This window comes from Apodemus sylvaticus, chromosome 13 (assembly GCF_947179515.1).
Source record: "Apodemus sylvaticus chromosome 13, mApoSyl1.1, whole genome shotgun sequence".
In the NCBI taxonomy this organism is placed as follows: Eukaryota; Metazoa; Chordata; class Mammalia; order Rodentia; family Muridae; genus Apodemus; species Apodemus sylvaticus.
This window is the reverse complement of record NC_067484.1, coordinates 79991519-80063607: the sequence shown is the minus strand read 5'-3', so window position 1 is coordinate 80063607 and position 72089 is coordinate 79991519.

Here is a 72089-nt window from a genome sequence, read left to right as displayed (position 1 = left end):
GATTCCAGACATTGTGTGACCTTGAGCAAAAGCAATTCCTTTTCTGTTCTTTAATTCCCCAAAATGTGGTAGGAGAATGATAATGCAGGTTTTGATTCATCTCCTGGAAATGGCTCATGTGGTTGAAATGTGGGTTGTGATTTTAGGAAACAAAATTACCACAGAGAGAGGGCTGAGTAGATGGCTCAGTGGGTAAAGTGATGGTCGCAGAAGCCCGAGAACCTGAGTTCCATCCCTCAGAATTTGTGTGAAGCAAACTGTGTGTGGCAATGTACACATATAATCTCAGTAACAGGGAAATGGAGGAAGCCTGGGACTCACAAGCCATCCTCTTTAGTGATATTGGCAAGCCTCAGGTTCAGGGAAAGAACATAATTCACAAAGTGTGATGGAGGCTAGGTGAGGAAGGTCACCTGACTTTGATAGCCTCTGCATACATGTGTACCTCCTGAATGCCCCACCACGTGCATGCACACACACACACACACAGGCACACTCACAGGAACATGCACACCCTCCAATAAGATATTATTGTTTTTCAGAAACCAAAAGGGAAGTCTTGATCTCTTTGGTAGAGTATACACCGATTAAGCTATCTTTAGCATGAGTACAGACAGTCCCAAATTGTCCCTTCCCATTCTTATCCAGATTCAGTAAGGTTTGAGTTTGCAACTCAAGTTCTGAGTGATCATGATTGATCCACAAAAGAGGTAGGCCAGGCATTTTATTTGATATGTCTTCTTAAGCAGATACTGAAGGAGGTCTGTGTCCATGCCCAAACAAACATAGCGAAAGTTCCACTGTGGGGGAAATGTGCTCACTCTCCACAGAGCTTGACACTGAAAAGCAATTGGGGAACTCCAGTGTTCTAAACAAAGTGTGGCTCATTTGTAGCTTTTATAATCAGAAGTGGTGAGGTAGGTAGCAGTGAGGCATGCTTGGGTTGATCTTAAACAGAAGAAAGGCAATTTGAATAGGTCTGTTTGAAAATGGGTTGGAGTAGAAGGGAGTCAGTTGAATTCCAGCTGTTATTGGGTTAGCTCTCTTCCCCTTTCCATTCTCCTATTGCAGAGGGGAATATGAAAATGGAACATGTACTTAGACAAGCTTCTCTTCCTCCTCTCCTCTTGAGCACATTTTGCTTGTGTTTGCATTTCCTGACTTTGGGCAAGAGAGACTAAAGCACTGGCTGCCAGATTGGCTATTCTTTCCAGATGAGCTACTCAATACTAGAATGGATAAATAACACGAGAAGAGGGTGAAGAAAAGGACTAAGAGCAGAGAGGCAGGGGGCACATTTTAGAGTGCCAGGAATAGCAAAGTACAAGAGTTTGATGATAGAGGCTTGGGAAATGCATTAAAGGAAGAAAATGGGGGTTCCAGGGGCAGGAGGAGAAGGCTGTGTGCATAGCATAAAGGGAAAAGATCAGAGTGAAAGGGAGAGGAGGGAGGTGGGGGAAAGCTGTGGATGTTGAGGTCCAAGCCAGATCAGCTTACCAGGCTTGCAGTCTGGCCGGCTGCTTCAACATCTGCATCCTGGTGGGGTGTTTCCAAATGAAGATGCCTCTTCCCTGAACCTCTCCATCCACAGGGTGCCTGCCCACTCACCCCACCCACAGCACTCACTCCTGCTCCTGTCACTGGTACCCAGACAGCTCAATCAGCAATGGATGTGGCCAACCTCAGGAGCAACCAGAAGAAACATTTGTGATTGGCCTCATAACTGAGGCTCAGGAGCAGATGACCAGCTGCATCTTGCTCTTGTGGCCTTCATTTGAGTAATTCTAAGACCATAAAAAGAGCCAGGAAGAGGGAAACAGAGTTTGGGGGACAGAGTCATTGCGTTGTATCCAGTCCTAGCTACTATATCTTAGGGACTAGCTCACTGATGATCTCGGCAGAAAAAACAAACAATTTTATTTTGTCTTTCCCTCCCCCCTGATTTAGGTAGAGAGAATTCAGATTGATACCATTTCTCAACATTTCAGGCTTGAGATGGATTATAGAGCGATTCCCATCTTAGTGACTGTTCTGGAGTGGGACAGGTGTCTCCAGATGTAACCCCCAACTTGCAAGGGGGAAAAAGCCTCCTGTCTCAACCACCCTAGCTTCCAAGTGTCCATTTGACCTTTCTGGGATACACTGTCCTTGGGTATCACCATCAGCCAACACCCCATGGCTTCTCAGCTGGTGTATAGTGTAATTAACCTCTGATAATCACCAGTCAGATGGAGAAATGTTCTTGGTCAGCTCTTCTCTGAGATGTTACATCTGCAGATGGCTGATCTTCCATTCTTTTTTATCACCCCCATCTTGCTACCCTGACTTGCCTGACATCCAGGAAGATGTTGAGATGAAGGTCCTGGGCAGAGGGGTCAAGATATACTACCTTTCATGGTCTCACCTCATCATGGTGGTAGGTGGTAGGTGAATATAGAGGAGCACTCAGGTTCTATGCAGAGAGCATATGGCAGGGATAAAGACTCAGTTTGTCAGCACAGATCTTATTGCCTCACCCTAGAGAAGCTTCTGTTGTATATTTTCGATGGCTTGCCAGGTCCAAACTGCTAGATGCTGTATAAATTTTTCTGGGGAGAAAAGAACAAATATTCATTCACTCTAGGTAGGGCACTGATGGTAGATCAGTCCACGCAGGTCTAACGTAGTGATACAGTGATTTTATTGAGGTTATCTACAGAAGCAGGAGTGACTCATGGGCAGCTGAATCAACTGAAAACCCTCCCTGGCACCGTGGTGACTCAGGATAGCTGCATCTCTGCATCTCTCTGCATAGCCAGCATCCAGCTCAGATGATGATAGAATAGCCTCTTCTCCCTAACACTTGTTACTGCTTATGTAACCTTGGGAAGGGCTTCCACAAGCATACTGAGCCTTGTAAATTTCATGTACTTCTGAGTCTTCCTTATGAGTCTCTCTCCTCCCTCAAGGAGAGAATGCCTTGATTTGGAGGAGGGAGGTATATAACAAAGAGCACCATCTAGCCCCACCTAGACTTTTCATAATATACTGTCTGTCTTTGTAAAGTGCTAATACTGGTATGCTGGCTAGCTTTATGTCAACTTGATAAAAGCTAGAGTCATCTGAGAGGAAGAGAGCCTCAGTTGGGGAAATGCCACTATAAGATTGGGCTGTAGGCAAGCCTGTAGGGCATTTTCTTGATCAGTGATTAATTGGGAAGCACCAAGGCCATTATGGGTGGTACCATCCTGGGCTGGTGGTCCTGAGTGCTGTAAGAAAGCAGGCTAAGCAAGCCATAATGAACAATCCAGTAAGCAGCATTCCTCCATGACCTCTGCATCTGCTTCCATCTCTCAGTTCCTGTTTGAGTCCTGCTTTGACTGCCTCTGCTAATGAACTGTAAAATGAAAGTATAGATGAAACAAGCCCTTTCCTCAATAAACTGCTTTTGGTCATGACATTTCATCACAGCAATAGAAATCCTAAAATACTCTCTCATAGGCTCCCTGCTTCTACATGATCTGCCAAAAACCTCTCTAAAGAGGGGTTGGGGTGGGGACAGACTTGTTTTCTTCCTCTTCCTCCTCCTTCTACTCCTCCTCCTCTTCTGATCTGAGGATCTCCTGGAATCTTGGGCTCTCCAGCAATACATTGAGCTTTCTCTCTTCTCTTCTCTTCTCTTCTCTTCTCTTCTCTTCTCTTCTCTTCTCTTCTCTTCTCTTCTCTTCTCTTCTCTTCTCTTCTCTTCTCTTCTCTTCTCTTTCTTCTCTTCTCTTCTCTCTCTCTCTCTCTCTCTCTCTCTCTCTCTCTCTCTCTCTCTCACACACACACACACACACCACACCAGTATTTAATTTCTAAGTTCTCCTTCCCAAAGGTCCCCATTGGCCAAGGGCATTTATGTGCCCCTTAGACGAACAGTTGAAACTGGAGTGGGAGAATATTGCAAGAGCAGGGAGTCAGACTTGAGAAAATGCCCGAGGTAGGTAAGTATAGGGTTCAGAATGGGTTTATCTTTTGTTGAAAACTTACTATATAGAACCGGATCACTCATTTTTCTCCAGAACAATCCTGGCAGATATACCATACTAGCCTATTCACCAATAAGGACACCAGGTTCAGAAAGATCATGAAAATGACCTCAGGTCACCCAATACAAATGGTGAGGCTAAGACTTTGACTTAGATAAGGGAAAGTCATATATTTAGATCCTACCTAAATATATGACCTGAGAAGGAGCTCTGATTCCTGTTGAAGGGGAGAAACCAGGGCATGGCTCCTTCTCTCCTCTATGTAGGACCACCATAGCAAATCCAGACTCTATTATTAGGAAGATTGCCACTTCTCATACCTTTCCCCCTCTGCAACAGGTTTTGAGTTGCTATGGTATGAATGGATAAACCAAGTAAGGTATTTCTGATCTCCTTGCCACAGCCTGATGAAACAGTCACTGAGTTATCAGCACAGCTAAGTCTTGTGGTCATTTCTGAGCTGTGTATTTGTGTCACTCTGACTTAAGCAAACTTCGTTGGAAGGGTGTGGCATGTGAACTTCAGAGATGAACTTCAGAGACATTTTCCTGCCAGTGTTTAGCTAGGTCCTTATAGAGTATAGCAGAGTGTGGACTATTGGATGATAGCCCACATGAACACAGACAGAGGCCAGGTCCCTGACCTTAGTCCAATATCCTTATCCCCAACTTGTGTACCAGAGAACTTTCTGGCTATTTCTCAGTTTACCCTTGCTAATATACACTAGCACTGGTGCAAACCTGGAGTCATATTCTCTGTCACCACTTGCTGACAGGCATAAGCATCTTTTTTTTCTCAGATGGTATTTCCCATGCATTTTGTTCTTTCTGCTTAGTGGCCACCTGTGGGTTTTGTTACTGCTTCATCTCTGAGCCACTATATCCCATTTCACATCTCCTGCCTAAGGCTCTTTGCAGTCTGCCATTGGGCATAAAGTCTCCCTGAGTGTGCCATTATGGACAAAGACCGGAAGGTACATGATGTCAGAGAGAAGATGTCATTGACTTCCTCATCACCCATGTGTGGTATGCTTTTGGTAGGGTCAGAAGCAGAAGAGTGTGCTGTGATGGCTGTCAGTAATTTTGTTCAGGATCTTCTTTTGGGCCCAGTTTTACCTTAAACCTGATTCATGACTGAGTTGGAGGTACAGTTACGGTGAGTGTCCTGTTGGGTTTAGAGAGCTCATCCTTCATGGGTTACACTTGCTTCACTCTGGACCAGTCGTGGATTACTATTTTCACATGGTTCTTCAGGAATTTGTTCAGTTCCTCATGAGATAGATGGCCAATTGGACCATCTCACTTTCATTCCACGAGGTTTCCAGAATTGTCTTAACTGCAGGTGGTTACAGTGGAGAAGCCCCCACATCTGTCCACTTGCCTCTCAGTCCTGTTCTGTCTGCCTTCAGGTTTGTACTGAATATTTTCTCTTGCATTGCATCTGGGACAGGGAAAATGTGTGCACCTTCCCACTTCTGCAGCCACTGAAAAACCCTATTCCTTTTTTAGGGTCCAGTGGATCCTTCGTTGCTTCAAGAAGTGTTCCTTGATAATTCAGTCTGCACAATTTGATGCCTAGGATTTCTGGTGGGAACCACCCAGAGGATTATGGGACGACTTCATCTGGTTATATTTTGCCTACTGCTCAAGATGCCCTTCGCTGTATAATTAGCTTCTCTCAAAGTACTCAGTGCTTGGCCTATAGTCAGTGAACTTTGGATGTCTGGCTTATATCAGGGTTGGGGAGGTGCAGGGAGTCTAGCTACCAGCGGGGGTTTAACCCCCCTTTTTTGTGCTGACCCTAAATTCCACCTTGGTTCATTAAGACTCTGCAGGACGTCTGAGGATCTGGCTTCTGTTTGCAAATCAGTCCTGTTATGGCCTTCATCCTCCTCCTGAGTGCCACAGCCCTGTAAGCACAGTCTCCTGCCTTCCAGGTGTTTCTCTGCACCAATACAGAAAAGATGTGTGGAATTTGGCAAAGCTTTAAAACTGGCAATAAATAACAAAAAATTCAGCATACCGTTCTGCATATTTTATAACTCCATCTAATAAAGAAATAATCTAAGATGGCACCTGCTAAGAAAACTTAGTTTATTGAAATATGGCTGTAATATAGAGAAAGATGGCTAATGCACAGGGCTGCATGATATTAATGCCCTATTCTTCAGCTGGTGTGTTTAAAAGAAGTCTCTCATGTATTTTATTTTATTTTATTAGAAGCCATAACATTAGCTTTTAAAGACATTGTGAAAGAAAGAAGAAAAGGGATTTGGACTATTAAAAGAAATCCTTAGCAAGTAGATCTGTTCTTTTCTACAAATGAAACAAACTAAACAAAAAAAAGTTTTTTTCCCCCATAAACATTTTTTTTCTTGGCTGGAATATTAGGACAGTATATTAAATTCCCCCAAAAGGAGGCCCCAGAACTATTTACATAATAATGCCTCCACTGTGGTTGTGACAGATGGGCTTCACTGACACAGATATACTGTTAGGGGCTCAGCAATAGATTAAAAAACACCACAATACTGTGCAACATAATAAAAGTGTATTGTAATGTACATCATAACTTGTGGCCAAGGTTAAATTTGCAGACAGAGTATGGAAGTCGTATTCCATTACACGAAATAAATGTTACATAGAAAAGCATTAAAGAATAGTTGACTTAACCATTTATTTTTAGTTTATATTTTATTCTATTTTCCTGGAACCATTTATGCAATATGTTTTTAATCACATGAAATGTAATTGTTATGAGCCTCTTACCTCCTGCTTGGACTGAAGGACAGCCTGGGACCCCTAGAGTTGATTAGCTTGGTAGGGTCATGTTTTAGGAAGCTGGAGGTGTGCTCTATCAGAGAATGGTTGGCTATATGTTTCCTGGGTCAGCCAGCAGTGATCTCTGAGGGTGGCCTCCTTCAGCTTATGTGGAAAATTTGGATGTTGTAATTCTGGGGACCTTCTATTCACTTGAGAGGCAAAGAAGATATGTGAGCAGAAACTAAGGTGTGCTGCCCCATGCGTGGGTGAACATGAGAAGGGAGGTGCCTTTGTTAGTGGTCTGTTATCTAAACCATTGGCTTTGGTTCTCCCTTGTACTCCCAAACTTACTCTGAGTTTACCAGAATGATCTTCAAGTACTGAAGATAAAGTAGTGGTTTACTTCAGTCAACAACTACTGATGTTTATACCTTTAAGGCAAAGATGAATGCATGTCTGTGTATGTATGTATGTATGTATGTATGTATGTATGTATGTATGTGTTTGTATTACTTCAGTCAACAACTACTGATGTTTATACCTTTAAGGCAGAGATAAATGTATGTCTGTGTATGTATGTATATATGTATGTATGTATGTATGCATGTATGTATATGTGTGTTTGTATTATGTCCATGTGTAGGTATCCATGGGTTTTCACCCATATGAATCTGTGTGTACCCTGGTGTGTCTGTGTGTGTACAAGTATGTGTGGGGACACATGTATATTCATGTCCACGTATGCAGGTCATCAGTCAATCTCCTCCAGTGGTGTTTTGCAGGTACCATCTATTTTAAAGAACGTCCCTCATTGGCCTAGAACTTGCTGTTAGGATAGACTGACTAAGGTCCCAGAAACCTCCCTTCTCCAGCTCCCCAGCACTGATTTGGAGGCCATGCCATCATACAGGGCAACAAGTCATCATGCTTACACTGCACTGAGTTAATCAACTCACCACCCCAGGGAAAAATATATTTTGGAGCTTTTCTTGAGACCCCTAGTAGAAGTAGACCTTTATTAGTAGATTCTCTTTCCCTTGGGACAACTTGGGAAGTTTAGATTGCCCTGTTTAAAGGAGATGGCTTTTTCTGTTCAATCAAAGGGCCCAATCAATGCAGGCTGTAGGTCCTACTTTAAACAAATGACATTAACCTTGATTTAAACAGTTTCTAGTTCTGACACCTTTAGCTAATTGGAGCCAGCAATGTCTCAGAAGACACTGGAAATTCCTCAGAGAGCACTGTGTCTCAGGACTTATGGCAACAGTGGTCGTTTAAAGGTGTGATGCTAACTGCTGTCCTTGCTTGGGAGCCAGGCAAGAATGTGCTGGAAGACAGGCATTCAAGACACTGCAACCCAGGTGTAAGTCTGGCCAGGAGAGTTCCACTTGGATTTAGCTGTGTCTCTGCCTATTTCTGCGTTGGGCTTGGCTATCAACACTGGGTGGTCCAGAAAGTTGACAGCTGGGATTTTTTCTTTTGTGGGGAAACAGCACTATTTTTGCGGGGGGGGGGGGGGCAATATTACCTTCTAAAGTGATTAAGTTTTGAATACTATTTCTGACGTTGATAGGATGTCTAGTATGACCTGACTCTATGTCTACTTACATGGAAACATCCAAAATACTAGGAAAGGCTCATTGTTAGCATAATCAATGGTTAGTAGAACTATAATTCTGACCACAAGGAAGAGTGTTGTGAAATTTAGCGTTTCCTGGTAAGAATATTAAAAATGTAAAAAGAAACAGTTGAAACTAATTTTATTAAACTTTCAAATGTAATTTCATATATCTAAATCATTCCAGTTTCAGCACAACATCGCTATGATTTTATCAGCAAGATTTTTTTTCTTACCATTTTCGAGAACTGCTATGTTTATTTGTACTTAACACAAACTATAATTGGGACTAGTTGCAGAATTTCAATGCAGAGAGATCATGTGTTTCCATGATATGGTTTACATTGAATATTGGACAGACTTAGATGAGGAAGTATAGAGTCAAGTCCCTGGTACGGGGTGGCAAAAATAAAGGTTGAGAATAGAAATGAAGGCCACACACTCTGGGTATTAAGGAGCCTTGAGGGTAGGACAGACTAGAAGAACATGGTGAAATGGCCTTTAGGTGTTTCCCATGACAGTATCTTTCTATCAGAGACCAAGCTTTGAATACTCCTAAAAGAAAGTCTCTTACCAAAGAAGAGACCAGCTTACTCAAAATAAGTATGAGATAGGACCCCAGACAGGCTGGGGATAAGTGACACACGACAACTCTAGGAAGCTCAGGGAAATAGGAGCCATTAAGGTTAAGCCATCTATTGTAGATATTTGTCCTAGGAATAAAGCTTGGTAGAGACCCCCAAGGAATAATATTGCCAAATATTTTCAAAGCAACTTCAAAACTTCAAGCTTTTTTTGTTTTAAAATCAGCATGCTTCCATATGAACCTATACAGCCTTACATATATATTCTCTGGGTTTGACTCGTGAGTGGGCTGGATGCTCTTTCATTCACAGTACACACAGATATCCTCCATCCCCATCAGTACACACAGGCATCCTCCACTGCTCACCCCCCCAGCAGCACACACAGCCTCCTCCACCCCTAGCAGCACACACAACATACTCCACCACCTTCCAGCAGCACACACAGCCTCCTCCACCCTACCCTGTAGCACACACTGGCATCTTCTATCCTACCCTGTAGCACAGCACATACAAACATCCTCCACTCCACCTAGCAGCACACACACAGGCATCCTCTACACAAACATATTCTATTACTCCAGCAGCACACACAGATAGTCTGTCAACACACACACACACACACACACACACACACACACACACAAACACTTGCATGCACTCGAACCCCATACACATCCATATACTCACGTGAACATTCAGAAACCACACATGCTTTAGCAATGTAGAGAAAACTTCTCTCATTTGAGAGCAATGAATGACTGAAGATTCAAGGCCAAGGCAATGGATAAAATTGCTAATCCAATGTCCAAACAGGTAGCTGATGAGAACGTGACTCTAGGGTGTATTTGTACCCCTCTCTGCCCTCTCCTGTCATTTTCTGTCAGTCCTAATATCTGTCAAACTTTGGGTCCTTACTTACCTGTCATTTTTCCCTCTATTATTGGGTGTACATTTTTTCAGGGTTCATTTGAGTCAGGAATGTGGAATTTGGTAATGTTTTTATCAACTGCTTTTCACTAGTTTGTGTAGCATTTTGAAATGGACTGCTTCTCAGAGTCTTCTTCCTGTACATACTTCCTAAGGTTTTCTCCAAGTTATCTTAGGTCCTTTCTCTACTGAGCAGAAAACACAGGCAGAAGCTATTTTCTTCTCTTTACACAAATTTTTAATACTTAGATCAGACCTAAATCTAGCTCAGTATGTACAGGGCAGATAAGCAGATGGATAGTACGAGATTGTTAATTTACAAGTTCATTCTATTTGTCAGTCAGTTTTCATGTAAGGAACTAAGCTCTGTCTGGATGTGTTGTTTCACTTAATGTTGTTATAGCATACCCCACAGAAGTAACATAAGGGAGGGGGGTTTTGTTTTGGTTCACATCTGGGGGACATACAACCCATCACAGTGGGGAAGGCATAGCAGAAGCAGTTTCATGGTGCTGGCAACAAGAAGCTGGGACTTTTCACCTCCTCACTTGTAAGTAGGATCAAAAGTAAGGAGAATTGGACACAGAGCAGGGCCAGCATATAATCTCCATTGCTATCCACCAAAGCACCAAGCGCCAGCTAAGGATTCTACAATACCCCCAGGAAAACAGTGCCATCAACTGGAGACCGGATATTTGAGCACATAAGCCCATATGAGAAAATTTGCACCCAAAGTTCCAGAGTTCTGACACTGGCCAAAGAATTAGAGAAATATTCTTGATGAGTTGTTAGTTTACCCCTGCAATGGAGATAGACTTCATTGTCAGCACACTCCAGATTAACTGAAAGACTTATTAAAAGCTTTCACATGGGCTTGGGAAATAGTCGGGCTGGTGAGGTGTGCTTCCCTTGCAAGCATTAGGAACCAAGAACTCATGTTTTTAAAAAGGTGGCATAATAGTCTGCTTAGAATCCCAGTGCAGGGGGAGGAGGAAACAGGTGGATGCCTGGGGATCCACCCTAGCCTACTTGGCAAGTTCCAAGGTGGTGAACGACTTGGTCACAAAACCCATGGTGGGCAGCTCTTGAGTTCCATTGTTCCTCAGCTTCTACAGGTGCGCTCACACAAATGCATCTTCAGATGTTCAACTGCAGTCACATCTGAACACACACATGCAGAGAGAGAGAGAGAGAGAGAGAGAGAGAGAGAGAGAGAGAGAGAGAGAAGAGAAGAAGGAGGAGGAGGAAGAGGAGAAGAATAATTACAATGGTGCTGGAAAAAGACAATAGAAGAAACAGCAGTGAATACAGAAACATCATGCTAGGTTCAGCTTCCATTGATTTATTCCTCCATCAGTTGTGGTTTTGGGTTGTCTACTGGACAAGGAATTCTCTGAGAGCAAGGATGGAAGTCAAGGTTACCTTCCAGGAGATTTTGTAGACTTATAACTAAATTTCATTCCTATATTAGAGCCTGTTTAGTGTGCATCAAAGTGGAAGGTCCAGGCAGACCTCATCATGCTGGTGGCTGTGTCACATGACTACCTTATAGAATGAAGGGAAGCCAGCATATACTTTGCGCAGTTCACATGGCCTATATCACACCAGCTTTCTCGAGAATATTATTTTACTTAACTTTCCTAATGACTTACGGTTGGGGATTATTTTAGGCTTCCTAGAGTGAACAGTCTTCTCTGGCTGTTATACTGTTGTACGTGACAACCATGAAGCTTTCTGAATTGACATTTTTGTCTGTTCAGTGGACACATGTGCTTGGGGAAGAATGGGATGAGCTACACCGATACAGACCAGAGTGAAGTGTACAGGATAAAGCCACACATAATTAGAATTCACTCCCATTACCCCTTCCCTCTGACTCCAAATGCTTTGTAGTGGGATGCCTCAATGGGTCAGATCCTGCCTAAGGATTAGAAGTTAATGGTTTGAAAGAAGAATCTTCAGGGCTGTAATATCAGGTGACCTAACAGAGCAAGCGGAAGGCTGGGGCAGAAGGGTCCTGAGGACCTGTGGTGCTGCCCAGTGTTTTGAGCCTGTCCCCAAGGCTCTTTGTTCCTGATTACTTCTCTGCCAGCCCCACTCCCTCTGCTGTTTTCTGTCTGACTCCTCAGCTTGGCTTTCTTTCTTTCTTTTCAGGACTCTGAGTTGCTAGGCAACTCCAGTTTGGAACTGAAGTTCTCACTGTGGTGAGCTGCTTTCATGCAGGGAAAGGGAGTCTGATGGAGCCTGTGATTACAGGTGTCTGTGCAGAAAGGAAGACAACAGCAGCCACCTCCTTTCACCCTTCTTTCCCTCCTGGAGAGAGGAAGCTGAGATTCCGGACAAGGGAAGCAGATCTATGCTTAGATGGTTTGCTGTTTCTCCAGTATTTTCTCTGTTCCCTCCTCATACCATAGGAACTTCTTTGAATCTAAGCATCATATCTTCTTGATGTACTGGCTCCTGCTGCCTCTCTGAGTGCTCTGTGAGTTGGACCATCCAGTTCCTTATTAACTGCCTTGCAGCTGCTCCAGCTGCCCTCCTGTTAGGGACATCTAATTCGGACATGTATCCATGGCTGAATCTAAGCAAAGTATTCACAGACACTTGAGGCAGAGGTGGCATAGAACTTAAAGCTGGAAGCCCAGGGGAATATGAGAACTGAGCAGAGGGGACCCTCAGACGATAACCTCAGGGTTACCTTGGGCTTCAAATGCACACCTGTAAATGTTAACTTAGTTTGTCCCACATTTCGGCTGTGTGAAAGTAGAGAGTAGTAAAGAAGGAAACACTCAGAGTCTCCACTGCTAATGACTTCACTAAAGGAGGGAATTAGGTGACAGAAGACAAATAATCACAACCCTTGTTTATTAATTAATTGTTATCATTTTTATTACTTTACTATTTTTGAGCCAAGACTTTTCTCTGTGGTCCAGACTGGCTTCAAAATTATTACATAGCACAGGCTGGCCTTGAGCTCATAGCAATGAGCCACCACAGGCGTGAGCCATGACATCTGTCTTCAGATAATAATTTGATGTCATTTTTGTATTGGTTTCTTTTCTTATCACTATGGACAAATTAGCTGATAGAAGCAACCTACAGGAAGAGAGGTTTATTTCAGGTTGTGGTTTTATATTTTAGAAATAATCCACTGAAGCGCCACATCGGGAAAGGCATGGCAGAGTGGCTGTGTGGTTTCAGGGGTGTGAGAAGACAGCTTGTTCACATCTTGATGGGCAGGAAGCAAGAAGAGCAGGTGGGAACCAGAAGCAGCTATTATCTTCAAAGCTGGGCACCACTTCTATGTCATATGACCTTAAAATAATGTTACACGTTGATGACTGAGCAGTCAAAATATGTAGCTCTAGGGGGTGCATTTCAGATTAAAAACCAAAGAGGTCGCTTTTGGAGGGGCAGTTCTGCTCAGAGGTGAAAGGACCCATGTTCTTTTTTAGGAATTCCTGTTGTATGAGGCCTCAAGCACGTGCAGTCTTCAAGAATCTCCATCATGCACCATCCTAAAGGACTGGAAGATGTGCCTAAGGGAACCATCCTGAGTAAACCAGACAGCGTTAGTTGTCAGTCCAAGGCTCTCTGGAAAGCATTGGGACTTGGACTTGACTACTCTGAGCTCAGCGATTAGCTAAGAAGGAACACAGAATTTCAGCATGGCCAACAAAGATGTACTTTATGCAGGAGGAGTCTCTTGATGTTGGGTAAGCCTAGTTGCTGGCCAGTGAGCCTGGTACTGCCTGAATGTTTTGTACTGTTCTGAGAGGAGCAAAGCCAGGCTGAGGAAGTCAGAACCAGGCAGAGAAAGAAGCCATCTGGGCCTGGGCCTGAATGCCTTTCCATGTTTAGATTTCATAAGACAATATATTCCTATTTTATGTATTTTTATTCTTTTATTGATATTTATATATTTTGAATACTAAAACCAGTGCTACATGGTTTGAATGTTTCCTGAAGTTGTTTTGCTGTAAATGTAATTCACACTGTGACAAAGTCCTTATGTAGGACCTTTAAGCAGTGTTTAAAGCTGCCATTGGAGAGTGAATTATTTATCCCAGATGTGGGTTCATGGGAGCTCCTGGTGAGGGGATGACTTCAGTTTCCCCCCCTGTTCCATGCAAACATGCGTGTGAATTTGTCTCTTTCACTTCCTCATGGGATGACACAGTAAGAAAGGCCTTTGCCAGATATAGATTCAACCATAGACTTCCCATGTTTGTTATTTTATAAATGATCTGGTCCCAGATGTTCTGTCATAGTAGCACAGAATGCTATAGGGTGGCCATTTTGCATGGGCTTTTCCCATTTGGGTTATGTCTCTATCACCTTTGCTTCCCACAGATCCCGAGTGTCCATGGCTGACCTCCAGGAGGTGGAGGACTCAGGGCTTTGACTAAGCTCCCCTTAGTCAGACCTCCATGCTGCAGGCAGGGAGTCACCTTCTCCTTTATTCTTGTCAAAACAAATTTGCCTTTCATTTTGTCTTCTTTGGGCTCTTCCCTCTGCCAGCAGTCATTTGGTTAAGTTACATTAGGGTATTGATGGCTAAAAATTGTCCTGGGCCTCAACAATACTGTGTGGCAACTGTGCATTTGGACGGCAGTTCTTCACCATAATTACTCTTTCCAGGCACCCCATGGAGGAAGCTTAGGCAGCAAAGCTTGTTATTGAAGAGATGAATGATGTCAAGACTCACCTTCTAGTCACTGAGTTTCCTTGGCTGAGTGTTCAGTCAGTCCTCCTGTGTCTGTGGATGAGGGCCAGCTTTCCTGGCTCAAAGTGAAATGTTGGGTCTCTACCACTGTGAAGAGGTCATGTCCTTCCCACAGAAGGCAGGGAAAGGTTCTGATAGGGGAGTATCTGATGGACCATTGTGTCCTGCCATGTCCTTCTAAGCACCTTCTAGAATTTTTTTCTTACCATTTGTAAAATAAAGGCGACCCCTGAGTTGCTCTGCAAGTCTTCCCACAGCATGTCTCTATGGGTATGCATCTGATTCTGAGTGATCTCCAGCCTTCCATGCTGTGGGGTGATGGTGGGATGCAGGAGTGTGATGCATTTTATAGCACACACTAGGAAAATGATGAAAATGTCAGAGATACTTTCTGCTTGGGCTTGATGGAGGTCATGCTAAAACCTTCTTTGGTTTTCCCATAGTGGGTGATCATTTGACACTAGTGGCATACACCATGCTGCCTCAGGAGGATTTAGTTTTATATCTGAGATGCAACACAGGGAAGACAATGCCACAAATGCCTTAGGCTCTCCAGGTCTGTGCCAACGTAGGTTGGTATTAACATCATCTTGTCAACTGATGACAAGGGTCTAAGGACTACAGTAATTCATTCAGAATAGACATACTCAAACCGATGTGTTATCTTCAGTCTCTGCCCGGTCCCTAAATCTTACAAACAGCTAGCCAGAGAGAGCAAGAAGCTAGATAAACACAGTAGAACCTCTGCATGTTCTCATGTCAATAATGTCGAAAAGATGCAGTTTCAATTGTCATGTAGAAAGTTCTACAGATGTAATATTGATGACCCCCCCCCCCACATCCTTTGTATCATAGCTGATGTAAACTGATATTAAGGAGTAGCTAGTGAAGTAGAGTGAAAAACAAAAATATCTCAATCAAGGTTCATATGACAAGCAGAAAAATATCTACCAGGAAAAAGTGTTGAATTTTGCAAATGCACTCAGTGAGATAGTCTTAGTCTACTGCCACACCGAGGGGAGCAGATGCTGCAGGGAGGAAATGGGCGCTCAGAAAGAGGAACTATCCATTTAGCCCCACATGGCAAGTCAGGGGACAGACATGCAGTCTGCTGGCTGAGCAAGAGACTTGCTTCCTGAGTCTTCTTGGCTTGTTCTGCCCCGGGTTGCCAACTTCAAGATTTGAGTCAGAGATGAAGCAAATGCTTAGGCAAGGGAAAAAATGTTTTGCCAGCTTGCTCCGTGGGGAAGACAAGTCCGTGCGATGATATGAAGCTGAAAATAGAGTGGTTCAGAGAACAACCTACCACACGAGCTTGTGGTGGTGCCGGGACGTACTCCAGGAAGATGGGACCCGGAAAGAATGTGACACTGCCAGTCACAGCATAAATGAACCTAGGGACTCTGGGCAGGGACACAGAAAAGGGTCCCTCTGAAAAGCCTCATTTAGTAGTGCTTGCTTGTTGAGGTCTGTGAACCTTCTGACACAGTCCAGGACTTGAACAAAGGCCAAAGATTTATCCAGAAACAGCAAGCCCTGTTCAAAGATGATCCTGGATTTAGAACAGAGGAAAGATACTTTGAAGGAGTTCAAAGAACGGGCACCTGCTCCCCAATGGCTGCATGCTGGATATTTTGAGAGGCGACTAGGGCATGTTTTCCCTCCCGGCTTCTCCCAGGGGTCTTTTCCAGCATGGTTCCTCCCCATTAGTGTATTCCAGAGCTTTGGAGCTTGAAAGTCTTAATATGAAAATTCCTGCAGTGATGGGAACAAGTCTGTCCCAGTTGGGGCTTGCTAAGGCCATTATCCTGATGGTGTTAATGGTGATGATTAATTAGATCCAGTGATGGAGACAGTGAAAGGAAATAGACCAACCTGATTAGGTGCTAAAAGGTGGAATGAATGTTCATGGTGAGAATGGGAACTATGGTGGTAAAGATGGTGGCAGAGAGCTTGATTTTAGAAATTTGAGCAACCTAGAGAGTTAACCCTATATCGAACCTCATTTCCTTATCTGGCAAAACAGTGGCAAAAATGAAAAGGAAATAAATGTATCTCTGAGAAAAGGGAAAAATACTTTTTTCCTGTCGTTAGTTCTTTCCAACCCAAACGCTTGGTGTTGAGCATAACAAACGTGGTCCTCTGGCTTTTGGTGGGTTATAATGGGAACTCAAATCAATGCTTGAGGATATCTTAACTTATGCTCTTGTGTGATCGTCAGATGGATGGCCTGTAATGGTGAATGAACACACGAAAGATCTGGCCATCACCTTTCTGATTCGAACGGTGTTCAGAGGACAGAGAAGAGCAATCATCCATGCTTTCTTGAGGACCAGAGACAGCCCTACCGCCCTGAAGATCATTCAAATGAAGCTATGCTCAGCACCTATCTGTTTTCTTTATCCTTTTCTGCAGTGATGCTTGCCTCTTCTGGTCACTGGGTCTAACTGATAGAGGTGACAGGACTAAGCTAAAGAGATTTTGCAATCCCAAAGACTTTTTTTTTTTGAAGAGTGTTAGAGTTTATTTTATTTTATTTAGTTTTATTTTATTTTCTACATTCTTTGTTTACATTCCAAATGATTTCCCCTTTTCTGGTTCCCCTCTCCCCATAAGTCCCATAAGCCCTCTTCCCTCTGCCCATTCCCCAATCAACCCACCTCCCACTTCTCTGTCCTGGTAATCCCCATTGCTGCATCAAGCCTTTTCAGGACCAGGGCCTTCTCCTTCCTTCTTCTTGGGAATCATTTGATATGGTAATTGTGTCTTGGATATTCAGAACTTCTGGGCCAATATCCACTTATCAGTGATTGCATTCCATATGTATTCTTTTGTGATTGTGTTACTTCACTTGGGGTGATATTTTCCAGTTCCAATCATTTGCCTAAGAATTTCATGAAGACTGTTGCTGATGACTTTGGCTACATACTCAACAGTGTCAGACAAGGCCCTGAGGCCTACTAAAAGACAGGCAGGGCAAATGCTAGTTTCTGGCTACTCCAACTCATTGATTGACAAAAATATTAATTTAAAAATGTGTGCAGTTTCTACCAAGTAAACAGACAATGCCAACAGTTTGGGTGGAGTTGTGAAATGGAAGATGTCTGTTATATTGTTCTTCAACTCCCCATTTTTATTTTTTTTAGATTTTTGTTTCTATGATGAAATCATCCAGGTCTCTCTGCGTGAGTTGGGTTTAACTATTTGCTCCAGTACAGGGAATTTTCACAAATGCATTCAACTCTACTGTAATTAGGGGAGCATGGTGATGTTCTGCCCCACAGTAACCTGTGCATCCTCTCCTGGGGACTTGTGCTCTAAAGAAAGAATGTGGAGAGGACACTGTTCAGTCAACAAAGGCATCTGAAATGGTGACTTAGCGTATAGCAGACTTCTTTCTGTAAGTCACCACAGAGGTGGCACCTATGCTGAGGCTGTGAGAATCATGGCTGAACTAGGATTTGTTTGCTTTTGGATGACAAAGTTCTGTTGACCCACATTTATTGAGGGTATGGAGACAGTAGTATCCTACTATGGTGGCTACTTGAAAATAAAAACCGGTCTAGATTCTCTTGATTTATCAGCTTTCTTTTTGTAGTGAATAAAAATTTCAGCATGCTGACAAACCAGAGATGTATTTGAAAAGAAACACAAAGCTTAGAAGAAGCGTAAAAAGAATTTGCTTTGGTGACTCTTTTCATCATGGAGCTATTTATTCAAGAAGTCCCACTAAATGTACAAATTTGGAACTAAGAAATCGAATGAGTGTTAGTGTCCCAACTGGCCTATTTAATTATACAAGAAATGTGCATGGTTTAGTTTTAGTAGAAAAGGCCGAGAATTGAAAATATTCCAAAGAAAAGAATTTTAGGTTAGATATATAAAGATGGAAAAACAATTTTCCGGTATCAGTGGTTGTGTATTAAATCACATGACAACTTAAAATCTTAAGATTAACAAGTTATTTATTATAATATCTGAAAGATCAGGTCGTTGACTAGGTCCAGTGAGGCAGTTTTTCTTCTGAGTATCTCAAGTTTTCTGTTTTTCTCACAGCATATCTCTTCTCTCCTTCCCTCCCCTCCTCTCTCAATCTTCTTTTCTCCCCTTCCCTCCCCTTCTCCTTTCTCTTCTTCCCATTCTTCCTCTCCCATGTCTCACTTTGCATGAACCTGGAATGCCTTAGCTTAGAACTCACTATGTAGGTCAGTTTAGTCTCAAACTCATGTCAGTTCCCCTGCCTCAGCCTCCTGAATACTGGAATTGTATATGAGAGCCACCATTCCTGGCTCTCAATGGCTTTTGTATTTATATATTGGTAGTTGGTTCTGATTCCTGTCAAGAATTTCTGTCCAGAATCCTAGGGAGAAAGCCCGCCTAAGGACATGCCATACCTCTGGGCTTTCTATAGTATGGCAGCTTGGTTCCAGGAAAGAGTATTCTAGGGGACCTGGGGAGATGCTCTATCTGCTTTCCTGTTCCAGTCAGTAAAGTCCCACATTAATAGCAGAGTCACTACTTCTGAGGCTCAAGAACACTCAGTTTCCAGCCCCTTGGATATATGTCCTGTCTTTCCGTATGAGAAATGCTAATATCAGGAATAAAATGTGAGATGGGATAACTTGTTGCAGTCATTCGAGAAGTAATATTCTATGAGTAAGGTAAATCTAGCAACTACTGGGTCTTGAATGAAATATTACCAGGGAATGAATGCTTCTAAACCTGACATAATTATGTAGCAATACAAGAAAGCCACTGAGCAAATGGGTGACTACAGCAGGGATATAAATGGAGACGGGTGTGAAGAATGAGCTGTTTAATGAGGTCTGGAGTAGTCAAAGAACACTTTGTGGAAGAACTAGGACCTTGAATTGATTTATGAGCCTTGGCTAGGGTCCATTCAGTTGTGTTTAACTTATATTAATCTCTACCCCTAGAAAAATAATAAAATTTATACTTAACATTTCAATGTGTAGAAAATATATTTTCCCTGCTTTCTTCCTCTCAGGACTGTATTAGAAATTATAAATTCAGAATCCTCTGTATTTTATTTATGATCTCATCAAACTATTTTCCTTAATAATGAATTATTCCTTTAAATATAATTGAATTCTACACATGGTACCCTGTTATGTAAATATACTATCATTTATTTTTCAACCTAATTGTTGGAAACTTATGCTGGCCCATGGTTCTTCAATTGCAAAAGCAACCATGATGAAAGTGTTTATTTAGAGGTCATGACTCTGATCAACACCCATTCTTTTGAGATGAATTTGTAAAGTTGGATGGCCAGTTAGATTCTACCTATATTTTCAGAGTTCTTAGCATCTTGGCATAGAGGTTTGCTAATTAATTATCCTGCTGGACTAATTAAGGGACTCTGTTTATTTGCATGATTGATAGTATTCATTGTTACCACAAAAGAAGGGTTTCTGTTTGATAAATAAAGGAGGGCCTTGCTCTGGTTTTATATAATAATTTGAGAGGTGGTTTCCCCTAAGTATTTCCCTCACATCTGAGATTTACCACCTTAAACACATTGCTTACTTTTTGTATCAATATTTTTCTCTTATCAATTAGTAATAGCTTTTAGTAAATCATTAACATTTTGCTTAGTATACATGTTTCTGACATTCCCCCCCTTAAGCTGATATTCTTTCTTTCTTCCTTCCTTCCTTCCTTCCTTCCTTCCTTCCTTCCTTCCTTCCTTCCTTCCTTCTATTTATGGTTTATTTACAGATGTAGAGACTTCTTTGCATTTGTTTAGTCAAATGCATTAATATTTTTTAATTATTTGTTTTCATTTGCACTTGTACATGAGAGGCCTTAAACATACACACATATATAAACATAAAGCATTTAACTCTTGATGTAACCTTGGACTGGGTCTTAAGTTACATCCTGAATGGGAGTCTCCTAATGATTATTTTCCAACTATTTACCCTGATATCAGGTGAAGGTTTAGTTTGGTGGAGGAAAAGTTCGACCTCTAGAAAGTTTCCAGTACAGAAGTCTAACATGAAAAGAATTTGGTGAAGGCTGAGGGAATCTTGTGACTGTTGGAGGTGGTAGAGTCCCACGGTGACTCCCCTGGCATTCTGACTACTTGCGGGCTCTGAAGGGTGGCACAAGGTAGGTACACTTCCAGATCCACTAGTAGGGAAATTGCCTTTCCTATACTTTAACATCTCTTGAGGACTTGTTAGGAGCCAGGTAGTTCTGAAGACAGATCTGCTAGATCGTTTAATCTCTACCACTGCTTATGAGGGCTATACTATTTTATTTATTTATTGTTTTGTTTTAGAGATGAGGTGGCAGAGGCTGAGTAAGTGGTAGGTCTGGGATTGAGTCCAAATCTGGCTATCTCCAGGGATCTGTTCTTGACCGTGATTTATGTTCATCTCATACTATGATTACAGTAAGAAGTTTAGTAAGTTAATCCAGAAATATTGCATAGTTGAGAAGTAGCACTGACATTACTCAACTACTGGAAGGCTAAGGGATGAGGGCTTGGTCTGAGGTATGGTTGGCAAACAGGCCCTGAGCTGCTGAGAGGCAAGAAAAGACTCAGAGTATAATGAAGAGGGAAGTTCATTGGGTTCTAAGTACCCTTGTCTTCCCTCTAACTCTCAACAGCTGATGGCCCTCTCAGATCCTGCTTTTGGTCTTCATCAGGACATAACCAACTGATCTTGGAAAAATAGCATTTCCCAAAGATTAGACATTCTAAGGAAAAAATTAAGAAGGGGGACCAATATTCTAGATTCTTGAAGGAAGTCAGCGTAATTAAGAATGTTCTTGAAAGGATGGAAGTATATTGATTCATGGGTCAATATGAACAAAGTACCAACTATGAGGAACCAGAAGAGCCATCAAGGAGAGCCATTCCCACACTGAAATGGAAGGTGAGCAACAACTACAGCAGCAACAGCAGCAGCAGCAGCAGCAGCAGCAACAACAACAACAACAGCATGTGTACAAATATACAAAAGGGAAAGTATCATATCCTCAAAGCAGCCTACTCTTGAGATATAGGGAGTTCCATGGAGAGGGTGATTCCTCTTAGTGGTGATGTTGAGGACATATCATCACAGCTGTTAATAAAGAATGTCTAAGAGACATGCCTGACTTCCTAGCAGGAATCAAGAATACCACATCAGGAAAACTTTGTCTTTTGTTTGCAATTGACATCCTGCCCTATCCCAGACCTGCCTGTCTTCTTTACTATTTGGTCCTTCTTTCCCTATCCCCTAAGGTGGTTTACCCTTTAATCAAGATCCTGTCTAGTTATGATTACAGTACTAGAGCATGCTCTGTTGTTTTTCTTCTTTATGCATCTAGATGTTCTAAAAAGAGAACAGACAAGAAATGCTCTCCAGCTCATGGCACAGAACATTCATTTTATCAAAAGAATTCTAGAGTGGACATGGCTTTCATTCTCTACCTAGGCATGAAGTGACGCCCTCTCCCAATACCTCATCTCTCATGTACCATATCCAGCCTTCTTTTTTCTAATCCTAATTTTGTCGTTTGGGTCCTTGTATCTAAGTAACCAAAAGTTACAAGCCAAATTCCATCAAGAACATCCCAAAAATGTCTGTGGAGACTCTCTCTGCTTTATCAGACATATAAAGAGGAACAGATCTGAATTGGTTGAGAGGTTCTGTGTTTGAATCCATGTCCTGTGGATTTCTACTCAACAACTCTAGGCTGTGTAAACTTGGAGAAGTTCCTGGGTTTGTCTAAGTCCTAGTTGATTAGGCTATGAAAGGGAGTCAGATAATAGTAGTTATCAGTGATGTTATGGGGGCATCCACGAGGCCATGTATTAGTGGGATTAATGTAGAACGAGGACAACCATTAGTCCTGCATCACTCATGGCTGGAGGCAATTCAGCATATTTCACTGAGTTTGAATAGTGCAGGAACATTTCCCTTTGGGTTGGAAGTCATTCATTCCATTCATTTGATCCATTATTATTTTATGGCAGTGCCTGGAAAGGGTCTTTTCCACCGTGTTATAAGATGACTGCATCCTGGTGAATATGTCATTTACACTAGCATTTGAAACCTCCTCTGTAATTTTGATAATGGCTCAGACTTAAATACTGTAACTCTGAAGTGCTTGAGTAGTGATGATTGTTTCTCATCTGTCACGTTTGTCATCATGCATCTCATAGACCACAGGTTAGCTTGATTTGCCTGTGCCCCCTCAGACTGTGGCCTTCACAAGACCAAAATGGTTCAACCTGGTCTATGGACTTCTACAATTTTAGGATATAGAACCTGGTGTGTGGTAGATATTCATAGAAAGTTTATCAAATGGAAGTCTAGCATGGTGGCTAATGGCTGAGTTAGGAATATAGGTGGCAGTTTGGAGCCAAACTGAGTGACAGAACTTGGACTAACATGAGAGTTTGCTTCAAAAGCCAAAGTGAGAATTGTAATAACAAAAGGACAGTATTATAGTTCATTATCTTGCTGTCTGTCTGTCTGATTTTCTTACATATCCTAAGTCAGATCCTTTAGGTTTATTAACAGAGACTCAGAAAGGTTAAGCATCTCACCAAATTCAAAGCATTTCTCCATTTCTCCTCTCCACTCTCATCTCCATTAGTTCTTCAATACCCTGGGTCTTATTTTGATTATGCCTCTGATTGTTGAGATGCCACAGTGCAACCAGAAACTTTAAAAGGATCACACTCACTTGCAATGAAGGCTGCTGTGCATTTTTGAGAAGCCTTTAATATTTTCTGGATATTCAGAATCCTAAAAAAATAAGTGACTCATGGTGGTATTGTTTTGGTGAAGGCTGAAAATGGCTTATCTATTTTTATCACCAAATGATGGTAGCTAATAATATCAGGTGCTCTTCTTTACTCAGAGGAGGGAAGTGACAGGTCATGTGGGTTAAGGAGTGTCTGTAGTTGAAGGAGTATCTGTAGAGGGAAGGTTGTGCTCTGGTAGCCCCAGGATAGAAGCTATCCAGTCACCTCATGCACCTAGACCCAAAGCTAGATGTGCTAAGTTATACCAGCATCACCTTCTTAAGCCCTTTTAGGAACTGTCATCAGCACCACCCATTTGTCTATTTTGTGCTTGTTTTTAGCTTCATTTGGGCGCATCTCCCTCTCCAGTTAAACTCCATGTTTTCTTCTTCTTACTGCCTTTCTACTGTTTTTCAAAAATTAATGTATATAACACTAAGTTGCAAATGACATTTTCAAATGTAACTTGTTTTTGTTAATCCTTTCTCCTCCCCTCTCCTCTCCATCCTGTGTACCATACCACTTCCCATAGCCTCTTTCTGAAACAGCTCAGATTCTATTTCAACAGTTCCAGCAACTCACAAGTTATTATTATAATATAATACTCAGACTATTAGTGTTTGAAAGAATATGAATGGACATTTAAGTGGTGCACATACATACATGCAAACACTTGTACATATACATATATATGTGAATAAAACAAAATAGAGCTATTTTTGAAATTATGAATGCATAAATTAATGAATGAAAAAGCATGCAGCTTTGGGAGATATTTAAAATTCACTAGAGCTTATATTGGAGAGAAAGGAATGAAAGAAGGAAGCAGAGGGTTGCCTGTTGCACATGTTTCTTAGGTTGGGAACCTGAGCTAGACAACTTGGTCTCACTGCAGAGCAGCTGTGGGATGCTGAGTGGATACCTGACCTTTTCTAAACTTTATGTCTCTGTGTAGTTGAAATGCAAGCCATGAGGATACTACACCTCTGTCACGTAGTTATGACTATATAACAAATCATCTCGATACCCACTGGCAGAAAGGAACCGCCATTTTGTCTCTTCTTGAAGCTAAAGTTGGATAAATGTGTCTGATCTAGGCATATATGTATGTATGTGATATATATATCTCCAGGCTTGATGCATTTTTCTCATGAAGGATAAGAAGCCAAGAAGAATCACACAGGTTCTCCTAGTTCACAGGTTGGGAACTTGATGCTTAACTTGACACTGATGTAACATTGGCCACACTCAAAAGAAAGAGGTAAGGAGCAGAATTTAAACTAACAATGGAGCATTACCACTAACCATGGGACCCCTTCACTCACCACAGAGAACTCTCACACTCCCCACGGGGTGCCCTCACTTACCATAGCGTCCTGTTCACTATAGGGCACTGTCACTAAAGGGCACACTCACTCACAGTGGGGCCCTGTCACTTACTATATGGCACCAGCACTTACTGTCAGGTGTTCTTACAAACTGTGGGGGTGCTTTCACTCACTGTGGAGAAATCCCACTTACTGGGGGCACCCTCATCACCATAAGAGCACTCCTACTTACTGTGGTACACCTCAGGGATATGGCTGCTGCAGGAGAGATGGAGGTATAATATTTGCTGTAGTAATCCATTTTAACATACCCCTCACTGAAGTATTAGAAATTGATAAGGATGTATTCCTTGTTAAGTTTGTAGTGAGCACCTGATACATTGTGGGGCAGGTGAGTCACCAGGTCAAATAGGTGTCCAGTTGCATTCTTCATGAACTAAGAATAGTTTTGAAAGGAGGAGATGAAATGAATTGACATTGGGCTTGGTAGAACATCCTGGTGCAGGAGAGCCCAGAACTTTTATACAGTCCTAAAGAGTACTTTTTTAGGAGCAGGGAGGAAGAGGATGTTACTAGAGATTATGAATGAGTTGAGGTAGAAGCAGCTACTTAATGAATAGCTTTCCTTGTAAGACATTAGAAAAGTGTGGCGATTTGGATGAGAATGGCCCCATTAGGCTTACATATTTGAAGGCTTGGTTCCCTGTTAGTAAATATATTTGTGAAGAATTAGGTGGTGTGGTCTTGTTGAAATAGGTGTGTCCTTGTCATTGCAGTTGGGCTTTGGGATTTAAAAAGACCATGACAGGGCTCTTTGCCTGTAACTTGTGAATCAATTGGGAGTTATCAGCTACTTCTCTAGCACTATGCCTGCCTGTCTATTGCCATCTCTCTGCCATGATGATAGTGGACTAACTTTCTAAAACTATAAGGAATTAAAATTTTCATTTCATAAGTTGTTTCATGGTATTTCATCAAAGAAATAGAACTATAGCTAAGACAAGAGGCTTAACTTTAGTCTTAAAGGAAGGGGCACTAATAAAAGGTTTCAAACATGCATATGACATGATTATGTCCTGAATGACAAGAAGGTTGTATCGAAGAATCTCTGTGTCCCTTGTTAAGAGTACCTCTAAAGGAGGCAAGGAAGTTCTGTGGAAAGAGTTTAGAAAGCATGTATTAGTTGGACTTATAAGTTCATTGCAGCTGTCTGGAGCATAGAAAATTTATATATGCTTTCAAGGTAGAACCAATAGAATCTATTGGTAGATCAAATATTGGTCTGATGACATAAAATAAGTCTCCAATGGCTTCAAGATTTCTAGCCCTCATCAGTGAGATAGAAAGTAGTTTTGGTGAAATAAGATTGGTGCGAGAAACAAATAGCAGTTTCTCAGTTTTGGATAATTCTGTGAGAGGGCTCTTAGGTATTCAAATGGAGATGGTCACACAGATAGCTGTAGATACATATTTCAAGTGCATGGGTAGAATTTAATCCAGGCTGGAAAGATGAATTTGAAATTCATTAGGCCACATCAGTATTTATAGAGCATGTCCTGGTCTTTTCACCAAGGGGATGAGTTTTGGTAAAAAGAGAATCATAGGTTATTTGTAGAGCATGAGGGGAGATGGAAAGTAGCCAATATTAAATACTGTTAGGAGGCTAAGATGAGGAATAGGAATTGACAAGATGGACACAGAAATATGCAGCTCACCAGGACTCAAGAACAGTTCTAGTTGCAAAGTCTATATAAAAATGGATACAAGAAGGAAGTGGACTAAAGAGAATCAATAATGTGTAAGTAACTCTTTGGGGTGGCCTGGGCAAGCACAGAAATAGGTTAAAAGAAACAGAAGCAACGTAAAGAAAGTTTCATTTGCCGTAAGAGATAAATCATGGTTATGTACTGATGGAGGAATCCACGAGTGAAAACTGACGGTGCAGGGGAGAGAAGAGAATGATATGGAAGTAATATTGGAAGCCGGCAAGGGAACTGCGGAATGAGCTTTTTCCGGCTCTTAGTCCTGACATTCCTTTCCCTAATAGGGATATTCACTCCATTATGATGCATTCTCCTATGTAGTGATTGCATTGCATCCTGCAGTCATTTCAGACCCACCATTAGCATTAGTGTTTTCCCTACTGTCATCTATCATTCCTCTACTCCAGGACATTCTTCTATTTCATAAATATGAAACCTTTGGCCATTTCCTGTGTTTTCCTTTGGTGCCCAGAGAAGACCATGATGAAATAAAATTAGGTTCCTGATGCTAATGCTAGCCCATGAGTTGATGAAGACAAGCGCTCTTCTGTGGTCCTAGTGAGGTGCATTGACCATGGGAGAGGGAGAGAAGGAGGATGGGTTACTATGCAGGTTTTAATGAAAATGGGTCAGAAAAGGGCTGTCCTCTCCAAAGCAAAGTTTGTCTGTAGAGTGATGCAGGAGAAGCTAGTGTCACTACTGTCTCTAGATTTCTCTTAAAGGCTTAAACTAACAAACCAACCAACCAACCAACCAACCAACCAACCAACCAACCAACCAACCAAAATTGATATCTGAATTCTATCTATAGCTACCCACATGGCAAATATGGGCTTTGAACTTCCAAAGCCAAGGATTGTACATCCTATATGCTCTAGCATAGAGACACGGATCTAGAACATAACAACAGGTTAGTTTGCACTTGACAGTTTCCTAATGGAGGGTCGCCTAGGAGCCAAGTCATCCAATTGGAAAAGATTTCAGTTTTCAGCCTCGTCTTTAAGACAACTAGAAGAGCAAAGAAGTTCTATGGAGTAAGTCCATCTGGACCTTTAGTATCATAAGTGCATCTCATGGGGGAGGGAATCTGACCCTCCTCACTGATGGACAATTCTCTACCCTGCTCACTCAGCTCATACCTGGCAAGTGGTAGTCAAGCTCTCTGAATATTTGTGAGGCTGTTTTGACTGGTACCATGTCAGTCCCTTATCTCCTGTAACCCCTACCTCTTACTATGCAATTTCTCTACCACTGCTGCTTTCCTGTCCCAAGTCTGAAACTGGGACAGGCCACTTCCCTTGTCTCATTTTGGCTCAGGGCTACAGAGAGGGATGCAGCTGATTGTCTCAGAAAGAAACCAGACTGGAGCTATGCTCAGACACTCATGAGTTACCCTGATTCCTGGTGGCTAGGCTGATCTTGAGGTCCAGCGAGTGCTTACTTCTGGGTCTCTGAGGCAGAGCTTCTGTCTTCTCCATCTGTCCCTTTCAGAATTGTTCTGTTAGTTGACACCTATAGTTCTGACATGTGAGATCTTAAGCTTTGTTCAACTCTAAAATGCACACACCTCAGAAAGATAATCAAGGAATATTTTAGTAGCCACCCCCACTTCTGTGAGTGACTAAAATATATGTCAGATCCAGAGTGTGGTTTACAGCATAGACGATTCTCCTATAGGAGACAAAAGGAAAGGAGAGATCAGGGAGTCCCAAAGGGAGCATTCCCCCAAAGAAATGCTTTTGTTGTCACTATCCTGAGGAGGGAGAGTTCCCCACACCTGTTGAACTCCCAGTCTTCAATCCTCCTTACACAGCAACGCCAAAAAGGCCTTCAGACACCAAATGACACTCTCGTCAACAAGCTCGCATTGCAAGCCCACATTTTGACAACACATTTCCCAAATTTAGTCCCCTAATCCACTCCCAGAATATATTATGCTTTGCACCCAGCAGATGGATTAAAAGCTAAATCTTCTGCTTGTTAGGAAACCAACCAGAAACCAAAAATACAAACACACACACCCCTGTAGGTATGTGTGCCATGCTGGGGGTGGATGGAAGGACCCTATAGTTTTAACTCTAGGGAGGTGAGCACCACTATAGGAATGTGTGGGAGGCCAGTACATTCCCTGTGTTCCGAATAGGGTGCTGGGTAATCACATGCTTTCTACAAATTCTCTAATTTCTTGATGTGGGTCTTTTTGTACAGGTGAGTCTGTCTGGTATAGTGGAGACTCACATATAGGCAAGTACACCTGTCGTGAGGTGAGAGATTAAGATAAGGCTTATATATGAAGGGCATGTCTTATGAGAACTCAGAGATCTGAGTAGGGCCTGGAGCTGACAGCCCTCTTTCAGTGCCAGATGTGGAACCGAGTCCTGGCCTAGAGCTTACCTCTTCCAGCTGTTTCTCCAGGGGTTCTTATGGCTCTTCAGGGTTCCTCCCATGCATTTTTGGAGTCCTGGGCTTTCATTGTGCCAGGGAACATCTCATTTTCTCTTTGTGCTTAAAATAGTCTGATATCTTAGCAAATAAATACTGCATTGAAGGCAGCCAGAGAGGGGTAATAAATCAGGGAAGGTCAGCAGGGTCATAAGGAGGAACTTATGGAGAATATAAGAGAACACCCCAGAAGCTGGGGTCATCAGAGGAGGCAGAAATTATCTCAGGAGGTGCCTGAGAAAATGTTTGAATCCCTTCCACACTCACTGTCTTGTTTTCTTCTTATCATTGAAAAATTGCTCCAAATGCAATAAAAACAAGGTGTTCTAATTAAACAGATTTGTTTACATGTTGTGGCATGAAAAACTAATTCAATCTGATATACTGTACATTCTTGCAGTACTTTTTCTTCTTCCCTTTATATAAAACTGCCCATTTTTAAATAGTACTGTACTTAAGCATCTTAAAGAGGATGCTTGATTAAAAGGATGTGAGCAATTTCCTACTTCCCACAGGTTTCAAAGTATTGTGTCAACAGGGAGAGAAAGGGAAGAATTGTGGGAAAGGGTACTTCTTTCATTTAATTTGTGAGATGTGTGGCTAGACTGGAGTTTCTCATGTGCTTTCCTTTATGGTCTAAACAGAGAAGCCATGATTCTGGAAGCAAGTGGTAGCTTGACTCTGGGACTTGAGAAATCAGAGATGATTAGTGAAGATCTCAGAACAGTGGCCCCTACACACTGGAGTTCTATGGTGGCTTGGTAGAGTTCACAGAGAATACAATTATTGGCAGAACAGGGTGCTGTATTCAAAACAATGATGATTATAACCACAAGGAAAAAAAAACATTTAGTGTTACAATATGATTTCTAGATAATATTCTATCCAGAGACAATAAAGGTGAAACATGACACCCTCTTTCTGGCAATATGGAAACAGAACCTAGCCTTCAAGCACCTAGGGTTCTTTAACAAGTATCTTTGTTTGGGGTAGGGGGTCTGGCTGGTTTCTCATCACTTCTAAATTCTCAGAGTTGATCACAATCCAGCAGCTTCAGAGAACAAAGCTTTCCAGTCTGCAGAATCATTGTGTGTTGCACACTGCTGGAATGTCCATATCTGTGATGTAAACAGAACAGGGTGTCTTGGCACTGCTGTATCGTACATGTTGTAGACATAGGACGTTTTCATTTTGACCACTGGGCCTTCATATAGGAAGTCCATTCATTTAGAAAGCCTTCATCTACCCTCTCATTCCATGTAAATTTATTCATTGCTTCTCACAATATCTCCATTTCGCCTTCTTTAGTTTCTATTGCATTTGTGATACATTTTATGTCATTTCTGTTTTTTCATGGTTCTACTTGGTGACTGCTTTTGATTTAGTCTTGTCCATCCATAGCAGAGTGGTGTCTCTTTTCCTGTTCAACACCACCTCATGCTATGCTAGAAAGACAGCGTTGGTTGGAAGAACATCTTTTGAGTTTGAGAAGGGTAATCATTGAGAAATTCTTGTTCCTTTCTCCACACTAGTCCAGTTTTTTGTTTCTATGAGTGTTTAATGGACTTGTCTGACCACATCACAAGGTGTCTCAAGCAGGAATGTGGTAGAATTGCTCTGAGGCATTGCATTGTTGGTCAATGACAGCCTCACATCTAACTGACTATTGGTTAGGGGTTTGCAGAGGGAAGTCTTGAGATCTGAGATATTCATCAGCTCTCCATCTCCCCAAGCCTCAGCTCTAGGGGAGATCCTATGTTTCTTTTCTTATCTCCATCTTGTCTCTTATCTATGCATTTACACTCCCACCATCCAGAGGCTTCAAGAAATCCCAATATAAAGTCTTGAGTTAGTGCAGAAGATAAAAATGGAGAAATGCATCTGATCCAACTCTCTTGAAGCAACTGTGGAAGGTTCTTCTGGGCTTCTGTTGGCTACATCTGTAGAGTGGGATAGTGATTCCCAAAATAAAGACCAGGCAGACACGGATGTGTGAAAGATGTGAAACAAGTCCTTCCAGTTCCCCTACAACAGCTCATATCTGTGTGTAGGAGCTAGAGAGGGTGCTTCTTCCTAGCATCCTAGATTCACAAAGTCATGCATTTAATGGCTAGGCAGGTAGTTTTGCAAAAACCAGTGTTCTAAACTCATTTGGAGGGATCCTGAAATATGACCCTCACATTGGTCTCCCAAGTATTATCTTTTATTTTTCTTTTGAAAGTTAAGTAAATGCTTTTTAATTCTTCATGTCTCCTGCTGGGTCATAGCTTCTTATCTCCTTATCTTGTATCTGATCCATGAATGATGCTCAAACAAGAGTCAGTGTATAGACAGATGAATCATTAGAGTCCAGTTTGAAGTTCAATCAATGGGTTTTAACCTGACAATTTTTCCAAGCCTCTGGCACTACGGTCAAAGCATCACTATTTCTGAACCCAAGATTCTAAACTTGCTAATTTGAGAAGAAAATACAAGTTATTGAGACTGGAAAGATAGTTCAGCAGTTAAAAGTATTTCCTGCTTTTGTACATGACCAGAATTCACCAACCACATCAGTCAGCTTACCTGTAATCCCAGCTCTAGCCATACAACACCTTCTAGGCCCCATGAGTACTTACACTCATGTGGGCATGTGCACACAGATACAGACAGACACATGCATACACATGTATGCACACACATACACACTATTCCTATTTTAAAGAGAATGAGAGACGCTCTCCAGGTTAAAGAACATCCTTCATTTTACCAAGTCAAAACACAAGGAAGTTCTGCCTTACATATGAGGTATTGCATCCAGACTTGGTATCCTGACTACTGGCTCTGTGATTTAATTCATCAGACTTAGGGTTGTGTCCAAACAGATGTGTTCCATGTGATATGTAGACTGCTTGGTACCCTGCTGTCTCTAGTAGGAAGGTTTATTATCTGTAGGTTCTTTAGAGCCCTTGGTGATGGATACTGTAGACAGCTGTGAGGGAGAACAAGGAAAATTCTCTTTCTTATAGCCTTTCCTCCAAGTGAATTACTCTTTGTCTTCTAAGCTATAGAAGGGGACCAAATAAATTCTCAAGGATGTGAGCACTTAAGGGAAGTTCACCTCATGGTGTGTGTATGTATATGTGTGTGTGTGTAAAGTGATCATGCAATTCATCCAGAGGGCAAGATTTTGAAACGAAGCTCACTGAATATATTTATTTGTTTATACTGCAGTGCAAGAATGCCAAGTATCTTTACAAATGCTTCATCTCATTAGTGGTAGATTTTGACAAAATCAAAATTTTTGGGCGGCAATGGTTTTATAGTATAAGATTTTTGAAGACTTGTTACTTTCTGTCTTCCTTCATGGACATGGGTCTTAGTTTTTTTTTGGAGGGGGGCTGGTGATATTAGGACCAGATGACTATAAAGCTGGGAAAGGTAACCAAAAAGCGATTTATAGACAGAAACTCATTGATAGGAGGTAGTGTTATCTAAAGGCCCATAGACTTTACAGACTTAAGTTCAGCATTACACCTGCTTAGGTCTCAAATAAAATGTAGCACTGGAATAGCTCATGAGTCTAAATTTCATACATACAGAGGGCCATAGAAGACCAGAGAAAGGGCATCATATGAACTTGAAGAGTAGGCACTGTTGCCTAGGACTCATGTCAGAAAGAAAGAAGTCTGAATAGGTCACTCAGTATTGGGTATCACAACAGGCACAAATAGGGTGTGGATTTGGGTCTTCAGGGCATTCTGTTTTCTCTTTGTTCTCTCTGATGGTTCTCTCTCATGGATTCTGATTCCAACAGTGGATAGGATCCTAGTAATTAGAGGCTGCAGGATAAATTCCACCTTTAGAGGATAAGAATTAGAATGGAGGAACAGGCCTGTTTGGCACTTTCTAACGTAGAGACTTGAAGTCACAGCAGTGGTTGCTAGCTCCAGCTGCTGGTGTAATGTGACAGGTCAGCTTTTGATGTCCGAATTTCATCCTGACAAGACAGTTCTACATGTCTATGGAGGAGAAGCACAAGAAACATCAGAGATATGGGTTTATTTAGGAGAGCCTGGTGGTTGTGAACCTTGGTTTGGGGGCTGTTTTTTCTTTTTACTTTTTCTTTTTTTAAATAGTTGTTTTGTTTTTTTTTAAACTGGTTCTTTTATTTTTTTTTTAATTTTTTCTCTCATATATTATATCCTGACCACAGTTTCTCTTTCCTTTTCTCCCTTTTGCCCCTGCTCCCCAATCCACTCCTCTTCCATTTCCCCACAGAAAAGGACAGGCCTCCCAGGGAATATTAACTATGTATAACAAGTCAAATTGCAATAAGACTAGGACCTCCCTTCATATTACAGCTGGATCAGGCAACTCAGTAGGAAGAAAAGGGTCCCAAAAGTAAGCAAAGGAGCCAGCCACAGCCTATTTGGGGCACTTCTTACATTTATAGTCATGTAGTTACCAGCATTAGACTCTATTGAAACTTGGCACAACAGGGCTCATGTACACACGTAGTCTTTACAAATACCTACTATGTCCACAGAGACTGCTAGCTATATGGGCCTCTTTCTTTCTTCACTTATTTCCATATGGTAGACTTGGGCTCCCCCACATTGTATCAGTCTCAGTGTTTTTGCACATCTCACAGTGGCTTACTCTATGTAGCGTATGCATATTAAGTTGTCTTGGCAGATGTTTCTTATGACTTAGACATATAATTCACATAGCTCCACTTATTGGTCAAGTGTGAGCCATAGTATGAACCTTAATTCAGGAGAGAATGTCTACACAGCAGGTTCATTTTGGGGCTTTTTTTTTTTAAGTCCACCTGTGTATATGAAGACAAAACAAGAGAGACATAATGTCTCAATCTTCTCATTCATGGAGTGGGAAACTTATAATGGCTGCTTTGGAGGGTTGCTTGCTTACCTTTTAGCATAAATAAGATTCTGCACAGCAGCAAGCATAAGGAGATAGCCTGTGGTAGTTAAATCATTTCCCTCTTCCCGTGTTTGCTCTTCTTCCTTGTACTTCTGTGTGAGCATGTCTTGTCTTCCTAGCATTGCTGGAAGCTTCTGGAGGTCAAGGGTCATCATACACATATGTCTCTTTTTAAGTGCCTTGCCATTTCACTAATAAACACAAGTTGCACGAACTGAGAGTGGCAAGAGATAAGGGAACTAGGGACCCTGGAAACAAGCTTAGACATCTTTATAATTTTCTTTGGGCTCAGCACAGCGCTCAAACCCCTGGAAATCTGACCTTTGCCTTCTCTGGAAAAAAACCTAATAAGTTATCCTAGCTTCTAAGGGGGGCATTATTAATCTAGTTAATAGATTGCACTGTTTTTATGAGGGCTTTAGCCCATTAATTGTTTCCATGCAAATGGATGCTGTTAATTACAAATTAATCTTATCTTTTCGTTAAGGCAGGGCCATCAGGACCTCCACTTGGCAATGCTTGTTGGCAGTTGATATGAATCAATGCTTATACTTGAAAGTAATAAAACTGCATTTCTTTAAAGATAGTTAATAAATCAGATCTTCATTAATGCAGATAGGCCAGACCCCCGACTTGTCTAATTTAATGAGGTTCTAATTCATTACTGTGATTCATGTGTCCCCCTGGGGATGATGGCCAACAGGGCAGGGCACACAGTAGGCAGTTAATAAATCCTATATTTCCTGGGCTCCCCCATAGTGGGGGGTTGCTCAAGTACTCTTTCTTCCCATTCTACCCGCCATGCAGTCCCCATCAGCTTTGGTACCATTTCCCAGGTGATCACAAAGAACCTCAAAGAGGAAATAAAACGTTCTAACCAGCCTCTTGCCTTATGTTAAATATCGGCTAGGACCTCAGCATCTCTTCAATTGGGAAAAGAAGAGTTGGAACATTCAAGCTCTGTTTAAGCCCATACAGCTTGTTTTGTGATTGGTTGGGCTCAGGGGCTGGAGAAGTAGGGTGGGATTTCCCGATGTTTCTGGACTCTCTGAACAGGATGAATGAACAACTAGATGAGAGATGGGACTCCAATTTTTCTCCAAAAGTCATTAGCGATCTCTGCCTTGGTGGTGCCTGTGAACTGTTCTTCAGAGCCTTTATTTTTTCCTCCCAGCAGCTTTTACTTTTTAGAAAAACTGGTTCCTTCACAGTGTGATTGTGGCTAGCCAGAGGCTGGGCTGCTCCCAATCTCTTAGCTTCACAAGCCTCTGGAGCCTAGCTTTGGCTTCCTGTTTTACATTACAAGTGCCTTCCAGCAGAGGCAGAGGTCTAGTACACCAGAATAGAGCGTTGAATAGATGCACCACCAAAATGTGGGGTGGTATTTGTGAGCATGGGGAGGCTTCCTTTGCAGGTCTGGGAGCTGGCAGTGTGATGGAGCACTTCCTTCCGTGCAGCTGAATTCATTTCTCTAAAGTTCCTCTGTGCACAGAACCATTTGTTTCCACATTGTTTTTATTAAACAAGAAAGGCGAGCTTTATTACTGCGCAAATGAAAGCAGCCGGCAAAGACAGATACTTCCCAGATTCTTATTAATCTCCAAGAGTTATGGGGCCTCTGAAGTCCCAGAGAAATTAACATACTCTCTCAGGCAGTTGTAGGATACAGATCCACTACTATGTGGGTGGCAATTAGTGCTCTTCCCTGGCCAGCCCAAACTAGCAACTGTCCCTGTCTCACCCTTCCTCATCACTGACCCTCTTGGGGCTTATAGATACTACCTCATGCTTCAGTGCACAGTCACAGATTTACTTGAACATATATTCTGGGCATTATCTGAACATGTGGATTTAGGTATTGTTCTATTCACTTCTATATACAATTAAATATGTGTGGATTATTTACTATTGTAGAGTGAGAGGGTTTTGACATCTGTGAGATTATATCCTGAGGCCTTTGTGAATCTCACCCACAAAAGCCTAATTCCCTCTCTCAACAAATACAGTACAGTGATTGTTTACTCTGTCTACAAATATCTATGCAATACTCTCCATGGCTGTGTCCATGGCTGAGGACTGTGTCCTCAGGGAGTCCTGTGTCCTCAGGGAGGCCTGTTTCTTTTGGGGTTGCTGGAGAGCCAAGAGAATATAGACAAGAGAAGGATGGGATATATCATTTGATTTTTTTTAGAGATCTTATCAGTATGGTCTTAAAGACTATCCATGGTGGCATGCAGTAGGAGTAGGAGTATCCTGTCTGGTTAGGTGATGATGCAACAGCCCAAGGAAGATGAGAGAGCAGGGAAGGCAAGCATTGATAATGAGTGACATCAAAATGTACTATGATGCCTTTGAGATAGAAGTACTATTAGCCTTGGTTTATATGTGTGAAAGTAAAAGTATAAGGAATTCAGATGAAACTTCCAAAGTTAGCAGGGGACTAGACAGGTCTTGAGTTTTGTTCTTCTGTATCCAAATGTGACTTTTCCTACAGGGCAATGAGTTCCTTGCTGGGCACTTAGGCTTGTGCTAGAGGTAAGGGTGGCAGCAAACGGGAGGAACAATTTCAAAGTCTTCATCCAAGAGCATCTAGGTTTATGGAAGGAAGAAGAAATGTGGCTTACCTCAGAAGAAGGCATGGGAGCTGAGTGCCCAGGGCTCACAGCAATGTTTACTCAGATACAAGTGTTGGGGTCAGCCATTAAGTTCATCCCCATGGAATATGCCTTGATGGTACAAGGACCCCAAAGTAGAGTTTGTAGGATGAGGTTATAGCTACATATTTCCACCCAAATGGTGAATCCAAGAACTTTTATTCTGTGACCTCATATTTTCTTCTGTTGCATGAGCACTTTGGCTCATATAAGGATAGGGTCTCTAGTCCTTTCTCAAAACCCAGCTGTTTCTGATTCTGGTTCCTTTTTAATTGTGCGAGTCTCACCCATCTCTACAGAGAAATTCCATTTTCACTATCTTAAAAGTGTCCCCAATAGAGGAGCTAGAGAAAGGACCCAAAGTGCTGAAGGAGTTTGCAACACCATAGGAGGAACAATAATATGAACCACCCAGTAGCCCCAGAGCTCCCAGGGACTAAACCACCAACCAGAGTACACATGGAAGGACCCATGGCTCCAGATGCATATGCAGCAGAGTAGTCCTTGTTGGACATCAAAGGGAGGAGAGGCCCTTGGTCCTGAGAAGGCTAGATGCCCCAGTATAGGGGAATACCAGGACAGGGATTCGGGAGTGGGTAGATTGATGAGCAGGGGGAGGGAGGATGGGTTAGGGGATTTTTTAGGGGTGAACAGGGAAGGGGACAACATTTGAACTGTAGATAAAAAATATATCTAATTAAAAAAAGAAATAATCCCACTTACAGTTGCAATAAAAAAAATAATAAAAGGGTCTGCCTCTGTGTACCAGAACCCTCGGTGGTGGTTTGAATATGCTTGTCCCACAGAGTGGCACTATTAGGAGGTGTGGCATTGTTGGAGGAAGTGTGTCACTGTGGGTGTGGGATTTGAGACCATCCTCCTAGCTGCCTGGAAGCTGGTTTTCTCCTGTCTGCCTTTGGAACAAGATGAAGAATTCTCAGCACCTTCTTCAGAGCTATGTCTGCCTGCACACTGATATGCTCCCACCTTGATGATAATGGACTAGACCTCAATGCCAGCCCCAGTTAAATGTCCTTTATAAGAGTTGCTTTGGTTATGGTGTTTGTTCACAGCAGCAAAATCCTGACTAAGATACCCTCCCAAAGACAGAGCAGTGAAGTTCTGGAACTCTTGTAGGTTAGATTGTAGGGAAGGAAACAATAAAAACTAGAACAAACCAAATGGAAGCCCAGAAAATCTTGGCTTGAGATTGGGACAGGAGATAGGAAGAAAGATGACTTATTTCTTAAAATCTAGATGTGGGGTTTTTAAACACTTGAAAGGGGAAAAAAACCACATGTCAGCTTGTGGCACAGAAGAGTGACTTGTTTCTCCAAAGGATGAGGCAGAAACCACCTCAAAGGTTCTGAAGATAAGAAGGCCCCCATAAGGGGCCCTGAATGGATTTGTGTCCATTAAGAGTGTTACAGAACATGTGAGTCACAAAGCTCAAGTGCATCTTCCTCAAGATGTGGCCTCTGGAAGGCCAGGATCTGGAGTCTAAAAGAGATGGGAGTGTGCCAGGCCTACTGATGCTCTATTTGACCTAGAGGTGGTCCTCTGGTGTGATGATTCTAGGCCCGCAGCTATGCACCCTATGGTGGGATATAGGAAGCTATAATCCTGAGCACTCCCAGTGCAGGTTGATCCATGAAAAGAACTTCTCATTGCTTTCCTTGCTCTTTGATGGGTGTTAGAAGGAAATTATGTATGTGTTCTGCAGGGCCCCTGTAAGTCAGTGTGTGCAACCTCACACTATGATCTAATAGGCACAATGAGGATAAAGACATGAAAGTCGCTTTCTCTGGAACTATCACCATATGTTAGTATACTTTTCTATTGCTGTGATAAAACTTGAGGGGGAAAACTTGGCTTATATATCCTGATCACAGTTTATCATTGAAAGAAACCAAGGCCCTCAGACAAGACAGGAACCTGGAGGCAGGAAATAAAACAGAGATCATGTTACCCATGACATTCTCATGCAACCCATGACTATGTGCTTGGGTATGGCATTGTCAAAGTGAGCGGGACCCTCCCGCATGAATCATTAATCCAGAAAATATTCTTACAGACGTGCCTACAAGTCAGCCTGATGGACAGTCCCTCTGAGATGATTTTGACTTGTGTGAAGTTTACTACAAACTAACGAATACATTATATTTTAATGAGATTTACAGTCTTCACATGTAGCATCTTGGAAAAGAAAACATTTACACAATTCTCTTTTTACAGAATTCTACAAATTGTAAAGCATGACATCATGGTATTTGCAGATAAATGGATAGAACTGGAGATCATTATGTTAAGCAAATATGCTAAACTCAGACAAAGACTGCTTCTTTTTTTCTCATGAAGAATGTAGATTTAAATTTACATATATGTGTTTGTGGTAAACATATACACATACACACATTTGTAATACATGAAGGTAGATAGGGAACAAGGAGAGGGGAAAAAAAGAGAAAGTTCTGAAGGGAATGTGGAGAGAAATAATACAGATACATGAAAGCAGAAGGACAATTTGGGAAAGGGTCTGGAAAGAGGGAGGAGGAGGACTGGGGCAGACAGTGGGGGAGGGCATTAATGAGGACAAAGTATAACCATGTACACACATGCATGAGTGTGCACACCCATGAACACACACACATGCCACAATAAAGCCCTTTGCTTTGTTGTGCTAATTTAAGAACTAATAAAACGTCTAAACAAATAAAATAAAATTTATCATGATCAATAATCAATAAAAGTTGGTTGGTCAAGGATTATCTTGGTAAGTTCAGGTTGGTGTGGACCCATGATGCATATGCATGCATATCTTAGGGGTCAGAGTTCCTGGAGTGGCATCCAGCATTCCTATAGGTATTCAAACTGATAAGATTATAGAGGTTCCTAGAAGAGGGAATAGCCCAGGAGCCAGAGTCTTTTGTTCTTTTTATCTTCAAATCTCTGTGTTGTGAGCATTGCTGGGCCAACCAGGAAGAAGTAGCCAGGAATGCCTATCTAAAGGTGGCATTTACATATGAAGCCTGACATTTCCCTTGTCAGTGATTCCATTCTTTTCTATTTATTTTTATTTAATGTCATAGTACTGTATGTGCACTTAGATTCCTGAATTCAAGCAAGCCATCCATATTGGGGTTTTCTTTAATGCAGTTCTGGTCATTTCCCTAGTCTCCTTCTTCTCCTTTTGATTTTCGTGTTTTTACACTGGGATTTCATGTTCTTGGTGCAGCAATGACCCAGCAGATGGATTTCCTAAGAAAGACTCCAGTCCCAGGGCAGAAAACAGATGGTACCTATGGCAAGGATCCTCCTCCTCCTCCACAGAGAGAGAGGGAGAGAGGAAGAGAGAGAAAGAGAGAGAGAGAGAGAGAGAGGGGGGGGAGAGAGAGAGAGAGGAAGAAAGGGAGGGAGAGGGGGAGAGAGAGGGAGAGGGAGAGAGAAGAAGAGAGGGAGGGAGACGGGGAGAGGGAGAGAGGGAGAATGGTCTTATCCCATTCTAGGTACTTTACCTATCTGTTTAGTCTTTCTTTAATCACAGGGAGGAAACAAAAGAGAAAAATGAAAAGAATTAAGGGGTTAAGGGATGAGGACAGCCAACGATAGGGGAATAAAGGGAAAGTGGACAGGGGCCAGGGAATTTGGAAAATGCCTACAACCTAGAGTCAATTCAAGCTGAGATAATTTAATAATTTAAAAAACTAAGCAGGTTGTTTTATCCTTTTCCTAAGGACATGAAGCCTCATATAGCTAACCTATGCAATGAGATAGATAAATTTGTGGTGGGAACCAGCATCCATTGCCTTTACAACTTTGACTTTGATTATACCCACATCTGATCTACTTTTCAATGTCTGACCATCTTTTTTATTGATCTTAATGATTTCTCCAGCCTCTGCAGAAGGAACCATCTCAGGATTTCCCAGATACCACTCATTTCCTTGAAGGAAGAGAATGGCTAGCTAACCCCTCCCCATTCTCACCCTGCACTGGAACTACAAATTACTTTTAAACATGAGCACAGATGGGACTGTGTTTTTGAAATGATCAGGAATGATTATGTTTTCACTGTTCTTTATTATTTTAATAAGTGGTATTAGATAAAATGACTGCTAGTGTTTCTCATTCTACCATGAGTATGGGTGAGGATCAACACCCACTATGCAGGTTTATGTCCTTCCCTCAGAGACAATAACATATAGAGTGGAAGCCCCAGGCTCATACAGAAGTTCAAACTATTCTGAGAGTTGTTTCTTGCTTGACAGACAGCTCAGAGAGAAGAGGAAACCACTTGGCAAACACTGGTTCCATTGTCCCAAGATCACAACTACGATAGGAAGCCTCAGTATCAGAGGGAAAACACTTTGAGATCATGATTCCAGGCACAATGTGATATCTACTCACTTTGTTTCCATGTTTGACAAACTATACTCAGGATAGGAAGAAGTGAGACCTCAATATAGAAGTTGAGAGTTGCAGGCATTCAACTACTAAGGACCTTAATACTATGGTATTAAAGTACTGATAGATGTACAATCTTATTACCATGTGTTTCAAATGTATGTCTACCTTTTCTAAGAAGAATATAACATCCAGGACTTTTGCAAATGGAAAATCCGTTTCTTGGCACCTAGCGGCCTATAATATCAACAACTCTTCTACCTACTGAAATACAATGCACACAGAAAGATCATATGGCACATAGATCCACAATGGATACTTATGAACCCTAGGAGGTAAATGCCACAGTTTTCCCCTACTTTAAGTTCAGGACATCAAAGGAAGGTTGAATAATTTTGTAGTTCAGGTCACATTAGATAAAACAAAGTCTGGAGCATTGACGCTTCCAACTAAGCTTTTAACTCTTTTTTCCCAGAGACAGGGTTTCTTTGTATAGTCTTGGCTGTCCTGGAGCTCACTTGGTAGACCAGGCTGGCCTCGAACTCAGAAATCTGCCTGCCTCTGCCTCCCAGAGTGCTAGGATTACAGGCGTGCACCACCACTGCCCGGCTAGCTTTTAACTCTTAAGCTCTCTTTCTCCCTCTCTGACTGTCCCTCTCTTCTTTCTCTATCAGTCTCTGACTCTCAATCTGTTTCTTTGTCTTGCTTTCTTTACTTCTTCTCCTTCTGTTTCTCTGTCTCTTCTCTCTGTCTTTCTAAATTACTATTTATCTTTCTGTTATTTCTCCCTTTTGTTCTCTTTCTGTCTTTTTCTTCTGCATGTCTTTGCCTCTTTCTTTTCTGTCTCTTTCTGTCTCTCTTCTGCCTTTTTTTTTGTGTGTGTATGAGAGAGAGAGAGAGAGAGAGAGAGAGAGAGAGAGAGAGAGAGAGAGAGAGAGAGAGAGAGAGAGAAAGGGAGAAGGACTGGCAGGGGAGATATTTCACATCTGTATGGAAGTTAGAAACAATATCCTGGAGGATTTTGTAGAAAATATCTATTTCAAAGGGCACACCCTCTTTCAACTTATTGCAATTCCCACAAATAGAAACATCCCTAAAATAGAGCATTTCTTCATATGCTATGTTTGTACCCACTTCAGCTTCACCACATTTAGAACTTTAGGTAATATTTACTTTCCATTAGTTGCCTACATTATGAAGTCTTTCAGAAAGTAATCTCTGAGTTTTTTCCTTTAATGTAGCTGATACAAAGTGTGTGATGGTATTGGAAAGGATGGTATAAATACAGTTTGCCCACTGTCAGTCTGTCTTCCATGAAAATTAACTATGTATATTTAGAAAAAGCTGCAAGGAAGGTGATGACACAAGGCCTGGTATAAAGTCCACAGCTAGTCACCATGTGCATATTAACCAGAGACCCACAGCTTAAGAAGAAGAAGCCATGTCTCAGTGTGGTTTCATTCATGTTCAACTTGTAGTCTTGACCATGGACAAAGCATGGTAAGGTTAAAAGTGAGCTTCTTAGTTTCCATTTTTGCATTGTTTTGATTATTGAGGATAAAGCCATTTCTAGAAAACAATGTTCTTTTTTGTCTTTCATTTCTTATCAGACAATCTAACACCTGTAACTCTGGGAAAAGTTGTGATTTCTCAGCTCTAGCAAGATTGTCTTATGGGAGAAGTTCTGCACAGTACAAGTTCAAGGAACCTAGTGATATGATTTAGAAGCAATCCACCAGGTCGGAGACACTGCTAAATCAGAATGTGGCAAGGGAAAAGCTTGGAGATCTGGAACAGTTAGATATTTTGTCTACAAATCAAGAGCGTGGTAAACTTTTTTGCTTTTAACTCTCTTAAAATGATGACCTTAACCATATGCAATGCTAAAAACTAATTAAACAGCTACCCTAGAGCAATAAACAAAAGGATAAATAGAATTTTAAGTAATACCTGCTCCTGTGAAATGTCCTTTATGCCTGGGACCAGTCTAATGTTTATACTTCTGTAAGTTGGCTTTACTGACTGATGACTTGATCAGCCTGTCTCTATAATCTTAACCAGTTTCAATTTTGAGCAAGGTCTCCCCTTCATAGTTTATCCTCAGCATTGTCACTGCGAACAGCAGCACCAACAGTGCCAGCACTATCATCATTCCCATCATCATCAAGGTTGTCATCACCATTGTCACCTTTGTGACATCCATTCATCATCATCACCACCTCTGCAACCAGCACCATCATCAGGACCATCGTCACACTTCTAGTGTGACAAAACCTTTTTCCTAAATTTTACCCTTCCTTATCATGCCTGGCATTCTTTTACTAAGTTACCACTTCTGCTTCTTATCTTTTTAGTTGTGAGCCTATCCTTTAAGAGTGGAGACATTTCTCTACCTTCACTTCCACTTTTTGTTTTTTCAGATGGGGTTTGTCTGTATTAACAACCTTGGCTGTCCTGGAACATACTGTAGCCCAGTTTGGCCTCAAACTTAAGGAGATCTGCTGCCTCTGCGTCTGCGTCTGAGTCTCTGCGTCTGCGTCTGCCTCTGCCTCTGCCTCTGCCTTTGCCTCTGCCTCTGCCTCTACCTCGAGTGCTGGAATTAAAGGTATGTGCCATAATGCTCAACCTACTTCCACTTCTTAAGTAATACATTTTAAAGATTCTCTGTTTCACTTACTGACCATATTCACTTGTTCTTACTTTTCATATCTATCTCTATCAAACAATAGATTTCTCATTGTTCTCTAGTCACATAGCCCCCTGGCCTCTATGTTTATAAGAAATAGCCAGGCAATATAGGAACAAAAACTTTTCAAATGTCAGTTGTTTAACATTCCTTCCTTCCTTCCTTCCTTCCTTCCTTCCTTCCTTCCTTCCTTCCTTCCTTCCTTCCTTCCTTCCTTCCTTCCTTCCTTCTTTCTTTCTTTCTTTCTTTCTTTCTTTCTTTCTTTCTTTCTTTCTTTCTTTCTTTCTTTCTTTCTTTCTTTCTTTCTTTCTTTCTTTCTTTCTTCCTTTCTTCCTTTCTTCCTTTCTTCTGTTCTTTCGTGTATTCTTAGTGTCAGTTCCAGGCTCAGGCAATTTCCTGAGCAACTGGAGTACATTGTGCATTTAGGTATATAGATTAAGGGAAAGTATTCTATCTGGTATCTACAACCTGGAGCATAGGTCATCATAGGCTCATATACAAGGGATTGATTATAATTTTTGCTGATTCTTCTTGCATGTGGCGTGTGTACTTTCTCATGTTTCAATTGATCTGGAGGTGTGTTGTGTTAAAATGATAAGGATGAGTACAGTGTGGCTAGACTGAGACAGGGATGAGACGTTCAGAGATATGGAAGTTTGAGGACCATAGGAGACTTGGTATTTTATATGAATGAAATGGAAAACTGTGGAAGGTTCGCAGAAAGACAAGCATCATAACCTATGTTGAATTCTGATTGAAGGGAGCAAGCGTATAAGCTGAGAAGTCAGCTCAAAAGTCAAAACAACAATCTAAGAGAGGAAGGATGATGTTCAGAACACAGAGACACCAACAAGGAAGGTAGTCTATCTGCCTGCCTGTCCATCCGTCCATCCATCCATCCATCCATCCATCCATCCACCACACACCCACCCATCTATCCATTCATCCATATAAATATAAATACAATATATATAATATATATATAAATGGTTTTTCGAGATCGGGTTTCTCTGTGTAGTCCTGGCTATCCTGGCCTTCGAACTCAGAGAGATCTGCCTGCTTCTAGTGCTGGGATTATAGGTATTTGCCACCATTGCTTGGCTTATGAAAGATATTTTAAACTATATATCCACTCACATTTTAATATACATATAAATATAAAATACATGTATTTTTAAACATATATGTGCCAAATTAATGTACCATGTATTGTATTATTTACATGTGGTACCTTTATGTGTTATGAACATTTATATTTTAATCCAAAGAGAAAAATTGAACTTTGTGCTTTGCTAGTATCTGAAGATATATTTTAGTCTATTTTATGATATTTAACATTTGTCTTTTCAGAGTCTTTTTTCATGTTATATTGCAAAACCAAAATGACAACAATAGAAGGGTTCCTATACTATTATCATCCACCTCCTACATGCTCTCTTTATGGAGATCTTCACTGGCACAAGTGCTACATGGAAAGCTCCCCAGTCTCTAGTACTTGAGAGTGGGACTTATATAAACCAGCATCTCTTCTCCACCCAGCCTCTATAATACTCACACTACAAGGTCTTGGGAAAAGAAACTTAGTCAATGGAGTAAAATGATGGTGAGACTCGTTCTATGTAATCCTCACTCTCATCAAATCTAAGCAGCTCTTAATAAAGCTCACAGTTGTGTTTGGGAAGGGCTATAGGGCTCCAGTCTTTCCAGCCTCCTGAGCTTCCAGCTGTTCCTGGCAGGGGCTGCACAGTTAATCCCCTGAGCACCATTGCTTATTTCCTAGACTGCTTTCTCTTCCAGGAAGAAAATAACCACTGGTGTGTGAGCTAAATGGAATCTCTTTCCAATGCCACCAGCATGCATGTGGATCCTGGCTGTGCTATGCTACCAGAGACCTCCAGAGATAAGCGCTTTCTATACTTCCTTTTGGGAAATTTGTTTTGTTGGCTAACACTCACTTTTTTTTTTTCATCCTAGGCTGTCAAAGTGTGGGCCACTTCCATTCCCTGTGCTGAGCCTCAGCTGAGATATTCATGGTACTGTCATGTGATAGTCGTAGCCATCAGACCAGTGTGACTATGAGAGATGGATGCACAATGACCCCGTGATGTGTTATGGAATGCAGAATCAAGAGACCACAACGTTTTGTTGATATTGCTCCTACTTGACTTAAATGGGCTCTTCTTGATTTCCATCCCCTCCTCCAAATACTGAGCAAACAATCAACAACAGGAACTAGACAGGTAGCACTGAGCATGTTGGCACCTTGGTGGATGATTATGTTGCGAACATTCCCCCAGTTGCTACCTGTGTTTGCAAATTGTACTGTACCATTCTTTCTGCTATGCCTAGCCCTATCTTTGTCTGCCCTTTGATGTCCAGATTTCTGCCTGGGGATGCTGAGCTCTATATTATACATCCTTCAGACTCCTTTGAAGCTGTCTTCCTGTTGGGTCAGCCAATAGAGACAATATACTGAGTAAGGGTTGGAGGAGGGAGATCACAGTTCTTTATTCCCCTGTTCTTTCTTTGATTGTTAGTCCTACTGAAAGCTGACTCTTCTTTCAGAGTCCTAACTTTTGGTTATAGTAATACCATTTCCTCCCTTTATTTGATTCTTTGGTCTAGGGTGGCAATGTCCCAATGCTATTCTAACTTCTGGATGCTTTGGGTGATTTAACAAGAGCCAATCTCCTGTTGGCTTCATTAAGCCTGCTGAAGTTTTGACACTAAAACTCACCCAGCTTTTGTATCTTCAATTTCCTTCAAGTTTTTCATTAATGGACATCTCTCTCTTCAAAGAGGGCAGGTTCTGTTGTACATCTATGAGCTCCCTCAGTTGTTCCATCACCCAGAGGTTCTATGTTCACATTTTCTGGTTCTACAGTCTGTTTCAAGAACACTTAGGGATAGGCATAAGCACTGTCTGCCAATCACTACATACCTGTGTAGGTGAGTTTAAAACAAATATGAAGGTCATTTTACCATCTCAGGTGGTACACATATTTTTCTGGACATATATATGTCATCCAAAATATGGGGCTGGTGAGCTGACTTATCAGGAAAAGGTGATTTTTCATTTACACTAGTGACCTGAGTTTGTCTCCCAGGACCCACCTGATAGAAGGAAAGAACTGACTCCTATAAGCTGTCTTCTGAGTTCTACATTGTATTGTGGCATGTACATGTACAAACACACAGACATACACAAATGAATAAATACAGAAATAAAAATAAAATAAAACTATTGCTATTAATCATAGAAACGTGTTACTTATTGAACATCTCATACTAGGTATTGGAGTGCATAGTAACTGTACATTGGTTTCTCCAATTCTGATTGTCCTTTGATAATGTTGACCTAACCAACTCATGCACAGGTAGCTTGACAATGAAATATATAAAATGGTGCTGAAAAAGTCTGATTGGCTCCAAACTGGATCAGTTCTTTTATTTATGCCACATAGACTCATGAGGAAAACTAGACAGGTAATTCATGTGATTCAGGGCTCAGATGGGAATGACTCAAACTCTTGCATGGTAGAAGGTTAGCTCCGAGAAGAGTAATATTGGACAAGACATCTTTCATTAAGGAGGCAAGAAACTTGCAACTTGAATGAGAGAAATGAGAAAACTGGAGAAAGAGAAAAGGAGAAATGAGGTTGTAAATACTACGGCTCAGTCCAGAGCTAATTACCCCAGTCTCAAGAAGAAGCCACCCAAGCTACATCTGTCTTGCCAGGACCACAGGGCTGCCCTGGGTTAGGGTTTCACATTTAGCTCTGCAATTTAATTTTCCTAAGGCTACATGCACTTAAAGACAACCTTTAGTCATTTCATAGTTGACTTCCTTTCAGGAGGAGGGCTGCTACCTTCCGCTCTGCCTTTTTCCCTGCACCTATCTAAGGTTTGATTTCTCATTCTAACCATATGACTATACTCAAATTATTCCACAAATCATGGGCTGTGGAACCATGCACACCCCTGTACTCAAGCTTCTTGTATATAAGATGAAGGTCACTATATCAACACTGTAAGGGGACAATCACAATTGGGGAATACCTATATCCAATTACTATGTGATCCAATATCTGAAACATGAGAAGCTCAGTAAATAAGAATATATTTTTATGATGGTGAGTAGTACTGCCATGTCTCTGTTTCAGTAGTCCCCCCCCAATTGTTTCACTAGTCCCCCCAATTGTTTCACTAGTTCCCCCCAATTGTTTCACTAGTTCCCCCACACCTTACTCTAACTTTGTGATGCTCCTTTGTTCCTAAAGGCGATCCTTCTAGACCCTTGTCACTCTTCTTTAGATATCTACAGCCTATGAGCATCCTACATTGTCCACATCGTCACATTGTTTTTCTAACTGGGGCATGACACCTCTCTCACCACTTTCCATTCACCTCTCCCACTGCAGTCTTCCTATCAATGCCCGGAAGCTCAGATGCCATAGTCTTCAGTGGCCTCCAGATGGCCGAATTCATAGAATGTTTTCAGGTCTCTGCCTGTATTCTTTTTTTTTTTTTTTTTAATTTTTTTTATTCGATATAATTTATTTACATTTCAAATGATTTCCCCTTTTCTAGCCCCCCCCCCTCCCCGAAAGTCCCGTAAGCCCCCTTCTCTTCCCCTGTCCTCCCTCCCACCCCTTCCCACTTCCCCATTCTGGTTTTGCCGAATACTGTTTCACTGAGTCTTTCCAGAACCAGGGGCCACTCCTCCTTTCTTCTTGTACCTCATTTGATGTGTGGATTATGTTTTGGTTATTCCAGTTTTCTAGGTTAATATCCACTTATTAGTGAGTGCATACCATGATTCACCTTTTGAGTCTGGGTTACCTCACTTAGTATGAAGTTCTCTAGCTCCATCCATTTGCCTAAGAATTTCATGAATTCATTGTTTCTAATGGCTGAATAGTACTCCATTGTGTAGATATACACAAGGACACACAAGGGTACACACAAGGGTGCAAGGGCACCCTCTTTCATAAAAGAAACTTTATTAAAACTCAAAGCACACATTGCACCTAACACAATAATTGTGGGTGACTTCAACTCTGCACTTTCCTCAATGGACCGATCAGGAAAACAGAAACTAAACAAGGACACAATGAAACTAATTGAAGCTTTGGACCAATTAGATTTAACAGATATATATAGAACATTCTATCCTAAAACAAAAGAATATACCTTTTTTTCAGCACCTCTGCCTGTATTCTATATCATATGGCCTTGTCTTCCTTCTTCCATCAGAATCCGCTTGCTTTCTTTGCCCCTGTGATCTCCAGCATCCCATTTTTCCTATACTCCCCTCCCTTCACCCAAACCACCTTCCTTTTCTTTCTCTGGTCTTCCTATGATTCTCTTCTAATTTGATCCCTGATTTTGGACTTATTGTCTTTGTCTGTTGAGTTCTCTATCACATGATTTGCTATGCCTGCACAGATTGGTTCTGGAAACCTGACTTGGGTGACATAGGAATAAAGACATGACAAACTGAAGAAATGACAAATACACACACAGAGAAGGTAGGCTCATATAGCCTGTGCTTGCACTGATGGAAGGTGTCAACTACACAACCCAGGAACTTGGTATATTTATTACTATGCTTTCTGCACACACTGTCAGCATTCATACTTGGACCAGAAGATGGGTTTGCCCTTTTCCAAAGTCTAACTTGGGGATGGCCTTCAATCTCCATGGCTCTGGGGCAATGGGGTCCTTTACATCATGCTAGCAACACACATTCACTCAGGACTCCATTTGCTCCTTACTCATTCATCAAGGGCTTGCTTCTGATCACCACAATGATACATTGACTAGATGAGTGGACTCTTCGCTCAGTTGACTCAGGCTGAGCATCTCTGACTCCCCTGATCATAATTACACAGCTTAACATGCCTTACAGTGTCTGTACATTGGAAACCTGGCATTAATATAGTCCACATTAATAGTTCAGAATCATGAATTACTGACTATACTACCATCTCACCAAGAAATCTAATTGTCTTCCCTTACCACTACTTTTTCCTTTCCTATAATTCAAAGCAATGACAAGCATACTGATCTCTTGCCTCTCAGAGCTGAGCATGCTTTTTTCCTTAATAGTTGCTCCAGTTCAGGGACTCACAAGACATTTGATCCTTTACTGTTCTATGTAGTTCCAGCTTTACTGCCTTGATCCAATTTTTACTTTGAAGACAAAGTAATTTTTCTAAGAAACAAGTATGACCTCACTCATGCTTAGAATCCTGCTGGGGCTGCTACTGCCTTCTGGATGGAGCCCAAATGCCCTGGCTTGTAATAGGAGAGCCTCACAGGTCTGTTTCTTTATCCCTTCTAGGTAGTCCTACCTCCTTCAAGTTTCCCTATAACCTATCCATGTGATTTTTCAAAATTGTTCATTAAATATAGGCTCTATCCTTGTGGACCAAATGCCACATTCATCAGCCTATTTGACAAGGAGTTCACAAACCCAGAGAGTCAATTGGAACTTCTTCTTTGATGATTCGTGTGGTTTTTCCTTTTTTCTTTTTTCTTCCTTCTTTTTGCTCTCATACACCGATCAGAGCCAGCTTTCATTGTAGCATACTTGGGTAACAATAGATGTAATTGTCAGCCTCCCTGGGGCTGGCCAAGTTTTTATGAAATTAGACATATTTATCTTGATGTTTAGAAGCAAGCATGAAATTCAAATCTATGTGTTGGAACTCCACGGGCTGGGCCTTTAATATTCAATGACATAACTTCATTGCAGTTTTGACAACACTATATAGAAGTTGTGCTTACCATTGAAAATTAAAGCCACCAAAAGCGTTGACAACAGCAAAAGTGTGACTGCTTCCAGGCTCCTGAACTGATTGCTATTCCAGTTTGTCTAGAACTGCTTATTGTGTTTGCAATGCCGTCAGTTCTACTTAGAGACTACTAGGAGTCAATGCTGCACAGGTAAGTGCTACAGAAATCTCTGGTTTCCTTCCTCTCTCTACTCTCCATTACTTTCTGTAGTTGTTCTCCTGAGGGCTGATCTGCATTCAGTTATAGAGCCCAAGGTCCCCTCAACCTCTGGGCCACTTATCTCACTTTTCTTGTGGGAAACTTGACTCAGTGGTCTTTTGTTCTTTGCATCATTTCCCTTTTCTTTTTCTCTCACATGAGTATGAAGGATCTTTAACTGTAGTGACCAATCCACAAATCCCCTGTTTGCCAATTATGTTGTCCTGTGTATATTTTAAAACTTTAATGGCTAGTCAGCAAAACATATTATTTGAGGAAGGATTGCAAGAGGTTATTCATTTAAGTTAATTGTTACTACATCTCCAGGTGTGTGCATGTGAATGTGTGTGTACATATGTACAAGGATATGGAGAGTCTAGAAGAGGGCATCAGGTCCCATAGAGGTGAAGTTAATAGGTTACAGATTTCCTGGCATGGATGCTGGGAACAAAAAGTGGGCCCTTTGGAAGAGCACCAAGTTCTCTTTCCCACTGAGCCATATCTCCAGGTTCCTGCATATAAAAGTAACTTTTATTCACTAGATGTAATTGTTATGTCTGAGACTTATTGCTGAATAAATTTAGTTTCTATCTCTGATTGGCTGGTTTTGGCTCAAACTCAGTCCTTCTGATTCAAACCGCTCTCCAAGCTGAATGATTTAATCTGGCTTCTCTCAGCTTCTCACTGGATTGTTCTGCTTGACCTCTAACTGACTTTGGCCATCTATTCTAATCTTCTGGTTCCTCATTCTCCAGCTCATTCTGTTTTCACCTAGGTCTAGCTTGTTCTCTTTGCAACCTGTCTATGTAAACTCATTTTTGAAAAAAACTGATCTGCCATGAAGTCCACTCTACTATACTGCCTCTCAACTCATTAGCTCAGACAAACTGCCTGGCTAGAACTCAGGGGATCTGCATGCCTCTGTCTTCTGGGTTCTGGGATTAAAGACATGTACCACCATGTCTGGACCTAAGCTTTTCTTTACTTGGGACTTGTTCTGTATCATCCTATCCTTGAACTCAGAGAACTGCTTGTCTCTGTCTCCTAGGATTAAAAACATGTATTCCATCTGGATAACACAGACCCAGAAGGTCTTTGATTGTGATCTTTTTCCAATGCAACCATGTTGCTGGATTGAAATTCCTCTCTATCTCTACCTTATTCTGAGTAGGAAGAGTAGCCTCTATTAACTATGAATTCAGATTGTGTCCTCTCAATATCAAAATGATAAAAAAAATAAAGCCCAACAATTAAAAACTATTTGCTTGGCTGGTGTTAGTGGTAGTGCTGTCATATAAGACCAGTTGACAGACAATTTTGACATGCTCTTATTTAACTTGGCAGTTTGGTTTTGTTTTTGAAGATTGCCTTTTTATTATTAAGTCAGTGTAGGATTGGTTGTCTAAAAGTATACTTCCCCAAGACTTTCATCTTTAAGCCAGCTGAGGCCCCTGAGATGCACATAAGACAACTCAGAATTGTCTGTGGATTGAGCACAGTCACACTTGTGGACAAAGAAGGTGCTCTGTTTGTAGGTCCAGGCTGATGCATCCCCACATCTGCAGTTTTGGGGTGCTTGCTATGGCACAACCTTTCTGTTGATAGTTCCATTACTGCCAGAAACAGAACTAGAGAACATATAGGTTGCTCTTTTTTTTTTTTTTTGATGACCCACATCTAGTGAATCCCTGAGGAATATTTACACATGCCTCCCTGTTCTATTCTAGGAGGGAAGCCCTGGCCTGGCAGGATAGCTCTCAGCATGGTGCCATTGAGTCTCTGTGGAGTTCCAGGCAGGGTTCAGACTCTGGGTCCTAATGCCCTTAATCTTCCCAGGAGTGAGCCATAGAACAACCTTTTGTGTCTTTGAAGTGTAGATATACATTTCAGATTTCTGCAAATGGTTCCACTGGGGAATCTCTTGCTAGGAGGATAAATATATAACTCTTTTACACTCTCCCTAAATATTTACCTGAGTTGAGAAATCTAAAAATTGCAAAACTACTCCATTTATTTTCCTTTGTTAAACCTATCTAAAGGGGTAGGCTTGAAAATTGGAATCTAATGTGTCCTACTGTGCCAGGTGGCCCATGCTTATACCTTATGAGGAATTTAGAGTCTGAAGAGGTGATTAGATCTAATAAGGAAGGGGTTAAAATGTAATAAAAGGCCTTTAATGTGAAAGGATGCTGAATTTTATCAAATGCATTCTCAGCATCTAATGAAATGACCATGTGTTTTTTTTTCTTTGAGTTTGTTTATGTAGTGGATTACATTGATGAATTTCCATATATTGAACCATCCCTGCATCCCTGGGATGAAGCCTAGTTGATCATGGTGAATGATCATTTTGATGTGTTCTTGGATTCGGTTGGCAAGATTTTTATTGAGTATTTTTGCATTGATATTCATAAGGGAAATTGGTCTAAGGTTCTCTTTTTTGTTGCATCTTTGTGTGGTTTGGGTATCAGTGAAATTGTGACTTCATAGAACAAGTTGGGTAATGCTCCATCTGTTTCTATTTCTTGGAACAGTTTGAAGAGTATTGGCATTAAGTCTCCTTTGAATGTCTGATAGAATTCTGCACTAAAGCCATCTGGTCCTGTGCTTTTTTTGGTTGGCAGACAGTCAATGACCACTCCTATTTCTTTAGGCATTATTTAGATGGTCTATCTGATCCTGATTAAATTTTGGTAGTTGGTATCTATCTAGAAAATTGTCCATTTAATCCAGATTTTCCAGTTTTGTTAAATATAGGTTTTTGTAGTAGGATATGATAATTTTTTGGATTTCCTCAGTTTCTGCTGTTGTTTTCATTTCTGATTTTGTTAATTTGGGTACTGTCTCTTTGCCCTCTGGTTAGTCTGGCTAAAGGTTTATCTATCTTGTTGATTTTCTCAAAGAACCAGCTCCTGCTTTTGTTGAAGAATGCAAATTGATCCATTCTTATCTCCTTGTACTAAGTTCAAGTCCAAGTGGATCAAGAACCTCCACGTAAAACCAGACACACTGAAACTAATAGAAAAGAAACTGGGGAAGACCCTTGAGGACAAGGGCACACGGGAAACTTTCCTCAACAGAACATCAATAACTTATGGTCTAAGATCAAGAATTGACAAATGGAACCTCATAAAACTACAAAGTTTCTGTAAGGCAAAGGACATTGTCAAAAGAACAAAACAGCAACCAACAAATTGGGAAAAGGTCTTTACCAACACTACATCCGACAGAGGGCTTATATCCAAGCCCTCTCAAAGAACACAAGAAGGAAGACTCCAGAGAGCCAAATATCGCCATTAAAAATGGGGTACAGAGCTAAACAAAGAATTTTCACCTGAAATATTGAATGGCTGAGAAGCACCTAAAGAAATGTTCAACATCCTCAGTCATCAGGTAAATGCAAATCAAAACAAACCTGAGATTTCACCTCACACCAGTCAGAATGGCTAAGATCAAAAACTCAGGAGAAAACAGGTGCTGGCGAGGATGTAGAGAGAGAGGAACACTCCTCCAATGCTGATGGGGTTGCAAGAGTACAACTACTGTACCAGAGTACAACCACTCTGGAAATCAGTCTGGCGGTTCCTCAGAAACTGGGCATGTCATTTCTGGAGGACCCTGCTATACCACTCCTAGGCATATACCCAGAGGATTCCCCAGCATGTAATAAGGATACATGCTCCACTATGTTCATAGCAGCCCTATTTATAATAGCCATGAGCTGGAAAAACCCAGAAGACCCTCAACAGAGGAATGTATACAAAAAAATGTGGTATATATACACAATGGAGTACTATTCAGCCATTAGAAACAATAAATTCATGAAATTCTTAGACAAATGGATGGAGCTGGAGAACATCATCCAAAGTGAGGTAACCCAGTCTCAAAAGATCAATCATAGTATGCACTCACTGATAAGTGGATATTAGCCTAGAAACTTGGAATACCCAAGACATAATCCATATATCAAATGATGTCTAAGAAGAACGGAGGAGTGGCCCCTGGTTCTGGAAAGGCTCAGTGCAGGAGTGTAGGGCAATACCAGAACAGGGAAGTGGGAAGGGGTAGATGGGGGGAACAGGAGGAGGGAAGAGAGCTTATGAGACTTTTGGGGAGTGGGGAGCCAGGAGAGGGGAAATCATTTGAAGTGTAAATAAAAACATATCAAATAAAACAAAACAAAAACAAAAACAAAAACAAAAGTAATAAAAGACATGCCAGTCAAACATTCTCAAGTTTCAGTGATACAGACAGGTTCACTGTGCTTCAGGTTGGTTTGGATACTCGTAGAAAAGAGGGTATGAAATGGAGTCCTAAACATGTGAGCTCACAGCATTAAGCTTTAGCCTATTGTTTTTCTACTTGAAATTCAAGATTCAAACATTGAGATGGTGAGCTAAGCTTCAAGGATTCTCCTGGCTGGAAATGACTGGCTGAGAAAATGCATCCAGAGTTCAGACAGCTCCTCTGGGGGGAGGGGAGCTAAAAATGATAAAATACATGACTTATACTACATACCATATGCATGTGAACTTTGTCCTATTAGCCTACTTGTGCTTTGGACCAATTCTAGAAGAGACCTGCTATACTCACTAATGGGAGAAGAGGTAAGGTTGGATCAATAGTATTTACTTGCAGAAGCATTCAGACATCCAATTGGCAATCTCTTCCTTTAAAACATACATGTATTCAATATGTAAATTCAAATACCATGCTTCATATTATTCAAGATCATGTTGCAAAAGTTGTGAGAGATGGCAAAATTTCTTAGGTAGCACAAGAGATGAGAAATGCACAGCCAGTACCTGGACTTACTACACGAGACAGCATATTACTACATTTAAGTGTGGGAAATATGAATGCTTTTATGTAAGCATCATAAAAGTTGCCTTTCTGTTGCTACAGTGCAAGGAGGCATTATTGAAAGAAGAAAATGAATCAGTCTCCTTCTGAAAGTCACCATCTTACCTAGTACTAGCTTCTCGGGTGTGTCCAAACTTGATCCTTGGGCTTCCTGATTACATGATGTTGAACATACACAGCACTTCCCAAGAAGTTGGCCTGGCTTCTAACTGGCTTCTTCCAATATCTCGTAGTCCAATGCTTTCAGGTGTTTTATTCTATGCTTTGAATTTTTCCTGGTAAAGGTGGATCTTCTTCTAGGTTTATTAAATGAGAAACTGAAAGACAGCTTTGATGCCCCTTGTCTAGGTTGGGGCCAAATAGGCCAAGGTAGGGAAGATAATGGGGAGTCAAAAGGGCTGGTCCTGACAATGTAACAATGTCCCTCAAGAACATTGGTCTTGTGAGTAGTTTTCTTTACCTAGACCATTTCAGTAATTAGTCTCACTTCCCTGCTTTGGGGGGAATTATGTCATAATCTCTCTCTCTCTCTCTCTCTCTCTCTCTCTCTCTCTCTCTCTCTCTCTCAGCAAATGACAATCTTGCTTAAAAACCTCCATCAACCTTCTATCAGCAGCGGCATACATTTGGGCAGGGAAAGATTAAACAAGAACTTCCAGATTTTTACATTTTCTATTTATTATTGCCAGAAAGTTCTGGCTTAAGCACTTACTTGTTCTCTCTACCTGGAAGTGGAAGCAATTTTCTCCATTCCTGGTTCTGTTTCACATGACTAATTTCTGGTGAGGCTTCTTTCCCCATGGAGTACTTTCAGAGTCAAACCAGGCTCCTTTTCAGAATTCTGTTAAGCTTCTCCTCGCTCTGATCCACTTCACTGGGGGCCTGTAGGTCCTTCTTTCCCTTGGACGAAACAGGTGTAATGTTAGTGTAAATGGAAATACTTTCCCCAGACCATCAGCATCATCACTATCTGTATGAAGAAATAGTTTAGCGTATGAAATGTTAAGAGTCCCTGTGAGAAGCTGGAGTGGCTCTACCTTTGGAGAGCCCTGAAATTTCACCACCAGGTGACGATATCAGTGTGTCCACACCAGAGAGCATCAGAGCATAGAACCAGTTTTGCCTTCTTCTCTTCTTCCCACCAGCCTGCAAGGTTTCCAAGTTTGCAGACTGAAGCTGCTGTTTAATTTCTAACCTCCCATGGTTCCCAATTTGGGGCTCACCTATGGGGTCCATCCACTCAATTAGGACTGGCATTAAAGACCATGGTTTCTTTTTTGGTGCATTGTGGGAGGCAGCAGTATGCTCCTAGCAGCCTTCCCATCTCCATAGGCTTCATCCAGGACTTCACCAGGAAGCACCTTTCTTGTCATTGCTATGGAAAACATTATGTCATATACGCTTGAAAGCAATGCTGGGACATGAGCTAGGCTTTGAAAAAAATGGGTCAGCCAGGGTAGAATTCTAGGAAATAGCTAGAGGGAAATGACGTTAGATATGTAGTCAACAAAGAAAATAATTTCCACTCTTGACATTTTACCAAGAGTGACCCCAGTGACCTGTCACAGTTCCCAACTGCACAGTTCCTTATGGTGCAAATCATCACCACAATAACATTGACAGCTACTATTTATAGAGCAGGACCTCTTGACACAAGAATACTTTTAGATATATTTTATTTCTTTATTTTAAAATTTCATGCATGTTATGCACTACATTTTGATCATGTCTATTCTATACTTCATTTCCAACTTTTGGATACTTATATACTTTCTCAACCTCATATCGTTTTTATTAAGTCATTGAGTCCAGTTACGTTTGCTAGTATGTGCCTGTGTAAAGGACCTTTCAGTAGAGAATGTGCAATCTACCGGGGGCCACATGACTGAAGAAATCTGACTTCATCAAAGGAACTTTTAGTCCTTACTTTTCAGCCAAGGAGACTCAGAGTTCAATGATATTTCCAGAGTGACACGACCATTTGGTGTGAATCTGGTATAATAGTTAAGTATTATCCCAAACTGTTCTGCCCTACAGTTATTCTGCCTGTTCAGCTCTATATCCTCTCTCCAACTTTGCTTTGATTAGGATAGAAGTGAATTTTAAGATAGTGTGAGAATATCGGCTTGTGTAGCTTACACATGGTTTCAGGATTGTCTAAAAGGATGGCAAGGGGAGAGCTAGGAAATAATCTAACCCATGCTTTGAAAACGACCTGCAAGGTCTGTACACTCTCATTCTAGTCAACCTCTTCTCTCCTTCCTGTTCTTGGCAACTGTCCCTTAAGCCCGTCCGTTCTCTGCCTCTAATATATTATGCTGATATTTTATTACCAAACAATTACATCCACTAATTTGAAAAGGAAACGAGCAGGAAATTGCAATTATAAGAGTAAAAGCAATGGTCTTTTATGCATATGAAATACGGTTTGTCAGTGCTAAAAAACAGACTTCCCCTCTTCCGTGGCTCTTCACTGCCTTGTCTTTAATAATTGAGCAGAGAGCAGAGTAATAATTAGATTCCTGATAGCAGAAGAGATGCTGGTGGATTTGCAGCATGTGGAGGCTCAGCTTGGAGCATGAGCTGCCACCATGCCTCCACAGGGAGAATCATTCTTCATGCTGCTTTTGTTGAGCATTGTCCAATGTATTCTTTGAATCTATGTATTCTATGTAGAATAATTATTTGCTTACTATTAGTGTTTTCTCTCTACTCTGGACTGCTTTTCCACTCATGGACTCTAAGTGTGGCTCAGAATTGCCTTGGTCCTTGGAATATTAATCAATGTGATATACATTGTTTGTAACCTCCATGGCTTGGCTCTGCTTCTCTTTAGTCCGGATGGTGGATGCTCATTTCAGGTCTTAAATGGTCATTCTACACAATACCATGCTGCTGGCTCCTAAAGGGTTTGTGGGGAGAGCAAGAAATAAGAAATAAAGGATTGCTATTTCCAGGCACTAATATTTGAACTGTGTTTTAATCACTAACTAGCCCAGCCTGCATCTACTGGAAGATTTGTCATCTCATTTGACTCATTATATCCCCAGGGTAGAGAAAAGGCTGATCACCTGCCTAGTGTGTGGGAAAGAACAAGTGACATTGAATCTAAGGTGCCTAGGTTATAAGACTTTTCCTTATCGTTGCTTACCCAAGCAGCCAATCTCTCTGAAAAGCTCTTTATCTGTGACAGAGTAATGAAAGTATCTACCTAGAAGATGCCTAGAGGATCTGAGTTGGTGTGTGTCAGAGGTTCAGACACAGCAGACTGCTCATCACAGAATAACCTACAGAAATACAGTTTATTTAAATGACATTATTATTTTAAAATTCCTCCTTTGACAGTATCTCCATCGAACAGATGAGAAAGCTGAGGGTGACCAAATTGACTACAGAGACCTGTCTGTGAAACTTTGATAATAACAAGGAACAATGGCTTCGATACTTTGGATCCATAGCTTTCCAACTTGGCTCATAGTGACTAATATTCACTTGGATTAGTCCTGGGGAAAGTGGGCGGGGGAAGGTATCAAGTAGGAACTATTGTTCTTTCAAGGAATGGAGAGTCTACCTAGTGAGATAAGCTAGGTAGCAGCTCTACAAAGAAATCTCTTGCCTCTCCAAAATATACTCTATTCCAAAGCCCTGCCTGACTTTGGATATATGAGAACCACCCAAGGAGATAAGCACAATGCATATTCCCTGGTCCTCCCTTAGACTTTCTGCTTTAATAGTACCTTGGGTGGTTTAGAGGTAGCCCGACCTAAGTGATTCCATCATGGTTTCCCTTTCTGACTCCTACAAATTAATGGTACAAGCTTAGACTAGTTTCTTAACCTCTCCAACCTTTATGTCTTCATCGGAAAGATGGTGCTAGCAGAGACAGCTGCTTTGTATAGTGTAATGAGGACTGAGAGAGTTGAGACATCCAGGCATGCACTCATTAGCACCATTTTAGAACCATGACTCCAGAAACATCTCAGAGTTGCTCAGGATAGTCCTAGCCTGTGAAATTGCACTGGTCACCCTTTTATGACATTTCTTAAGTCAATGGCCTCAGCCTTCTGAAGTCAATCTAGGAGTCACCAATGGCAGAAGTGTTGAGTGTAGTGGACATATTTGGGACTTGTGTATTGTGGTGACCTTGTGTATTGTGGTGACTAATGAATCACAAATGTGCATCCAACTTCTGCTCATTGCCATAAAGGTTTGTCTCCAGAGGAAACCTACATTGTAAACTTCATTTGGAATCATCTAAAGCTTGCAGGTGGACAATAGTCTAGAAAGTCCTGGTGCACAGTGACCTGGGGCTCCAGATAGAGCTGGATAGTATTTTATTTACTCCTCTTACCCTGTGCTAAGTGCTTCCCCTTAGCCCTTGTTAGTCACTGGGTAGTAGGATCTGTAAGAGTCATATTTTCTACACAAAAGCCTTTTTATTCCTTCTTTTTTGATTTCTTTGAGTAAATCATGTCCTGTATAGAAGCACTAAACATAGTATTTAGTACACACAGCAAGATCTGCAGGTGAGTTTGGCCACTTGGAGAAGCAGAGGTATTGAGAGCCTCCCACTCCCAACCTTTCCTTGCTGCTGTAGATGATTGACTCATGTCTTTTGGGTTGCTTTCTTGCATAGAGGCATGAGAATAATCTTTACTCATAGCACTATCCTGAAAATAAAGATGAAACCACAGAAACACTTTAACATAGAAAACATAAATGAAATCACACAGAATAGGACCTATCTGGCGTTTGACAAAATCTCTGTTAACATGAACAATTACAAATCCTCTAGATCAGAATATGAAGTTTATGGTGAGACATAGGCTTTGTTGTATTTTGTTTGTTCAATTAGAATTCATATTAATTATAAAAGGGATTGATGCTTGGATGCTTATCAAAATCAAAAGGCGGCACTGAAAAGCAAATTCCATTTTGGCTACCCACCTTCCCAAACTCTCTGAAGCACTTATCAACTTTTAGTTTACTATGCACCTTTTAAAAGATTTTAAAACAGAAGATGTGTGTTCATATATATGCTTGTAGAAGAAAAGAGCATAGAGAGATACCTACTATGGCTTATTCATCTAATGATAATGTATTTGTGGTATCTGTATTAGTTACTTTTCTCTTTGCTGTGACCAAGTACTAGAGCAACTTAATGAAGGAGGCTTTGTTTTCTATCTTTGTTTGAGGATAGCCCAGCAGGGAAGGCATCAAGTCAAGCATCTTTAGTTGAAGCAACAGAAACAAGAGGCAGTTGTTCAAAATGTAGCCTCCATAAGGAAGCAGAGACGAGTGAGTGCTGGTGCTCTATTTGCTTTGGTTTATCCCTTTAAAAATGGTTTTTTTTTGTTTTAATATTTTGAGATAATGCATGTTATCCTTTCCCATTCCTTTTCTTTCCTTTAAACCCTCACATATAACCTTTCTTGATCTCTTTCAAATTTTATGCACACACACATATTATATATCTAAGTATACAAAAACAAACTGCATAGTCAATATATCTATATCTATATCTATATCTATATCTCTATCTATCTATCTATCTATCTATCTATCTATATTTATTTATTTATTTATTTTAGGCTGACCATTTCATGTTGGATAGCCAATTGGTGACCCTCTTTCCTGGAGTAAACTGTTTCTCCCACTCTCAGCATTTGTTAGTTACTTATACTTCTTTGCATAGGGTTGAGGCCTCTTTGGCTTTCTCTTGTCCATTTAAGTATTTTTACTGTTGTTGACCTTGTTCAACTCAGGCTTAGACAGCTGTGCTGGTGAGACTTTATGGGTATAACTGCTGACATTCATAGAAAGCACAGTCACAGAAATTCCCCTGGCCCCTGACTCTCACTATCATTTCTCCCATTCTTCTGCAATGCTTTCTGATGCAGGTACAAGAACTGTATTGTAAATGTTTCTTTTGGGACAAGGTGCTACAATTCTGCATTTTTATTGGTTATGATTTCTGAAAAGGTGCAGTAGTGGCACACATGCCTTGGTGGTACTCAACAGCTTTCTGATTGGACTTGAGACCTGCTCAACAGGAGGATAGTCATTGCTAGTATTGGAAATTCAGTCAATTATCCAGGGATAGTACAGGGATAGTGAAATCACAGATCTTGCCAGAGACCCATATTACCAATTTACTAAAACAGCACAATCTCTAACTACAGCTTGAATATTTGTTCCTATACTCACAGATAAGTGCAGTCCTCATTCTTTACCATGGAAACATTTGTTTTCTTTCTTTCTTTCTTTCTTTCTTTCTTTCTTTCTTTCTTTCTTTCTTTCTTTCTTTCTTTCTTTCTTTCTTTCTTTCTTTCTTTCTTTCTTTCTTTCTTTCTTTCTTTCTTTCTTCCCATTCAGTCCTGGATCCCAATACATTGGATGATACCACTCACATTTGGTAGTATCATTTTATGACTCTGTACTATTATATTTATAGTGTCATTCAATACCATTTTAATTCTTGTCATTGGATCACATTTCTTCTGGTCCAAAGCACATTGCCATATGTCCCCATGGCTGTCTTCATGCATGGTAATTTCTCAAAGGTTTTGTGAATGTCATAAAATGGTTGTACAATTATGTACTCCTTTTTTCTCTTAATTAAATAATCCACTTTACTTTCTGATAACACCCCATTTTCTCCAAGTTTCACCCTCACAATCTCCTCCCTTTACTAGCCCTCTTCTCAGAGAAGGTGAAGCTCCCTATGGGTACCAAACCTCCGTGGCACATCAAGTCACAGTAGGACTAAGTGCATCATCTCCCAATGAGGCCCTATGTGCAGTCCAGCTGGGGGAGGGGGATCTAATTGGAGCCCTCTGCTCCAATTGTTAGGAGTGTCACAGGAAGACAAAGCTGTATATCTGCTACAAATATGTAGGGAGGCTAGGTCCAGACCATGGTCTTTGGTTGGTGGTCTAGTCTCTGTGAGCACTCCATGGCCCCAGGTTAATTGACTCTGTAGGTCTTCTTGTGGTGTCCTTGATCTCTCTGGCTCTATCAATCCTGTTCCCCACTTTTCCACAAGACTCCCCAAGCCCTGTCTAATGTTTGGCTGTGGGTATCTACATTTGTTTCTATCAGCTTCTGGATGAAGTCTCTCAGGAGACAGTTATCCTAGGCTCCTGTCTGCAAGCAAAGCAGAGCATCATTGATAGTGTCAGGGGTTAGATTTCTCTCATGGGATGGATCTCAAGTTGGGTCAGCCATGGATTGGACACTCCCTCAATCTCTGGTCCATCTTTATCCATGTGCATCTTGTAGGGAGGGCATGTTTTGAGTCAAAGGTTTTGTGGGCAGGTTGGTATGCTCTTCTACTGGAAGTCCTGCCTCACTATAGGAGGTGGCCACTTTAGTCTCTATATCCTCAGCTTCTGGGAGTCTCAGCCAGGGTCACCACCATTTACTCCCAGGAGCCTTCTCTGTCCCAGGTTCTTTCATCACAGTGATGGAGCCTCATCAGTTTTCATTCTCTTTCCAAGCTCTCCCCTGCCTTGACTCCCCAAACCTGGTCCCCATCCATGTTCCCCTCCTCACCCCTTCTCCCACCCAGTTCTTTCCATCCATCCACCTTCAATATCCATTTTATTTCCCCTTTCTGATTGAGATTCAAGTATCTTCCTTTGGGCCCTCCTCATTACTTAATTTGGGTCTGTAGATTATAGATGGTTATTCTGTATTTTAATGGCAGGACAGCTAAAAAAAATCCTATAAAATAAAAGAACTTCTGGATCTATCACTGTCTCTGATATCAAGCTGTACAACAGTAATAAAAAACCCCATATGTTATTAGCATAAAAACTGACAGATTAATCAATAGAATGGAATCAAAGACACAGAAATAAACCCACACACCTATGGACATTGATTTTTGACAAAGAAACTAAAACCATACAATGGAAAAAAAAGAAACCATCTTCAACAAATGGTGCTGGTCTAACTAGATTTCAGCATGTAGAAGAATGCAAATAGATGTATATTTATCACCCTGCACAAACTCAAGTCCAAGTGGATCAAAGATCTCAAAAGAAAACTGGACACACTAAATCTAATAGAAGAGAGTGGGGAATTGCCTTGAAAACATTGTCATAGGAGACAAGTTCCTAAACAGAATATCAATAGCTCAGGGACTAGGATCAACAATTAATAAATGGGACCTCATGAAACTGAAAGTCTTTTGTAAGGGAAAGGATACTGTCAATAGGACAGAATGGCACCCTATAGAATGGGAAAAGATCTTCACCAACCCTATATTTGACAATCTTGTACTTCTATCAACTCTGAACACATCATTTTCATCACAATTTGACTATTATTTTAGACTACAAAATTCTAATTTTCACAACCTAAAGTAGTATAAAAATGTAGAATTTGATTGATCTCTAGAATTGAAGTAGGCTCCTAGCTTGAACTTGAAGCAACTCCTAATAAACTCAAATCTTTGTTTACAACTATGTTCATCTGTCTTTTTTCTTTAGTGAATTAGTTGTATTTATTGCTGATTGTTTTTGTTGAGTCATCTTTCATTTTCTTAATTATTTTTGGAGTTTAAAATAATGTAATTTGGTTTATAACCCTTTATGAATTATCTTTGGTGTCAGAGTTTTCGCCCTTTTCATTACCTGCTTCTTGTCATATTCATGTGCTTCATTTATTCAGTTCATTTGAATTACATCACCTTGTTTTTTGATAACTTTTGGTTTTGTATTCTACCCATAAATAGACTCTGTTTGCTTGTAGAATAAATACATTTTGCAGGAGTTTCTTCTATTTTTAAAAGCATAAAGCCTGTTATTCATCTCAGATTTATTTTGGTAAATGATCCAAAATAAAATTAATTTATTTCTGCCAGTTATTGAGCAAAGAGATTTACATACATGATACTGGTCCTTTAAACTATTTGAGATTTTGGGTAGTATAATATCTGTCTTCCAGTGGGGGAAATAAGCTGGGAGACGATGATGGTTTGTCTTCATTGTCAATTTGACTGGACTTTAAATCACCTTGAAGACCTATCTCTGTGTATTTTAAAGTATTTTTAGAGAGGTTTGTCTAAGGGAAGAGACTTATATGGACTTGGTGGAACCTTTTTATAGGCTGGGAGGTCACAGACTGATAAAAGGAAACATGAGATGGTCAGATGTGTCAATGTTCCCTGCTCTCTGACTCCTAGTGTGCACAGATATGAGGAGTCCCAGCCACATGTTTCTGATGCCATTGGCTTTGTTACTGTCTGTTTTCATGGACTGGATTTTTTTCTTAGGACCTGTTGTCTTCAGTCCTGGCTGATTACACTAAGAAAAGGACTTAGATAATGGGGAGAAGAGGCACTCTCATGTAGGAGCTGAAGTCACCAAGCATCCCTGAATACCAGGAAGACATGTATTCAAGTGGGCATCTGACTTTTGAACAGGACTAGGAATCCTACAGTCTCAGTAACATCCCTATCTTATATGACTCAGCTTTGGGAGCTGCTTTTAGTGGGGATGGGAGGGGGGTGGTAGGTATCCAACTCAGTCAGGTCCCACTCCTCACTTACTGGGATGCAGGATGAACCTTTGTTTCTTATACTTTACATAGGAGAGCATTAAAAATCTCTGTACACTTCTCATTCATTGTTTCTTTGTACTGTGCCTTTGACTAGGAAAGCTAAGTGTGAAGTTGGGATCTTTAGTAGGTGACCAAAGGAGGAAGAGCAAAGAGGGAAACTGAGGAAGAGATCTTTCTGGTCACATTCTGCACATTTTATACAGGCTGCCACCAATTCCACAATATGAGTCAGAATCTTGCCTCTACGACTCCTCTGCTCACCAATGAACCATAAACCACATACTTGGAAATGCTGAGACATGCTCAGAATCACTCCCTGCCCCAGCATTTATTATATATCACCAAGACAGGAAAATGTGTTTCTCTAACCACAACAATCACAGAAGCTGTCCCTTACCTGTATATCTTCCCTGAAAAGGCATTCTCTGCCTCCTCCAGAGGACCTAAGAGTTTTGTGTGCCACACCAGAGGACCTGTTCCTGGGGCAATATTGTCAAGTCTTGGGAAAGAGCTTATGATGTGATCCTGACCTTACATGCTATTTTATATGATCTCCCTTGAACCTATCTCCCAAGTCTGTCCTCATGACTGGCGGCGATCTCATATTCAACACTACATTGCAAATGTTGTCTTTCATCTTTTAGTAGATTTTAATATTCCAAGGGGGAAAGATTGGTCTTCTTTGAGGAAGAACGGTAAATTCTATTTAATTTCTTTTTTAAGAAAAGGTTAAGAAAAATACCTCTTAAAAAAATATTTTCTCTGATTTAGCTGATTTCTTCCCTTTCTCTAGAACATAGGTAATCATTCCCAGTTTTTGACCATTATTCTCATATTCCTTCCTTCCTGAGATGCTCACTCTTCCATGTTTGAGCTGGCATGTGATCAAGCTGTCGTGTTATGGTCATTTCAGCATGCTGAAAGTCAGAAAGGGAGAAAGAACTGTTCTTTCCTATGTGTTTTTCACAGATCTTCACTGCTGGACCCAAAGTTTCCTAGTTTTGGGAGATAAATTCCTAGGTCTGTGGTCGAGATCAGCTCTCTATGCTCTTCTAGAGCAGATCCTAGTAACACCAACAAGGACACTTTCCAAATGACCCAATAAAATCCCTGCCAGGAAGAGGTGGGAAACCTCTTGGTTTCCATCTATCAGCATATCATACCGACTCAGTTAACCAGATTTATTAATTCTGTAGGTATATATATGTGTGTGTGTGTATGTGTGTGTGTGTGTGTGTGTGTGTGTGTGTGTGTGTGTCAGTGAGAAGGTCCTACTCAAAGCCGCCAGCTTCCTTTCCTAAACCATTCACATAAGAGTTTGTCTGCCTAGATTCTATATCGAGTAGCCTTCTCTCAGAAGAATAGTGGTAGAGAAATATTTCCCTTTTTAGAAATTGTTGAATTAAGAAACGATTCTACATACCACTCTACCTCTTTTAATGGTGCCTTTGTTTTAGATATTGTTGATTTTGTTAGTTATTATGCATGGAAGTCCCTTAAGGTCACAGGACAAGACATACATACTAAATGTCATTTACAGGACATATCAATTTTATGTGGAGAGTCTACTCCTTTGCAGGATATACGAGAGCTTTATTCTCGTATCCATGAAGCTTGCAAGAATCTTTTCACATTTGAATTAGCCTCTGTGTTTGACCTCCAACCTTGAGCTCTGCTGGCCCCCATCCTCATCCCTCTTGGTCAGGTCACCCAGATACATACACTCTCTGCTTAACTGTCTTCTCTTTGCTCATCTGAAGTTGGGTAAGTTCTAGTTTGGACAGAATTAAGGTGAGATTTGTTTGGGCTAGATTGGGATGAACATGGTACAGTGAGTGTATTGATGACCAGCTGACTCAGTGGGAACAATGTCCCAGTGATTATCCCCCCCCCCCATGTTCTCTGGTGAAAATCTTTAACTTACCCATGGCCATGCAAGTTACATCAGAACCAAGAGGATAGATTTTCTAATTCAATTTCTCATAGGATAACTTGAGGCAGAGATTACCTTTCAGTTCTATTGCTTACATTACCTAAACCTATTATCAATTACCAAGTGGGAAAATGGGTTACACAAAGAAGTTTGGGATTAGGATAGGAAAGGAAAGGAAAGAAAAGGAAAGGAAAGGAAAGGAAAGGAAAGGAAAGGAAAGGAAAGGAAAGGAAAGGAAAGGAAAGGAAAGGAAAGGAAAGGAAAGGAAAGGAAAGGAAAGGAAAGGAAAATTCTGCTTATGGAATCAAGGAAAACTTCTGGGATCTAGGGAGATTGGTAATGAGACAGAATGTGTTTGTTTCTGAAAGGTAGCAAAACAAAGGATGTGCAGAGCCATCCCGGGAGCAGATGGGTGGTGGGAAAAATGAAGGCATCATGCTCCCATGTCACACAAAGCCATGAGTGTGGCTAAGGACTTAAATTTCTGGTGGTAGGAATGAGAGTAATATTGAAAACCTACAGGTTAGTTCACTTATAGAGTCTCCTTTACCCATGACTTCTGGTCAGAAGAATGACCACACTGGAAAGAATCCAGCTGACTTCTTCAGTTAACTTTGGGCACTATGAGCTGTTTGCTGACCAAAGGCCTGTGGTGGGTAAGAGCCAAGGATGTAGCTTTCAGATTGCAAAAGTGACAGTCTTAACAGGGTCTCTGTGAACCAGGTTAGAGGTGTAATCCAAGAAAGACCAAGCAGAACTTTCAGGGTTCATGATAAACTCAATATACCCTGTGGATCAGATGAAGACTTGAGATACTCTGTGTTCCATGGGGGCTCCATCTGTGCAGGGGAAACAGATGGAACTTTTATCAAGATCCCAGGGCCTTGGGAATCATTGTGGCAGAGCGTGACTGCTCATATCCCAGGTAATTCTGTGAGAGGGCAGAGAATGACTGAGAAGTGGCACCTGAGGAAGGAGTGGGCTAACACATGCACTGATGAAATTTAATGAAATGGTGGGGACAGAACTCAGACTTCTTTTATAGAAAGGCATTCAAATAAATTTTCAAGTGTTATCAACTGACAAGTCCATATCTTTGTGCAGAACTGTGAGGATCACTGGTTGGAGGCAGTTCAAGAGCAAGATGGATGATACCAGCACTTTTTACTGATCTGCTTACCATGGAAGGCCCATACATACATACATACATACATACATACATACATACATCTTTCCATACATCTATACATACATTCTTTTATCCATCCATCTATTCATCTATCTATTCATCCTCTATCCAACCATCCATTCATCCATCCATCCATGTATCCATCAATGCATCCCATAAATTCATCCTATAAATACTGAACTCCTACTGTCCATGTGCTAGCTATGTGCTAGGTGCTAGAGATATATTCTAAAAGGTTAGACAACATGATAACTTGTGTTAGTCTTCTACCATTGAAAAATATGCAAGGAATTCAAAGGAACAAAGAGTTTGTGTCTGTTTCGGATGTTCTTTTCTATGGTACTTGACCCCATTGCTGTGGGAAAATCTTTTTTACCTCGTGGCCTCTAAAAGCAGAGAAAAAGGAAGCCAAAAAGGAGCAGGAGAAAGAAAATTCGAGTATGATCTCTTTCAAAGGTACAGATACATTGACCACCTTTCTCCAACTAAGGCCTACTTCTAGAAGATCCCGCTGCCATCTAATAGTGCCACAGACTGGCAGCCATGCCATTAGCAGATGGTCTTTGGAGACCTGCTTGTTTAAAAGACAGATTGAAAGAATGGAGAAAAGGACACTTACCCAGCATCTATATTTACCTCTGTCTTGGTGTGTTTGCAGGTTTTGAAACGGTAGGGAGCCTTGCATGTAAAGGAATACTTCCGATATACTATGATGAATAGGATAGTCAAATAAGAATGTCTGGAAAGAGGAAGAAGTGACAGCAGGGCACATTTGTTATTTCTCTCATTGCTTTGGCAAAAATGCCTTACAGAAGCGACTTGAAGAAGGACAGAGTCATTATGGCTCAAAGTTAAAGGGTCACCATGATGGGGGAAGCACGGCAGCAGAAGATGGAAGCAGTTGACCAAATTGCATCCCCAGTTAGAAATCAGAGCAAGGGAAATGGTGGTGCGCAGTTTGCTTTCTCCATTTAATCCACCGGGAATCCCAGCCTCTGTGACTGCATGGCTCACCTTTCCCGGGACCATCTTATCTAGGGAGCCTAATCTAGAAACTCCCTCCTGAACATGCCCAGATAGTTGTTTCCTATGAGATTCTAGATTCCTCCAGGTCGATAATCAGTTCTAAACAGTTCCAAGAGCAGGAAGGGCGGGACTGAGAGCAACAGGAAAGCCTGCTCTGAGGGTGTGTGGGGGCAGCTTGGAGACTTAGCAGGTGCGAGTGCTGTGTGCTGATGTCGATGTCGATGTCGATGACGACGACGACGACGACGACGACGACGACGACGACGACGACGACGGCGACGACGACAGCAGAAGCATGCAAAGATCCCAGAAGCAGCTTCACTTCTCATTCTGGGGAGTTACTGTTTGTCTCAGAAGCACATTAGGAAGGCTGGAAAATGGCTTTTAGATGCCGATGCTTCATAAACAGGCTTCCTGGGACAGGCATGTTTTAATGTGATTTAACAGATTAAAGAGGGCACCTGAAGAGATAGAGCTTTAATGCTTCACTCTTTTGAGCCAATCTCTGCCTTCTGGAATACCTATCCTATAGGAGCCCCTGCTTAGTCTCCACCCGATGACACCCTCACTTCAGGGCTAGGGGTGAGAATAGCAGAGAGGAAGTAGAAGGGAGAGGACACACTAATGACCTAGCCCATCCTGTCACATAAGCATCTATCTGTAGTGGCTCATAGAGAATACTGGTTGTTGTGGCCCGGGAGTCCAGTTTCATAAAACTCCCTTATCCAGGGCTCTGATTCTGCATTTAGTGACATAACTGGTTCCCAGGGCTATCTTAAGCATCTTTGCAGGGCAGCTTCCTCGTGGTAAGGCTTATGGCCACCAGCAAAGGCTCCCTGCTCCACATTCTTTCCCATCGTTCTAGCTTGACTGCCTCTAAGTCTGCCTGAGGATCTTTTCTTGCTTGGCTTAACATTATATCATTTGGGTTAAACATCTCCCTCTTTGGGATCCTCTTTGAGTTTAATTTATACATTTGTGTGTATGTGGGAAGTTCTCTAGGGCTTCCCCTTGCCCTGCCTCAGGATAGTCAGGGCTCCTCATGGGAAGCATGATGAATGCTCTAAACAGGCAGACCTCTAAGATATACAGGAAGAGGTGGGGTAGCTTCTGGGCTGCCTCTCTATTGTTATTATTCTCCATAGCACCAAGCATACACGGTCAACCTGCAAATAGACTGTATGTAGGATGCCATCTATGCAGACCACAAGCAGATCACAGTTCACGCTGGTCAAAGGCTTCAGAACAGGAAACCTACTCTAAGTCATCTGCACAGAGTGACCAAGCTCACAACAATACCTTTTATTTCTGTTAGGAGGAATGAAATCAAACATGAGCACATGTGGACATAAGAGTGAAAGAACTGAGCCATCCTGGGATGAACTGGAAAAGAGACAGGGGCTACTAGCTCTTGTGTGTGTGTGTGTGTGTGTGTGTGTCTGTGTGTGTGTAATACACAGAGTGGTGTGCATACTCAAGCATGCACGATGCCAGAGGAAGGTATTGGTGCCCTGCTCCGACACTCTCCACCTTACTCCTTCCAGATAGGGTCTCTTACTTGACCTTAGAGCTTGGCAGGCATCCAGAGAGCCCCAACAGTTCTCTTGTCTTTGTCTCTCGCACTGCTGGGGTTACAGAATCATGTATGGCCAGACAGGATTTTTGTAGCTTTTTAAATTATGTGACTGCTGGAGATTTGAAGTTAGGTCCTTCTGGTTACCAACTGAGATGTCTCTCCAATCCCCAGGGATCACTACATGGGCTACTTTCTACATTCATAATAGATTCTATATCCCAGAGAGCTACTTTAATCTTCTACCAACAAGCATTGTCAGGGTTGAAGGACAAATGAGTGTCTAGGGAAGGGTCTTAAGGTGCTTTAAAAAAAGAAACAAAATAAAATGAAACAAAATAAAACAAAAACATTTGTGTGTATTTACTTATTGTGGTGTGTGTGTGTGTGTGTGTGTGTGTGTGTGTGTGTGTGAGAGAGAGAGAGAGAGAGAGAGAGAGAGAGAGAGAGAGAGAGAGAGTCTCCTCATGTGGCATCTTTGGTTTTCTTCTTCAGCCACATGGCTTTTGGGCATACAGCTTGGGTTGTCAGGATTGGCAGCAAGAACCTTTATCTCCTAAGCCATCCTGACAGCTCCACAAGTCCATGTTCTTTACTTTCCTCTATTGATTTTCTGCAAAGTGGGGTCTTGTGGTGGTCCTGAAGCTGAGTAACCTACAGGCCAGGTCACTTAGGCAAACTCAGCCAACAGACGTCAGTTATCAGCAGGGATCGTTCCATAGCTTGCAGTACACTTTGAATCAGGTGAACCAGATTTCAGGCTAGACACTATGTTGGTGATGGAGCTAGACATAGACCTGCAGAAACAGACCTAGAAGGCAACGACCATTACTAGGCAAGAGCCTCCATGGGTCAAGGTCTGGTTCACATTTACTAAAGTTAGCAGTACTCTTCCATACAATATTGAGACTACTTCCCAGTTGTCCAAATTCCAGGCAATGCTGGGCATCAGTTTAGAATCTTTTCTTAAGGTGGGAAACCCCTGAATTAGGGGATGGAATAAAAGCAAAAGCTACCTAGTTTTTCTTGGCACAGACTCACCATATCCCCTTAGGGTGGATTTGTTTCCTTTAGGACCACACTGATGTTTTCAGACCATACAACTGGAGCTAGTGTTTGTTTCCAAAGCTGTGTAATATTCTGGGAAAAGTTCTCTGGAGGAAAATTCTAGGGCTCATTAAACTGTGGGTGGAAGAAGAGGAGACAAAGAGGAAGTGAAGTAAACAGAAAATTATCTCAGGATGATGTTTTCTTTTCCTTTAGGAAGAAATTGAAAATAATTGTATATCTTATTTAGAACATTTATGAGGTTTTTCATACCTCACGCCAGCGTGTG